General features: G+C 31.4%; 1 long non-coding RNA gene and 9 pseudogenes across 1 annotated transcript in view; 1 reads left to right on the top strand and 9 right to left on the bottom strand.

Annotated features, from left to right (window-relative positions):
- Nucleotides 1–25,335: 25,335 nt before the first annotated feature.
- On the bottom strand, nt 25,336–25,989 carry LOC131803222 (cytochrome c oxidase subunit 2-like; annotated as a pseudogene).
- Nucleotides 25,990–26,013: 24 nt separating this feature from the next.
- LOC131803221 (cytochrome c oxidase subunit 1-like) lies at nt 26,014–27,309 on the bottom strand (annotated as a pseudogene).
- Nucleotides 27,310–27,840: 531 nt separating this feature from the next.
- LOC131803240 (NADH-ubiquinone oxidoreductase chain 2-like) lies at nt 27,841–29,204 on the bottom strand (annotated as a pseudogene).
- A 239-nt stretch (nt 29,205–29,443) lies between these two features.
- LOC131803220 (cytochrome c oxidase subunit 2-like) lies at nt 29,444–30,112 on the bottom strand (annotated as a pseudogene).
- A 36-nt stretch (nt 30,113–30,148) lies between these two features.
- LOC131803219 (cytochrome c oxidase subunit 1-like) lies at nt 30,149–31,932 on the bottom strand (annotated as a pseudogene).
- A 16-nt stretch (nt 31,933–31,948) lies between these two features.
- Nucleotides 31,949–37,325, bottom strand: LOC131803239 (NADH-ubiquinone oxidoreductase chain 2-like; annotated as a pseudogene).
- Nucleotides 37,326–38,971: 1,646 nt separating this feature from the next.
- Nucleotides 38,972–40,213, bottom strand: LOC131803255 (cytochrome b-like; annotated as a pseudogene).
- On the bottom strand, nt 39,797–41,495 carry LOC131803238 (NADH-ubiquinone oxidoreductase chain 6-like; annotated as a pseudogene).
- Nucleotides 41,496–42,630: 1,135 nt separating this feature from the next.
- Nucleotides 42,631–43,489, top strand: LOC131803237 (NADH-ubiquinone oxidoreductase chain 5-like; annotated as a pseudogene).
- A 28,208-nt stretch (nt 43,490–71,697) lies between these two features.
- The window catches only part of LOC131803261 (uncharacterized), a 1,488-nt gene continuing 1,096 nt past the window's right edge, over nt 71,698–72,089 (bottom strand). The window contains exon 4 of the long non-coding RNA XR_009342507.1: nt 71,698–72,089. This exon is cut by the window's right edge and continues 168 nt beyond it. This is a non-coding gene — a long non-coding RNA (uncharacterized LOC131803261).

Raw genomic sequence — 72,089 nt, 5'->3', positions numbered from 1 at the left:
AGTGCTATTTAGAAAAGTATCAAATTGTATGAATATTTACTATATATTCTGGATTGTTGTTCGCTACTCACTTCAACAAACTTCATGATAGCTGGTATAATATATACTTATATACATAGTATTTTTTGGCTTCGATAAGATTTAGTGGTAGTGCAATTTTTTTTTCTTGAAAAATCACTAAATTTTGAAATTTCACACAAGGAGTCCCTTGTGAGTACTTTACCCACTGAAAGAATTGTCTGTATAGGTCCACGATATCGTATATCTCCCATATAACAGTACCCCCCGATAATCGGTATTTTGATGATTTTAGCCACATTTTTCAACGGAATTGTCTACACAAGGAGTTCTTTGTGGTTACTTTACCTCCAGACATAGATTTGACTAAAAAGTCCACAATATCGCATATCCCAAGGTATTTTAAAGATTTTAAAAGAATTTTTAATGGATTTTATTTTTTTTGAAAATTTTCTAATTTGTTCCTAATGGTGGAGGGCATTTAAAGTGCGGCCCGGCCGAACTTACTGTTTTTTTTACTTGTTTGTACCCTTCACCATACATAGTATGGAGGGTATATTAAGTTCATCATTCCGTTTGTAACTCATCGAAATAATAAATTTAGACCCAACAAAGTATATATTTTCTTGATTAGCGTAAAATTTAACCCTGTTCGTCGGTCTGTCCTTCCGTTGGTGTAATCATGCTACAGTCAAAACAAGTACAGTCAAAAACAAGTAAGTAATGATATGAAGCTAAAATGTTGCACAGATTTGTCTTTTGCTGCAGGCAGGTCAAGTTCGAAGATGGCCTATATCGGTTAACGATATAACGGTAGCCACAGTTTTCAATGGAATTTTCTGAAAATCCTCACACGGAAGAGTACTTCATTCCTAGAAGTTAATTGTCTGTAAAGGTCTACGATATCGTATAGCCCCCATAAACCAGCACCCCCCGATATTCGGTATTTTGATAAAATTAGTTTTGCAGGGCAACGCCTTCGTATAGCCCCTATATAATGGTTTTCATTTGAGCGGTATTTTCTGACGGAATTTTTTGTGCTAGCTGAGCACAATTCAGCACAACTTGCAGATTTCAAAAATTCCACATATTACAAAAGTTATTCATTTTTTTTAATTTTAGCGAGTAACGAGTAAAGGTGGAAATTCGTTATGTATGGACGAAAAATTGTGCTAAGTGAGCACAACTCAGCACAATTTACCGCATCAATTTACCGCAGCAATTTTTCGTTATATATGTATTTTCTCCAATTTTAACTAGTAACGAGTGGAAATACAAATTTTCAATGTATGGACGAAAAATTGTGCTAAGTGAGCACAACTTAGCACAATTTACCGCATCTCGATATTTGACAAAAATTACAGCAATTTTTCGTTATATATGTATTTTTTCCAATTTTAACTAGTAACGAGTAGAAATACAAATTTTCAATGTATGGACGAAAAATTGTGCTAGGTTAGCACAAATCAGCACAACTTTTAGTTTTTCGATATCTTGTTTCTAAATATGCGATTTTGATTTTTACGATTTTAACGAGTAACGGGTAGAGATACAAATTTCCAATGTATGGACGAAAAATTGTGCTAGGTGAGCACAATTCAGCACAACTTGCAGATTTCAAAAATTCCACATATTACAAAAGTTATTCTTTTTTTTTTATTTTTAGCGAGTAAAGAGTAAAGGTGGAAATTCGTTATGTATGGACGAACAATTGTGCTAAGTGAGCACAATTCAGCACAATTTACCGCATCTCGATATTTGAATTTTTAAAATGTGCTAGGTTAGCACAAATCAGCACAACTTTTAGTTTTTCGATATCTTGTTTCTAAATATGCGATTTTAGAGATACAAATTTCCAATGTATGGACGAAAAATTGTGCTAATTGAGCACAACTTAGCACAATTTACCGCATCTCGATATTTGACAAAAATTACAGCAATTTTTCGTTATATATGTATTTTTCCCAATTTTAACTAGTAACGAGTAGAAATATGAGAAGAATGTTCTTTGTTCGGTAGTGTTATTGATTTTACAACACTTCCCGTTGCGTCTATAATAAGAGTTTCATAAAATTTAGAGAATAAAACCATTTGTTCTCTCGACCAATAAAAAACTGTAAATGGATCCAGTCCTATGTTGTGTATTTTTCCAGAATTCTCCATAGTATATTTTAAGTTGTACACTCCCTCTATAGCGCTTGTTCCAGAAATTTTAAATAGTCTATCTGAAGCTTCTCTTTTAGCTTTTCCCAATATATAGTTTTTAAGAAGATTTGGCGGGCTGTTATCGCCTATTGTTTGAATAAGGCGATGCGCTTCATTTCGCCGATATTGAGAAGGCAACAAATTTTTATCTAGCAAATTATTACCAATAGCTTTTCGCAAGGTACCTTTTTTCAAATGCCTTACATCGCAATCAAAATCGGAAATGATACATTCCATTTTAAATGGTTCGTTGTCTAAAGGTTCCGTAAAAATTTTACCCTCAAACCTTAATGGACACTCTGAACATTGACCATTTACTGTTACAAAAACACCGGATGAAGACACTTGCGAACTTTTAAAATTTAACGCGCACGGCATTTTTGTATAGTTATGAATTTCTTCATAAAGTACGTGGGTCCACGAATTACTTTTCAAAGATCTAATGACGCGAGAACCGGTTCGGAAATTATGTGCTTTGATTTCTGGTTTCATACTTGGCCAAATTTCTGTAAGATCTATTGTAAATCTGAAACAATTATTGGATGTGGAATCAAGAGAGGTATTTGTCGGGAACGATGAGTTGCTAGGAATCTCTATATTAAAAAAGTCCAATAATTCTGAATAAACATTGTATCGGTTCAATTTAAGTATAGTATATATATATTTAGGTTCCAATTTATTGTCACAGTCTAGAGAATCACTTATATTATTATACATAACTGAAGATGGAGGCAAAACACTACCATCTTCACTAATAATATTTTTAAATATATTTAAATTTATTCAAATTATTAATTTTTTGCTTCATTTTGTTTTGGGATTTCTTCGATAGCTTGCCACTTCCACCAACATCACTGCCAGAATTTTTTACTGGAAAATGAAAACCACTTGTACTAACACCATCAAGAGATATATCACAATTATCTAGTTCTTGCAAAAACATGTTTATATATATTAAAATCACAGACACGATTTTTTTTAAAAAGAGAGATTTTTTACGGAAACAATTTTATTGAGTATATTAATATATTTTCACAACGATATTTTTCGAGCACTTATTTTGTATATCACACGAACTATGTTGATGTTAAATATGCAAATACTCTCACTATGAAGTCAAAAACCGTAATGCCTATAAGAAATAGGTACAAGAAATGTAGACTCTCCAACCCATTTGCAAGATTTTTCAACAGGTAGATCAATTCCACAATATATGAATGAATGTAACCTTTCGCATAACAAATGTATGTATTTCCCATTAAAGTACCTACTATCGTGATTACAATTTTCGATACCTTATAGGAAGGATTATACAAGTTTTATGTGTAAGGTCACATTCATTCATATATTGTAGAATTGATCTACCTGTATAAAAATCTTGCAAATGTCCAAAAACACGTGCAAGACATAAAAACTATTATTGCTGATTTTTCCTCAAACATGAAAAATTGACCAATCGGAATATATTTATGATTGATCAGGTAAATTACATTGATCAAAATTTACGACCTTTGCCATTCACATTCCTCTGAATTTTCAAGAGCAATGAACTAAGAAGCGTTTAAGTCACAACACCAACCTTTTGTCTTCTGTACCTGTAACAATCGAGATGCAATTTGCAAACAGCAAAGTCATATTTGAATGTTATTATATGACTTTACCGGAGGGTATATTAAGTTCATCATTCCGTTTGTAACTCATCGAAATAAAAATTGCAGACCCAACAAAGTATATTTATTCCAGAGATGGGCATAATGCACTGTATTTTTAGTGCACTAATAATTTCACTATCACTGTTCGTTTAGTGGCAGTGCAATTTTTTATTCCACTACCACTAACCCTTTAAAATTAAATTGCACTAATACGAACCATTTAGTGATATTTAAAAAAAATTGCACTACCACTAAATTTTAGTGGTGGTGAAATTTCAATAGCACTACCACTAAATTTAGTGGTATTTAAAACAATTGCACTAAATTAGTGCTATTTAGAAAAGTATCAAATTGTATGAATATTTACTATATATTCTGGATTGTTGTTCGCTACTCACTTCAACAAACTTCATGATAGCTGGTATAATACTTATATACATAGTATTTTTTGGCTTCGATAAGATTTAGTGGTAGTGCAATTTTTTTCTTGAAAAATCACTAAATTTTGAAATTTCACACAAGGAGTCCCTTGTGAGTACTTTACCCACTGAAAGAATTGTCTATATAGGTCCACGATATCGTATATCTCCCATATAACAGTACCCCCCGATAATCGGTATTTTGATGGTTTTAGCCACATTTTTCAACGGAATTGTCTACACAAGGAGTTCTTTGTGGTTACTTTACCTCCAGACATAGATTTGACTAAAAGTCCACAATATCGCATATCCCACATATATTTTCATGATTTTAGCCATAGCCGATATTCGGAATTTTATTGATTTAGCCACATTTTTCAATGAAATTATCTGAAAATCCACACAAGAAGTTCCTTGTAAGTATTTTATCCCTTAAAATACAATAATCATATAGTTCCACGATATCGTATAGCCCCATATAACGGTAGTCCCCGATATTCGGTATTTTGATGATTTAAGCCACATTTTTCAACGGAATTGTTGGAATTTTACATAAGGAGTTCTTTGTGAGTACTTTACCCCCAGATATAGATTTGTCTATATAGGTCCACAATATCACATATCCCCCATATATGGGCACCTTCCGATATAAGGTATTTTAAAGATTTTAAAAGAATTTTTAACGGATTTTATTTTTTTTTTTGAAAATTTTCTAATTTGTTCCTAATGGTGGAGGGCATTCAAAGTGCGGCCCGGCCGAACTTACTGCTTTTTTACTTGTTTGTACCCTTCACCATACATAGTATGGAGGGTATATTAAGTTCATCATTCCGTTTGTAACTCATCGAAATAATAAATTTAGACCCAACAATGTATATATTTTCTTGATTAGCGTAAAATTTAACCCTGTTCGTCGGTCTGTCCTTCCGTTGGTGTAATCATGCTACAGTCAAAACAAGTACAGTCAAAAACAAGTAAGTAATGATATGAAGCTAAAATGTTGCACAGATTTGTCTTTTGCTGTAGGCAGGTCAAGTTCGAACATGGCCTATATCGGTTAACGATATAACGGTAGCCACAGTTTTCAATGGAATTTTCTGAAAATCCTCACACGGAAGAGTACTTCATTCCTAGAAGTTAATTGTCTGTAAAGGTCTACGATATCGTATAGCCCCCATAAACCAGCACCCCCCGATATTCGGTATTTTGATAAAATTAGTTTTGCAGGGCAACGCCTTCGTATAGCCCCTACATAATGGTTTTCATTTGAGCGGTATTTTCTGACGGAATTTTTTTGTGCTAGCTGAGCACAATTCAGCACAACTTGCAGATTTCAAAAATTCTACATATTACAAAAGTTATTCATTTTTTAATTTTTAGCGAGTAAAGAGTAAAGGTGGAAATTCGTTATGTATGGACGAAAAATTGTGCTAAGTGAGCACAACTCAGCACAATTTACCGCATCTCGATATTTGAATTTTTTGCAAAAATTACAGCAATTCTTCGTTATATATATATTTTTTTTTTCCAATTTTAACTAGTAACGAGTGGAAATACAAATTTTCAATGTATGGACGAAAAATTGTGCTAGGTTAGCACAAATCAGCACAACTTTTAGTTTTTCGATATCTTGTTTCTAAATATGTGATTTGGATTTTTACGATTTTAACGAGTAACGAGTAGAGATACAAATTTCCAATGTATGGACGAAAAATTGTGCTAGGTGAGCACAATTCAGCACAACTTGCAGATTTCAAAAATTCCACATATTACAAAAGTTATTCATTTTTTTTATTTTTAGCGAGTAAAGAGTAAAGGTGGAAATTCGTTATGTATGGACGAACAATTGTGCTAAGTGAGCACAACTCAGCACAATTTACCGCATCTCGATATTTGAATTTTTACAAAAATTACAGCAATTTTTCGTTATATATGTATTTTTTCCAATTTTAACTAGTAACGAGTGGAAATACAAATTTTCAATGTATGGACGAAAAATTGTGCTAGGTTAGCACAAATCAGCACAACTTTTAGTTTTTCGATATCTTGTTTCTAAATATGCGATTTTGATTTTTACGATTTTAACGAGTAACGAGTAGAGATACAAATTTCCAATGTATGGACGAAAAATTGTGCTAGGTGAGCACAATTCAGCACAAATTGCAGATTTCAAAAATTCCACATATTACAAAAGTTATTCATTTTTTTAATTTTTAGCGAGTAACCAGTAAAGGTGGAAATTCGTTATGCATGGACGAAAAATTGTGCTAAGTGAGCACAACTCAGCACAATTTACCGCATCTCGATATTTGAATTTTTACAAAAATTACAGCAATTTTTCGTTATATATGTATTTTTTCCAATTTTAACTAGTAACGAGTGGAAATACAAATTTTCAATGTATGGACGAAAAATTGTGCTGGGTTAGCACAAATCAGCACAACTTTTAGTTTTTCGATATCTTGTTTCTAAATATGCGATTTTAATTTTTACGATTTTAATGAGTAGAGATACAAATTTCCAATGTATGGACGAACAATTGTGCTAATTGAGCACAATTCAGCACAATTTACCGCATCTCGATATTTGAATTTTTAAAATGTGCTAGGTTAGCACAAATCAGCACAACTTTTAGTTTTTCGATATCTTGTTTCTAAATATCGGAAATGATACATTCCATTTTAAATGGTTCGTTGTCTAAAGGTTCCGTAAAAATTTTACCCTCAAACCTTAATGGACACTCTGAACATTGACCATTTACTGTTACAAAAATACCGGATGAAGACACTTGCGAACTTTTAAAATTTAACGCGCACGGCATTTTAGTATAGTTATGAATTTCTTCATAAAGTACGTGGGTCCACGAATTACTTTTCAAAGATCTAATGACGCGAGAACCGGTTCGGAAATTATGTGCTTTGATTTCTGGTTTCATACTTGGCCAAATTTCTGTAAGATCTATTGTAAATCTGAAACAATTATTGGATGTGGAATCAAGAGAGGTATTTGTCGGGAACGATGAGTTGCTAGGAATCTCTATATTAAGAAAGTCCAATAATTCTGAATAAACATTGTATCGGTTCAATTTAAGTATAGTATATATATATTTAGGTTCCAATTTATTGTCACAGTCTAGAGAATCACTTATATTATTATACATAACTGAAGATGGAGGCAAAACACTACCATCTTCACTAATAATATTTTTAAATATATTTAAATTTATTCAAATTATTAATTTTTTGCTTCATTTTGTTTTGGGATTTCTTCGATAGCTTGCCACTTCCACCAACATCACTGCCAGAATTTTTTACTGGAAAATGAAAACCACTTGTACTAACACCATCAAGAGATATATCACAATTATTTAGTTCTTGCAAAAACATGTTTATATATATTAAAATCACAGACACGATTTTTTTTAAAAAGAGAGATTTTTTGCGGAAACAATTTTATTGAGTATATTAATATATTTTCACAACGATATTTTTCGAGCACTTATTTTGTATATCACACGAACTATGTTGATGTTAAATATGCAAATACTCTCACTATGAAGTCAAAAACCGTAATGCCTATAAGAAATAGGTTACAAGAAATGTAGACTCTCCAACCCATTTGCAAGATTTTTCAACAGGTAGATCAATTCCACAATATATGAATGAATGTAACCTTTCGCATAACAAATGTATGTATTTCCCATTAAAGTACCTACTATCGTGATTACAATTTTCGATACCTTATATGAAGGATTATACAAGTTTTATGTGTAAGGTCACATTCATTCATATGTTGTAGAATTGATCTACCTGTATAAAAATCTTGTAAATGTCCAAAAACACGTGCAAGACATAAAAACTTTATTGCTGATTTTTCCTCAAACATGAAAAATTGACCAATCGGAATATATTTATGATTGATCAGGTATATTACATTGATCAAAATTTACGACCTTTGCCATTCACATTCCTCTGAATTTTCAAGAGCAATGAACTCAGAAGCGTTTAGGTCACAACACCAACCTTTTGTCTTCTGTACCTGTAACAATCGAGATGCAATTTGCAAACAGCAAAGTCATATTTGAATGTTATTATATGACTTTACCGGAGGGTATATTAAGTTCATCATTCCGTTTGTAACTCATCGAAATAAAAATTGCAGACCCAACAAAGTATATTTATTCCAGAGATGGGCATAATGCACTGTATTTTTAGTGCACTAATAATTTCACTATCACTGTTCGTTTAGTGGCAGTGCAATTTTTTATTCCACTACCACTAACCCTTTAAAATTAAATTGCACTAATACGAACCATTTAGTGATATTTAAAAAAAATTGCACTACCACTAAATTTTAGTGGTGGTGAAATTTCAATAGCACTACCACTAAATTTAGTGGTATTTAAAACAATTGCACTAAATTAGTGCTATTTAGAAAAGTATCAAATTGTATGAATATTTACTATATATTCTGGATTGTTGTTCGCTACTCACTTCAACAAACTTCATGATAGCTGGTATAATACTTATATACATAGTATTTTTTGGCTTCGATAAGATTTAGTGGTAGTGCAATTTTTTTTCTTGAAAAATCACTAAATTTTGAAATTTCACACAAGGAGTCCCTTGTGAGTACTTTACCCACTGAAAGAATTGTCTTTATAGGTCCACGATATCGTATATCTCCCATATAACAGTACCCCCCGATAATCGGTATTTTGATGATTTTAGCCACATTTTTCAACGGAATTGTCTACACAAGGAGTTCTTTGTGGTTACTTTACCTCCAGACATAGATTTGACTAAAAAGTCCACAATATCGCATATCCCACATATATTTTCATGATTTTAGCCATAGCCGATATTCGGAATTTTATTGATTTAGCCACATTTTTCAATGAAATTATCTGAAAATCCACACAAGAAGTTCCTTGTAAGTATTTTATCCCTTAAAATACAATAATCATATAGTTCCACGATATCGTATAGCCCCATATAACGGTAGTCCCCGATATTCGGTATTTTGATGATTTAAGCCACATTTTTCAACGGAATTGTTGGAATTTTACATAAGGAGTTCTTTGTGAGTACTTTACCCCCAGATATAGATTTGTCTATATAGGTCCACAATATCACATATCCCCCATATATGGGCACCTTCCGATATATTTTTTATATTTTTTTTGAAAATTTTCTAATTTGTTCCTAATGGTGGAGGGCATTTAAAGTGCGGCCCGGCCGAACTTACTGCTTTTTTACTTGTTTGTACCCTTCACCATACATAGTATGGAGGGTATATTAAGTTCATCATTCCGTTTGTAACTCATCGAAATAATAAATTTAGACCCAACAAAGTATATATTTTCTTGATTAGCGTAAAATTTAACCCTGTTCGTCGGTCTGTCCTTCCGTTGGTGTAATCATGCTACAGTCAAAACAAGTACAGTCAAAAACAAGTAAGTAATGATATGAAGCTAAAATGTTGCACAGATTTGTCTTTTGCTGCAGGCAGGTCAAGTTCGAATATGGCCTATATCGGTTAACGATATAACGGTAGCCACAGTTTTCAATGGAATTTTCTGAAAATCCTCACACGGAAGAGTACTTCATTCCTAGAAGTTAATTATCTGTAAAGGTCTACGATATCGTATAGCCCCCATAAACCAGCACCCCCCGATATTCGGTATTTTGATAAAATTAGTTTTGCAGGGCAACGCCTTCGTATAGCCCCTACATAATGGTTTTCATTTGAGCGGTATTTTCTGACGGAATTTTTTGTGCTAGCTGAGCACAATTCAGCACAACTTGCAGATTTCAAAAATTCTACATATTACAAAAGTTATTCATTTTTTAATTTTTAGCGAGTAAAGAGTAAAGGTGGAAATTCGTTATGTATGGACGAAAAATTGTGCTAAGTGAGCACAACTCAGCACAATTTACCGCATCTCGATATTTGAATTTCTTGCAAAAATTACAGCAATTCTTCGTTATATATATATATATATATATATTTTTTTTTTCCAATTTTAACTAGTAACGAGTGGAAATACAAATTTTCAATGTATGGACGAAAAATTGTGCTAGGTTAGCACAAATCAGCACATCTTTTAGTTTTTCGATATCTTGTTTCTAAATATGTGATTTGGATTTTTACGATTTTAACGAGTAACGAGTAGAGATACAAATTTCCAATGTATGGACGAAAAATTGTGCTAGGTGAGCACAATTCAGCACAAATTGCAGATTTCAAAAATTCCACATATTACAAAAGTTATTCATTTTTTTTTATTTTTAGCGAGTAAAGGTGGAAATTCGTTATGTATGGACGAAAAATTGTGCTAAGTGAGCACAACTCAGCACAATTTACCGCATCTCGATATTTGAATTTTTACAAAAATTACAGCAATTTTTCGTTATATATGTATTTTTTCCAATTTTAACTAGTAACGAGTGGAAATACAAATTTTCAATGTATGGACGAAAAATTGTGCTAGGTTAGCACAAATCAGCACAACTTTTAGTTTTTCGATATCTTGTTTCTAAATATGCGATTTTGATTTTTACGATTTTAACGAGTAACGAGTAGAGATACAAATTTCCAATGTATGGACGAAAAATTGTGCTAGGTGAGCACAATTCAGCACAAATTGCAGATTTCAAAAATTCCACATATTACAAAAGTTATTCATTTTTTTAATTTTTAGCGAGTAACCAGTAAAGGTGGAAATTCGTTATGCATGGACGAAAATTTGTGCTAAGTGAGCACAACTCAGCACAATTTACCGCATCTCGATATTTGAATTTTTACAAAAATTACAGCAATTTTTCGTTATATATGTATTTTTTCAAATTTTAACTAGTAACGAGTGGAAATACAAATTTTCAATGTATGGACGAAAAATTGTGCTAGGTTGGCACAAATCAGCACAACTTTTAGTTTTTCGATATCTTGTTTCTAAACATGCGATTTTGATTTTTACGATTTTAACGAGTAACGAGTAGAGATACAAGATTCCAATGTATGGACGAAAAATTGTGCTAAGTGAGCACAACTCAGCACAATTTACCGCATCTCGATATTTGAATTTTACAAAAATTACAGCAATTTTTCGTTTTATATGTATTTTTTCCAATTTTAACTAGTAACGAGTGGAAATACAAATTTTCAATGTATGGACGAAAAATTGTGCTGGGTTAGCACAAATCAGCACAACTTTTAGTTTTTCGATATCTTGTTTCTAACTATGCGATTTTAATTTTTACGATTTTAACGAGTAGAGATACAAATTTCCAATGTATGGACGAACAATTGTGCTAATTGAGCACAATTCAGCACAATTTACCGCATCTCGATATTTGAATTTTTAAAATGTGCTAGGTTAGCACAAATCAGCACAACTTTTAGTTTTTCGATATCTTGTTTCTAAATATGCGATTTTAGAGATACAAATTTCCAATGTATGGACGAAAAATTGTGCTAATTGAGCACAACTCAGCACAATTTACCGCATCTCGATATTTGACAAAAATTACAGCAATTTTTCGTTATATATGTATTTTTCCCAATTTTAACTAGTAACGAGTAGAAATATGAGAAGAATGTTCTTTGTTCGGTAGTGTTATTGATTTTACTACACTTCCCGTTGCGTCTATAATAAGAGTTTCATAAAATTTAGAGAATAAAATCATTTGTTCTCTCGACCAATAAAAAACTGTAAATGGATTCAGTCCTATGTTGTGTATTTTTCCAGAATACTCTATAGTATATTTTAAGTAGTACACTCCCTCTATAGCGCTTGTTCCAGAAATTTTAAATAGTCTATCTGAAGCTTCTCTTTTAGCTTTTCCCAATATATAGTTTTTAAAAAGATTTAGCAAATTATTACCAATAGCTTTTCGCAAGGTACCGCGAAGGGACCTTTTTTTAAATGCCTTACATCGCAATCAAAATTGGAAATGATACATTCCATTTTAAATGGTTCGTTGTCTAAAGGTTCCGTAAAAATTTTACCCTCAAACCTTAATGGACACTCTGAACATTGACCATTTACTGTTACAAAAACACCGGATGAAGACACTTGCGAACTTCTAAAATTTAACGCGCACGGCATTTTAGTATAGTTATGAATTTCTTCATAAAGTACGTGGGTCCACGAATTACTTTTCAAAGATCTAATGACGCGAGAACCGGTTCGGAAATTATGTGCTTTGATTTCTGGTTTCATACTTGGCCAAATTTCTGTAAGATCTATTGTAAATCTGAAACAATTATTGGATGTGGAATCAAGAGAGGTATTTGTCGGGAACGATGAGTTGCTAGGAATCTCTATATTAAAAAAGTCCAATAATTCTGAATAAACATTGTATCGGTTCAATTTAAGTATAGTATATATATATATTTAGGTTCCAATTTATTGTCACAGTCTAGAGAATCACTTATATTTTTATACATAACTGAAGATGGAGGCAAAACACTACCATCTTCACTAATAATATTTTTAAATTGAGGTTCACGAAGTACTTTATTCAAATTATTAATTTTTTGCTTCATTTCTTCGATAGCTTGCCACTTCCACCAACATCACTGCCAGAATTTTTACTGGAAAATGAAAACCACTTGTACTAACACCATCAAGTGATATATCACAATTATTTAGTTCTTGCAAAAACATGTTTATATATATTAAAATCACAGACACGATTTTTTTTAAAAAGAGAGATTTTTACGGAAACAATTTTATTGAGTATATTAATATATTTTCACAACGATATTTTTCGAGCACTTATTTTGTATATCACACGAACTATGTTGATGTTAAATATGCAAATACTTTCACTATGAAGTCAAAAACCGTAATGCCTATAAGAAATAGGTTACAAGAAATGTAGACTCTCCAACCCATTTGCAAGATTTTTCAACAGGTAGATCAATTCCACAATATATGAATGAATGTAACCTTTCGCATAACAAATGTATGTATTTCCCATTAAAGTACCTACTATCGTGATTACAATTTTCGATACCTTATAGGAAGGATTATACAAGTTTTATGTGTAAGGTCACATTCATTCATATGTTGTAGAATTGATCTACCTGTATAAAAATCTTGCAAATGTCCAAAAACACGTGCAAGACATAAAAACTTTTATTGCTGATTTTTCCTCAAACATGAAAAATTGACCAATCGGAATATATTTATGATTGATCAGGTAAATTACATTGATCAAAATTTACGACCTTTGCCATTCACATTCCTCTGAATTTTCAAGAGCAATGAACTCAGAAGCGTTTAAGTCACAACACCAACCTTTTGTCTTCTGTACCTGTAACAATCGAGATGCAATTTGCAAACAGTAAGGTCATATTTGAATGTTATTATATGACTTTACCGGAAACACAAATGCATATTTTAAAAATTCCACATATTACAAAAGATATACTTTTTATACCTTCCACCATGCATGGTATGGAGGGTATATTAAGTTCATCATTCCGTTTGTAACTCATCGAAATAAAATTGCAGACCCAACAAAGTATATTTATTCCAGAGATGGGCATAATGCACTGTATTTTTAGTGCACTAATAATTTCACTATCACTGTTCGTTTAGTGGCAGTGCAATTTTTTATTCCACTACCACTAACCCTTTAAAATTAAATTGCACTAATACGAACCATTTAGTGATATTTAAAAAAAATTGCACTACCACTAAATTTTAGTGGTGGTGAAATTTCAATAGCACTACCACTAAATTTAGTGGTATTTAAAACAATTGCACTAAATTAGTGCTATTTAGAAAAGTATCAAATTGTATGAATATTTACTATATATTCTGGATTGTTGTTCGCTACTCACTTCAACAAACTTCATGATAGCTGGTATAATACTTATATACATAGTATTTTTTGGCTTCGATAAGATTTAGTGGTAGTGCAATTTTTTTTCTTGAAAAATCACTAAATTTTGAAATTTCACACAAGGAGTCCCTTGTGAGTACTTTACCCACTGAAAGAATTGTCTATATAGGTCCACGATATCGTATATCTCCCATATAACAGTACCCCCCGATAATCGGTATTTTGATGATTTTAGCCACATTTTTCAACGGAATTGTCTACACAAGGAGTTCTTTGTGGTTACTTTACCTCCAGACATAGATTTGACTAAAAAGTCCACAATATCGCATATCCCACATATATTTTCATGATTTTAGCCATAGCCGATATTCGGAATTTTATTGATTTAGCCACATTTTTCAATGAAATTATCTGAAAATCCACACAAGAAGTTCCTTGTAAGTATTTTATCCCTTAAAATACAATAATCATATAGTTCCACGATATCGTATAGCCCCATATAACGGTAGTCCCCGATATTCGGTATTTTGATGATTTAAGCCACATTTTTCAACGGAATTGTTGGAATTTTACATAAGGAGTTCTTTGTGAGTACTTTACCCCCAGATATAGATTTGTCTATATAGGTCCACAATATCACATATCCCCCATATATGGGCACCTTCCGATATATTTTTTATATTTTTTTTGAAAATTTTCTAATTTGTTCCTAATGGTGGAGGGCATTTAAAGTGCGGCCCGGCCGAACTTACTGCTTTTTTACTTGTTTGTACCCTTCACCATACATAGTATGGAGGGTATATTAAGTTCATCATTCCGTTTGTAACTCATCGAAATAATAAATTTAGACCCAACAAAGTATATATTTTCTTGATTAGCGTAAAATTTAACCCTGTTCGTCGGTCTGTCCTTCCGTTGGTGTAATCATGCTACAGTCAAAACAAGTACAGTCAAAAACAAGTAAGTAATGATATGAAGCTAAAATGTTGCACAGATTTGTCTTTTGCTGCAGGCAGGTCAAGTTCGAATATGGCCTATATCGGTTAACGATATAACGGTAGCCACAGTTTTCAATGGAATTTTCTGAAAATCCTCACACGGAAGAGTACTTCATTCCTAGAAGTTAATTATCTGTAAAGGTCTACGATATCGTATAGCCCCCATAAACCAGCACCCCCCGATATTCGGTATTTTGATAAAATTAGTTTTGCAGGGCAACGCCTTCGTATAGCCCCTACATAATGGTTTTCATTTGAGCGGTATTTTCTGACGGAATTTTTTGTGCTAGCTGAGCACAATTCAGCACAACTTGCAGATTTCAAAAATTCTACATATTACAAAAGTTATTCATTTTTTAATTTTTAGCGAGTAAAGAGTAAAGGTGGAAATTCGTTATGTATGGACGAAAAATTGTGCTAAGTGAGCACAACTCAGCACAATTTACCGCATCTCGATATTTGAATTTTTTGCAAAAATTACAGCAATTCTTCGTTATATATATATATATATATATATATATATATATATATATATATTTTTTTTTTCCAATTTTAACTAGTAACGAGCGGAAATACAAATTTTCAATGTATGGACGAAAAATTGTGCTAGGTTAGCACAAATCAGCACAACTTTTAGTTTTTCGATATCTTGTTTCTAAATATGTGATTGGATTTTTACGATTTTAACGAGTAACGAGTAGAGATACAAATTTCCAATGTATGGACGAAAAATTGTGCTAGGTGAGCACAATTCAGCACAAATTGCAGATTTCAAAAATTCCACATATTACAAAAGTTATTCATTTTTTTTATTTTTAGCGAGTAAAGGTGGAAATTCGTTATGTATGGACGAAAAATTGTGCTAAGTGAGCACAACTCAGCACAATTTACCGCATCTCGATATTTGAATTTTTACAAAAATTACAGCAATTTTTCGTTATATATGTATTTTTTCCAATTTTAACTAGTAACGAGTGGAAATACAAATTTTCAATGTATGGACGAAAAATTGTGCTAGGTTAGCACAAATCAGCACAACTTTTAGTTTTTCGATATCTTGTTTCTAAATATGCGATTTTGATTTTTACGATTTTAACGAGTAACGATTAGAGATACAAATTTCCAATGTATGGACGAAAAATTGTGCTAGGTGAGCACAATTCAGCACAAATTGCAGATTTCAAAAATTCCACATATTACAAAAGTTATTCATTTTTTTAATTTTTAGCGAGTAGCCAGTAAAGGTGGAAATTCGTTATGCATGGACGAAAATTTGTGCTAAGTGAGCACAACTCAGCACAATTTACCGCATCTCGATATTTGAATTTTTACAAAAATTACAGCAATTTTTCGTTATATATGTATTTTTTCAAATTTTAACTAGTAACGAGTGGAAATACAAATTTTCAATGTATGGACGAAAAATTGTGCTAGGTTGGCACAAATCAGCACAACTTTTAGTTTTTCGATATCTTGTTTCTAAACATGCGATTTTGATTTTTACGATTTTAAGGAGTAACGAGTAGAGATACAAGATTCCAATGTATGGACGAAAAATTGTGATAAGTGAGCACAACTCAGCACAATTTACCGCATCTCGATATTTGAATTTTACAAAAATTACAGCAATTTTTCGTTTTATACGTATTTTTTCCAATTTTAACTAGTAACGAGTGGAAATACAAATTTTCAATGTATGGACGAAAAATTGTGCTGGGTTAGCACAAATCAGCACAACTTTTAGTTTTTCGATATCTTGTTTCTAACTATGCGATTTTAATTTTTACGATTTTAACGAGTAGAGATACAAATTTCCAATGTATGGACGAACAATTGTGCTAATTGAGCACAATTCAGCACAATTTACCGCATCTCGATATTTGAATTTTTAAAATGTGCTAGGTTAGCACAAATCAGCACAACTTTTAGTTTTTCGATATCTTGTTTCTAAATATGCGATTTTAGAGATACAAATTTCCAATGTATGGACGAAAAATTGTGCTAATTGAGCACAACTCAGCACAATTTACCGCATCTCGATATTTGACAAAAATTACAGCAATTTTTCGTTATATATGTATTTTTCCCAATTTTAACTAGTAACGAGTAGAAATATGAGAAGAATGTTCTTTGTTCGGTAGTGTTATTGATTTTACTACACTTCCCGTTGCGTCTATAATAAGAGTTTCATAAAATTTAGAGAATAAAATCATTTGTTCTCTCGACCAATAAAAAACTGTAAATGGATTCAGTCCTATGTTGTGTATTTTTCCAGAATACTCTATAGTATATTTTAAGTAGTACACTCCCTCTATAGCGCTTGTTCCAGAAATTTTAAATAGTCTATCTGAAGCTTCTCTTTTAGCTTTTCCCAATATATAGTTTTTAAAAAGATTTAGCAAATTATTACCAATAGCTTTTCGCAAGGTACCGCGAAGGGACCTTTTTTAAATGCCTTACATCGCAATCAAAATTGGAAATGATACATTCCATTTTAAATGGTTCGTTGTCTAAAGGTTCCGTAAAATTTTACCCTCAAACCTTAATGGACACTCTGAACATTGACCATTTACTGTTACAAAAACACCGGATGAAGACACTTGCGAACTTTTAAAATTTAACGCGCACGGCATTTTAGTATAGTTATGAATTTCTTCATAAAGTACGTGGGTCCACGAATTACTTTTCAAAGATCTAATGACGCGAGAACCGGTTCGGAAATTATGTGCTTTGATTTCTGGTTTCATACTTGGCCAAATTTCTGTAAGATCTATTGTAAATCTGAAACAATTATTGGATGTGGAATCAAGAGAGGTATTTGTCGGGAACGATGAGTTGCTAGGAATCTCTATATTAAAAAAGTCCAATAATTCTGAATAAACATTGTATCGGTTCAATTTAAGTATAGTATATATATATATTTAGGTTCCAATTTATTGTCACAGTCTAGAGAATCACTTATATTTTATACATAACTGAAGATGGAGGCAAAACACTACCATCTTCACTAATAATATTTTTAAATTGAGGTTCACGAAGTACTTTATTCAAATTATTAATTTTTTGCTTCATTTCTTCGATAGCTTGCCACTTCCACCAACATCACTGCCAGAATTTTTTACTGGAAAATGAAAACCACTTGTACTAACACCATCAAGTGATATATCACAATTATTTAGTTCTTGCAAAAACATGTTTATATATATTAAAATCACAGACACGATTTTTTTAAAAAGAGAGATTTTTACGGAAACAATTTTATTGAGTATATTAATATATTTTCACAACGATATTTTTCGAGCACTTATTTTGTATATCACACGAACTATGTTGATGTTAAATATGCAAATACTTTCACTATGAAGTCAAAAACCGTAATGCCTATAAGAAATAGGTTACAAGAAATGTAGACTCTCCAACCCATTTGCAAGATTTTTCAACAGGTAGATCAATTCCACAATATATGAATGAATGTAACCTTTCGCATAACAAATGTATGTATTTCCCATTAAAGTACCTACTATCCTGATTACAATTTTCGATACCTTATAGGAAGGATTATACAAGTTTTATGTGTAAGGTCACATTCATTCATATGTTGTAGAATTGATCTACCTGTATAAAAATCTTGCAAATGTCCAAAAACACGTGCAAGACATAAAAACTTTTATTGCTGATTTTTCCTCAAACATGAAAAATTGACCAATCGGAATATATTTATGATTGATCAGGTAAATTACATTGATCAAAATTTACGACCTTTGCCATTCACATTCCTCTGAATTTTCAAGAGCAATGAACTCAGAAGCGTTTAGGTCACAACACCAACCTTTTGTCTTCTGTACCTGTAACAATCGAGATGCAATTTGCAAACAGTAAGGTCATATTTGAATGTTATTATATGACTTTACCGGAAACACAAATGCATATTTTAAAAATTCCACATATTACAAAAGATATACTTTTTATACCTTCCACCATGCATGGTATGGAGGGTATATTAAGTTCATCATTCCGTTTGTAACTCATCGAAATAAAAATTGCAGACCCAACAAAGTATATTTATTCCAGAGATGGGCATAATGCACTGTATTTTTAGTGCACTAATAATTTCACTATCACTGTTCGTTTAGTGGCAGTGCAATTTTTTATTCCACTACCACTAACCCTTTAAAATTAAATTGCACTAATACGAACCATTTAGTGATATTTAAAAAAAATTGCACTACCACTAAATTTTAGTGGTAGTGAAATTTCAATAGCACTACCACTAAATTTAGTGGTATTTAAAACAATTGCACTAAATTAGTGCTATTTAGAAAAGTATCAAATTGTATGAATATTTACTATATATTCTGGATTGTTGTTCGCTACTCACTTCAACAAACTTCATGATAGCTGGTATAATACTTATATACATAGTATTTTTTGGCTTCGATAAGATTTAGTGGTAGTGCAATTTTTTTCTTGAAAAATCACTAAATTTTGAAATTTCACACAAGGAGTCCCTTGTGAGTACTTTACCCACTGAAAGAATTGTCTATATAGGTCCAAGATATCGTATATCTCCCATATAACAGTACCCCCCGATAATCGGTATTTTGATGGTTTTAGCCACATTTTTCAACGGAATTGTCTACACAAGGAGTTCTTTGTGGTTACTTTACCTCCAGACATAAATTTGACTAAAAAGTCCACAATATCGCATATCCCACATATATTTTCATGATTTTAGCCATAGCCGATATTCGGAATTTTATTGATTTAGCCACATTTTTCAATGAAATTATCTGAAAATCCACACAAGAAGTTCCTTGTAAGTATTTTATCCCTTAAAATACAATAATCATATAGTTCCACGATATCGTATAGCCCCATATAACGGTAGTCCCCGATATTCGGTATTTTGATGATTTAAGCCACATTTTTCAACGGAATTGTTGGAATTTTACATAAGGAGTTCTTTGTGAGTACTTTACCCCCAGATATAGATTTGTCTATATAGGTCCACAATATCACATATCCCCCATATATGGGCACCTTCCGATATATTTTTTATATTTTTTTTGAAAATTTTCTAATTTGTTCCTAATGGTGGAGGGCATTTAAAGTGCGGCCCGGCCGAACTTACTGCTTTTTTACTTGTTTGTACCCTTCACCATACATAGTATGGAGGGTATATTAAGTTCATCATTCCGTTTGTAACTCATCGAAATAATAAATTTAGACCCAACAAAGTATATATTTTCTTGATTAGCGTAAAATTTAACCCTGTTCGTCGGTCTGTCCTTCCGTTGGTGTAATCATGCTACAGTCAAAACAAGTACAGTCAAAAACAAGTAAGTAATGATATGAAGCTAAAATGTTGCACAGATTTGTCTTTTGCTGCAGGCAGGTCAAGTTCGAATATGGCCTATATCGGTTAACGATATAACGGTAGCCACAGTTTTCAATGGAATTTTCTGAAAATCCTCACACGGAAGAGTACTTCATTCCTAGAAGTTAATTATCTGTAAAGGTCTACGATATCGTATAGCCCCCATAAACCAGCACCCCCCGATATTCGGTATTTTGATAAAATTAGTTTTGCAGGGCAACGCCTTCGTATAGCCCCTACATAATGGTTTTCATTTGAGCGGTATTTTCTGACGGAATTTTTTGTGCTAGCTGAGCACAATTCAGCACAACTTGCAGATTTCAAAAATTCTACATATTACAAAAGTTATTCATTTTTTAATTTTTAGCGAGTAAAGAGTAAAGGTGGAAATTCGTTATGTATGGACGAAAAATTGTGCTAAGTGAGCACAACTCAGCACAATTTACCGCATCTCGATATTTGAATTTTTTGCAAAAATTACAGCAATATATATATATATATATATATATATATATATATATATATATATATATATATATATATATATATATATATATATATATATATATATATATATATATATATATATATATATATATATATATATATATATATTTTTTTTTTTTTTTTTCCAATTTTAACTAGTAACGAGTGGAAATACAAATACAAATGTATGGACGAAAAATTGTGCTAGGTTAGCACAAATCAGCACAACTTTTAGTTTTTCGATATCTTGTTTCTAAATATGTGATTTGGATTTTTACGATTTTAACGAGTAACGAGTAGAGATACAAATTTCCAATGTATGGACGAAAAATTGTGCTAGGTGAGCACAATTCAGCACAACTTGCAGATTTCAAAAATTCCATATATTACAAAAGTTATTCATTTTTTTAATTTTTAGCGAGTAACGAGTAAAGGTGGAAATTCGTTATGTATGGACGAAAAATTGTGCTAAGTGAGCAAAACTCAGCACAATTTACCGCATCTCGATGTTTGAATTTTTACAAAAATTACAGCAATTTTTCGTTATATATGTATTTTTTCCAATTTTAAGTAGTAACGAGTGGAAATACAAATTTTCAATGTATGGACGAAAAATTGTGCTAGGTTAGCACAAATCAGCAGAACTTTTAGTTTTTCGATATCTTGTTTCTAAATATGCGATTTTGATTTTTACGATTTTAACGAGTAACGAGTAGAGATACAAATTTCCAATGTATGGACGAAAAATTGTGCTAGGTGAGCACAATTCAGCACAACTTGCAGATTTCAAAAATTCCACATATTACAAAAGTTATTTTTTTAATTTTTAGCGAGTAACGAGTGAAGGTGGAAATTCGTTATGTATGGACGAAAAATTGTGCTAAGTGAGCAAAACTCAGCAAAATTTACCGCATCTCGATATTTGAATTTTTACAAAAATTACAGCAATTTTTCGTTATATATGTATTTTTTATACCCTCCACCATACTATGGAGGGTATATTAACTTTGTCATTCCGTTTGTAACTCCTCGAAATACTCATGTCAGACCCAACAAAGTATATATATTCTTGATCAGCGTAAAATTCTAAGTCGATTTAGCGATGTCCGTCTGTCTGTCTGTCTGTCCGTCTGTCTGTCTGTCTGTCAGTCCGTCTGTCTGTCTGTTGTAATCACGCTATCTTTCGAATAAATTGAGATAGATGGCTAAAATTTTGCACACATGTTTATTTTTCCAGTAGGCAGGTTAAGTTCGTAAATGGGCCATGTAGGTCCACGTTTTCATATAGCTCCCATATAACGGTACCTCCGGATTTTCGGTATTTTGATGATTTTAGCGACGTTATTCACCGGAATTGATTCAAATTTGGTATTTTAAGTTCCAAATGGATACTACACCCTAAGATAGAAAATTATCTGTGCAAGTCTATGTCTTCGTATAGCCCCCATATAACGGTACCTCCCGATATTCGGTATTTTGATGATTTTAGCGACATTATTCACGGGAATTGTTTCAAATCTGGTATTTGAAGTTCCAAATGGATACTACACCCTAAGACAGAAAATTGTCTTTGCAGGTCCACGTCTTCGTATAGCCCCAATATAACGGTACCTCCCTATATTCGGTATTTTGATGATTTTAGCGACGTTATTCACCGGAATTGTTTCAAATTTGGTATTTGAAGTTCCAAATGGATACTACACCCTAAGATAGAAAATTGTCTGTGCAAGTCTATGTCTTCGTATAGCCCCCATATAACGGTACCTCCCGATATTCGGTATTTCGATGATTTTAGCGACATTATTCACGGGAATTGTTTCAAATCTGGTATTTGAAGTTCCAAATGGATACTACACCCTAAGACAGAAAATTGTCTTTGCAGGTCCACGTCCTCGTATAGCCCCAATATAACAGTACCTCCCTATATTCGGTATTTTGATGATTTTAGCGACATTATTCACTGGAATTGTTTCAAATTTGGTATTTTAAGTTCCATATGGATTCTACACCCTAAGACTGAAAATTGTCTGTGCAGGTCCACGTCTTCGTATTGCCCCCATATAACGGCACCTCGCTATGTTCGGTATTTTGATGATTTTAGCGACATTATTAACCGGAATTGTTTAAAATTTGATATTTGAAGTTCGTTATGGGAACTACAGTCTGTGACAGAAAATTGTCGGTGCGGGTCCAGTTTCGAATTTGAATATGGTAATGGCTTATGACAAACAATGCATATGTATGTCCACGTCGTATAGACCCCAACATAACGGCTATATTCGGTATTTTTAAAATTTTAACAGAATTTTTTAAGGATTTTATTTTTTGAAAATTTCCAAATTCGTTGTAAATGGTGGAGGGTATTAAAAGTTCGGCCCGGCCGAACTTACTGCTTTTTAACTTGTTCCAATTTTAAGTAGTAACGAGTGGAAACACAAATTTTCAATGTATGGACGAAAAATTGTGCTAGGTTAGCACAAATCAGCAGAACTTTTAGTTTTTCGATATCTTGTTTCTAAATATGCGATTTTGATTTTTACGATTTTAACGAGTAACGAGTAGAGTTACAAATTTCCAATGTATGGACGAAAAATTGTGTTAGGTGAGCACAATTCAGCACAACTTGCAGATTTCAAAAATTCCACATATTACAAAAGTTATTCATTTTTTTTAATTTTTAGCGAGTAACGAGTAAAGGTGGAAATTCGTTATGCATGGACGAAAATTTGTGCTAAGTGAGCACAACTCAGCACAATTTACCGCATCTCGATATTTGAATTTTTACAAAAATTACAGCAATTTTTCGTTATATATGTATTTTTTCCAATCTTAACTAGTAACGAGTGGAAATACAAATTTTCAATGTATGGACGAAAAATTGTGCTAGGTTGGCACAAATCAGCACAACTTTTAGTTTTTAAAAATTACAGCAATTTTTCTGAAAAATACTGGTTTTTCGAAATTGCCATATCTTGAAAACGGTTGAAAATATTGAGAAAAAATAAACGGCACAAGTTAGCACAAATCAAGCGCGACCCAGCACAACTTTTATTTTTTCGAAATTCGAAAATTGCAATTCTAACATACTTTCGAAATTATCGTTTTTTTCGAAATTGGTAAGAGATATCGAAAAAATTTTAACGGCACAAATGGGCACAAACCGAGTACGACTCAGCACAACTTTAATTTTTTCGAAATTCGAAAATTGCAATTCTCTCAGATTTTTTCGAAAAAAAATCTTTTTTCGAATATCTCAGAATTTTTTTCGAATTTCAAAAAAAAATTTTCGGCACAATTGAGCACAAACCTAGCACAATTCAGCACAACTTTCCTTTTTTCGAAATTCGAAAATTGCAATTCCAACGGACACCACATAATGAATTGGGTGATTTGAATGTGTTGGCATTAATTAACTTCTCTAGAATATAATGTTCTTAGAACAGCAAATACATATGATTGAATTATTGCAACTGCTGATTCTAAAACTAATAATGCAATTTGTGTAATAATTAAAAAACTAATTAATACTATAGATAAAGAAGGTCCTGTATTTCCTAAAAGAGCAAGAAGTAGATGTCCAGCAATTATATTAGCTGTTAATCGAACAGCTAAAGTTCCTGGTCGAATTACATTACTAATAGTTTCAATGCATACTATAAATGGTATTAAAATAGCTGGAGTTCCTTGATGAACTAAATGAGCAAATATATGTTGAGTATTGTTAATTCATCCATATAATATAAAACATAATCATAAAGGAAGAGCTAGAGATAGAGTTAAAGTTAAATGACTTGTACTTGTAAAAATATATGGAAACAATCCTATAAAATTATTAAATAAAATTATAGAAAATAATGAAACGAAAATAAATGTAGAACCGTTTGCTCCTATAGGACCAAGTAAAGTCTTAAATTCCTTATGAAGAGTTAATAAAATATTATTTAAAAAAATGTGATATCGAGATGGTATATAGTCAGTATATTGAAGGAATTATTAAAATTACTAAAAAAGTTCTTAATCAATTTAATGAAAGATTAAAAATACTTGATGAAGGGTCAAAAACAGAGAATAAATTTGTTATCATTTTCAATTTAATGACTTTGTTGAATGAGTTTTATTACTTAAATTTGATTTAGGTATTGAAGGAATATATAAATAGTAATTTATTACATTAAAAATTACAAATGTAATTGAAAAAATAATAAATAAGCTTAATCAACCAATTGGTGCTATTTGAAGGGGTTAAAAAATATTAATAAATTAATAATTTTAGTTTGACAAACTAATGTTATATTTTTAACTAATTTTTTCATTAGAAGTAAGTGCTAATTTACTATAAAATGGTTTAAGAGACCAGTACTTGCTTTCAGTCATCTAATGAAGAATTATTTTTAGAAATTCACTTAATAAAATAATTTACAGGAATACTTTCAATTACAATTGGTATAAAACTATTAGTTTGATTTAGACGACCAGGAGTACCATCAACCTTTACACCTAAAGCAGGAACAGTTCATGAATGAATTATATCAGCAGCAGTTACTAAAATTCGAATTTGAGAATTTATTGGTAAAACTACTCGATTATCTACATCTAATAAACGAAATCCGTCTACTGGTAATTCATTTGTAGGAATTATATAAGAATCAAATTCAACATTATTAAAATCTGAATATTCATAACTTCAGTATCATTGATGACCAATAGCCTTTAAAGTTACTGATGGTTCATTAATTTCATCTAATAAGTATAATAATCGTAAAGAAGGGAAAGCAATGAATAATAAAATAATTGCAGGTAAAATAGTTCAAATAATTTCAATTGTTTGTCCATGTAATAAATAACGATTAACATATTTGTTAAAAAATAATGTATTTGTATTACTAAAATTATTAATGCATGATCATGAAAAAAAATTAATTGTTCTATTAATGGAGAAGAACTATCTTGCAAACCTAAATTTGCTCATGTTGACATTAGTTTCTAATAAAAGTAAAATACTTTATATATGGAGCTTAAATCCATTGCACTAATCTGCCATATTAGAAATTAGTTAGTAAAGGCAATTCATTATATCTGTGTTCAGCAGGTGGAGTATTTTGTAATCATTCAATTGATGAATTTAATTGAATTGGGAAAATTACTTGTCGTTGAGATACTAAACTTTCTCAGAAAATATAGAATAAATATAAAATTCCTAATAATGAAATTGTTGAACCGATTGTTGCAGAATATCGTCGAGGCATTCCAGCTAATCCTTAGAAATGTTGAGGGAAGAATGTTAAATTTACTCCAATAAATATAATAACAAATTGACTTTTTAAAAGCTTATTATTTAGAGTTAATCCAGTAAATAGAGGATATCAATGTACAAATCCTGCTATAATAGCAAATACAGCTCCTATAGAAAGTACATAATGGAAATGAGCAACTACATAATATGTATCATGTAAGATAATATCAACAGATGAGTTAGCTAATACTACTCCTGTTAAACCTCCTACAGTAAATAAGAATACGAATCCTAAAGCTCATAAAATAGCTGGAGAATAAGTTAATTGGGTTCCGTATAATGTAGCTAATCAACTAAAAATCTTAATTCCAGTAGGTACAGCAATAATTATTGTAGCTGAAGTAAAGTAAGCTCGAGTATCAACGTCTATTCCAACTGTAAATATATGATGAGCTCATACAATAAATCCTAAAAGTCCAATTGCTAATATAGCATAAATTATTCCTAAAGAACCAAATGTTTCCTTCTTTCCTGATTCTTGACTAATAATATGAGAAAGTATTCCAAATCCAGGTAAAATTAAAATATAAACTTCTGGATGCCCAAAGAATCAGAATAAGTGTTGATAAGGAATTGGATAACCTCCTCCAGCTGGATCAAAGAATGAAGTATTTAAATTTCGATCAGTTAATAGTATAGTAATAGCTCCAGCAAGAACAGGAAGAGATAATAATAATAATAATAATGCAGTAATTACAACTGATCATACAAATAAAGGTATTCGATCAAATGTAATTCCTGTTGATCATATGTTAATTACAGTTGTAATAAAATTTACTGCTCCTAAAATTGAAGAAATTCCTGCTAAGTGAAGAGAGAAAATAGCTAAATCAACTGAAGCTCCACCATGAGCAATAATTTATGATAAAGGTGGATAAACAGTTCAACCTGTTCCAGCTCCCTTTTCTACTATACTTCTTACTAATAATAGAGTTAATGCAGGAGGTAATAATCAAAAACTTATATTATTCATTCGAGGGAATATCTGGAGCTCCTAATATTAAAGGAACTAATCAATTTCCAAACCCTCCAATTATAATAGGTATTACTATAAAGAAAATTATAATAAAAGCATGAGCTGTTACAATAACATTATAAATTTGATCATCTCCAATTAGAGCATCAGGGTGTCCTAATTCAGCTCGAATCAAAATTCTTAATGATGTTCCTACTATACCAGATCATGCTCCAAAGATAAAATATAAAGTACCAATATCTTTATGATTAGTAGAAAATAACCATTGTTGCGATTAAATGGCTGAAGTTTAGGCAATAGATTGTAAATTTATTTATGAGAATTTTTCTCTTTAATCAATTAGCTTTATAGTCAATAATGACATTAGACTGCAATTCTAAAGGAGTAATAAATTTACTAAGGCTTAAAAGATTATTCTTATATTGATAGCTTTGAAGGCTATTAGTTTATTTAACTTAAAGCCTTAAAAAAAGAAATATAAGGAAGAAGTTAAAAATAACCCAAAAGTTGAAATATAAGAAAAAGTTAATAAAAGCTTTATATTTGAAGATAATGTTATTCAACTATTTTCATAATAGTTTAATATAAAAGCACTATAACATAATGGGATATAAAAATATAAAGTAATTAATGTTATTATTACTATAAAAGTTAATAAAAATAATTGATTATTTATAGTTAAAGATTGAATTACAAATATTTTTGGTAAGAATCCTAAAAATGGGGGTAATCCTCCTAATGAAAGAAGATTAAAAAATAAGAAAAATTTAATTCTTTTTTCATGAAAAAATAAAGAAAATAATTGATTAATATAAGAAATTTTAAACATATTAAATATTAACACTATTGAAAATGTTAAAAATGTATAAAATAAAAAATATACTAATCAAATATTTCTATTATATATTGCAGCTAGTATTCATCCTAAATGATTAATTGAAGAATAAGCTATTAATTTACGTAAAGAAGTTTGATTTAAACCTCCTAATGCACCAATTAAACTTGATAAAATAATTATGATAATATTTAATGGCTTAAAAATTACATAAGAAATTAATATTAACGGAGCAATTTTTTGTCAAGTTATTAAAATTAATGCATTAATTCATGACAATCCTTCTATTACATTAGGAAATTAAAAATGGAAAGGAGCAGAACCTCTCTTTAATAATAAAGAAGAAAGAATAATTATTTCTATTAAATTTGCATTATTTTTACCAGTATTAAGTAAAAATAAAATTACTGCAAATAAAAATACAGAAGAAGCTAGTGCTTGAGTTAAAAAGTACTTTAAAGATGCTTCTGTAGGTATTAATTTATTGTCTCTTATTAGGGGGATAAAAACTAACAAATTAATTTCTAAACCTATTCAGGCTCCTATTCAAGAGTTTGCTGAAATTGCAATTAAAGATCCTATTATTAAAATAGTTAAGAATATAATTTTTGATGAATTATTAGCTTAATTAGCTTATCTTTTTAATAACCCTTATATATATATATATATATATATATATATATATATATATATATATATATATATATATATATATATATATATATATATATATATATATATATATATGCATAAATTAATTATCTAAATTAATTTTTTACATATTTTTAAAAAAAATAAAAATTATTATTTATTTATTTTATAAATATATTTCTCTATATAAAATTACATATTAATACAAATCTTATATCATAATAATAGGGAAGTATAATTATATAGGACCAAGTAAAGTCTTAAATTCCTTATGAAGAGTTAATAAAATATTATTTAAAAAAATGTGATATCGAGATGGTATATAGTCAGTATATTGAAGGAATTATTAAAATTACTAAAAAAGTTCTTAATCAATTTAATGAAAGATTAAAAATACTTGATGAAGGGTCAAAAACAGAGAATAAATTTGTTATCATTTTCAATTTAATGACTTTGTTGAATGAGTTTTATTACTTAAATTTGATTTAGGTATTGAAGGAATATATAAATAGTAATTTATTACATTAAAAATTACAAATGTAATTGAAAAAATAATAAATAAGCTTAATCAACCAATTGGTGCTATTTGAAGGGGTTAAAAAATATTAATAAATTAATAATTTTAGTTTGACAAACTAATGTTATATTTTTAACTAATTTTTTCATTAGAAGTAAGTGCTAATTTACTATAAAATGGTTTAAGAGACCAGTACTTGCTTTCAGTCATCTAATGAAGAATTATTTTTAGAAATTCACTTAATAAAATAATTTACAGGAATACTTTCAATTACAATTGGTATAAAACTATTAGTTTGATTTAGACGACCAGGAGTACCATCAACCTTTACACCTAAAGCAGGAACAGTTCATGAATGAATTATATCAGCAGCAGTTACTAAAATTCGAATTTGAGAATTTATTGGTAAAACTACTCGATTATCTACATCTAATAAACGAAATCCGTCTACTGGTAATTCATTTGTAGGAATTATATAAGAATCAAATTCAACATTATTAAAATCTGAATATTCATAACTTCAGTATCATTGATGACCAATAGCCTTTAAAGTTACTGATGGTTCATTAATTTCATCTAATAAGTATAATAATCGTAAAGAAGGGAAAGCAATGAATAATAAAATAATTGCAGGTAAAATAGTTCAAATAATTTCAATTGTTTGTCCATGTAATAAATAACGATTAACATATTTGTTAAAAAATAATGTATTTGTATTACTAAAATTATTAATGCATGATCATGAAAAAAAATTAATTGTTCTATTAATGGAGAAGAACTATCTTGCAAACCTAAATTTGCTCATGTTGACATTAGTTTCTAATAAAAGTAAAATACTTTATATATGGAGCTTAAATCCATTGCACTAATCTGCCATATTAGAAATTAGTTAGTAAAGGCAATTCATTATATCTGTGTTCAGCAGGTGGAGTATTTTGTAATCATTCAATTGATGAATTTAATTGAATTGGGAAAATTACTTGTCGTTGAGATACTAAACTTTCTCAGAAAATATAGAATAAATATAAAATTCCTAATAATGAAATTGTTGAACCGATTGTTGCAGAATATCGTCGAGGCATTCCAGCTAATCCTTAGAAATGTTGAGGGAAGAATGTTAAATTTACTCCAATAAATATAATAACAAATTGACTTTTTAAAAGCTTATTATTTAGAGTTAATCCAGTAAATAGAGGATATCAATGTACAAATCCTGCTATAATAGCAAATACAGCTCCTATAGAAAGTACATAATGGAAATGAGCAACTACATAATATGTATCATGTAAGATAATATCAACAGATGAGTTAGCTAATACTACTCCTGTTAAACCTCCTACAGTAAATAAGAATACGAATCCTAAAGCTCATAAAATAGCTGGAGAATAAGTTAATTGGGTTCCGTATAATGTAGCTAATCAACTAAAAATCTTAATTCCAGTAGGTACAGCAATAATTATTGTAGCTGAAGTAAAGTAAGCTCGAGTATCAACGTCTATTCCAACTGTAAATATATGATGAGCTCATACAATAAATCCTAAAAGTCCAATTGCTAATATAGCATAAATTATTCCTAAAGAACCAAATGTTTCCTTCTTTCCTGATTCTTGACTAATAATATGAGAAAGTATTCCAAATCCAGGTAAAATTAAAATATAAACTTCTGGATGCCCAAAGAATCAGAATAAGTGTTGATAAGGAATTGGATAACCTCCTCCAGCTGGATCAAAGAATGAAGTATTTAAATTTCGATCAGTTAATAGTATAGTAATAGCTCCAGCAAGAACAGGAAGAGATAATAATAATAATAATAATGCAGTAATTACAACTGATCATACAAATAAAGGTATTCGATCAAATGTAATTCCTGTTGATCATATGTTAATTACAGTTGTAATAAAATTTACTGCTCCTAAAATTGAAGAAATTCCTGCTAAGTGAAGAGAGAAAATAGCTAAATCAACTGAAGCTCCACCATGAGCAATAATTGATGATAAAGGTGGATAAACAGTTCAACCTGTTCCAGCTCCCTTTTCTACTATACTTCTTACTAATAATAGAGTTAATGCAGGAGGTAATAATCAAAAACTTATATTATTCATTCGAGGGAATATCTGGAGCTCCTAATATTAAAGGAACTAATCAATTTCCAAACCCTCCAATTATAATAGGTATTACTATAAAGAAAATTATAATAAAAGCATGAGCTGTTACAATAACATTATAAATTTGATCATCTCCAATTAGAGCATCAGGGTGTCCTAATTCAGCTCGAATCAAAATTCTTAATGATGTTCCTACTATACCAGATCATGCTCCAAAGATAAAATATAAAGTACCAATATCTTTATGATTAGTAGAAAATAACCATTGTTGCGATTAAATGGCTGAAGTTTAGGCAATAGATTGTAAATTTATTTATGAGAATTTTTCTCTTTAATCAATTAGCTTTATAGTCAATAATGACATTAGACTGCAATTCTAAAGGAGTAATAAATTTACTAAGGCTTAAAAGATTATTCTTATATTGATAGCTTTGAAGGCTATTAGTTTATTTAACTTAAAGCCTTAAAAAAAGAAATATAAGGAAGAAGTTAAAAATAACCCAAAAGTTGAAATATAAGAAAAAGTTAATAAAAGCTTTATATTTGAAGATAATGTTATTCAACTATTTTCATAATAGTTTAATATAAAAGCACTATAACATAATCGGATATAAAAATATAAAGTAATTAATGTTATTATTACTATAAAAGTTAATAAAAATAATTGATTATTTATAGTTAAAGATTGAATTACAAATATTTTTGGTAAGAATCCTAAAAATGGGGGTAATCCTCCTAATGAAAGAAGATTAAAAAATAAGAAAAATTTAATTCTTTTTTCATGAAAAAATAAAGAAAATAATTGATTAATATAAGAAATTTTAAACATATTAAATATTAACACTATTGAAAATGTTAAAAATGTATAAAATAAAAAATATACTAATCAAATATTTCTATTATATATTGCAGCTAGTATTCATCCTAAATGATTAATTGAAGAATAAGCTATTAATTTACGTAAAGAAGTTTGATTTAAACCTCCTAATGCACCAATTAAACTTGATAAAATAATTCTGATAATATTTAATGGCTTAAAAATTACATAAGAAATTAATATTAACGGAGCAATTTTTTGTCAAGTTATTAAAATTAATGCATTAATTCATGATAATCCTTCTATTACATTAGGAAATTAAAAATGGAAAGGAGCAGAACCTCTCTTTAATAATAAAGAAGAAAGAATAATTATTTCTATTAAATTTGCATTATTTTTACCAGTATTAAGTAAAAATAAAATTACTGCAAATAAAAATACAGAAGAAGCTAGTGCTTGAGTTAAAAAGTACTTTAAAGATGCTTCTGTAGGTATTAATTTATTGTCTCTTATTAGGGGGATAAAAACTAACAAATTAATTTCTAAACCTATTCAGGCTCCTATTCAAGAGTTTGCTGAAATTGCAATTAAAGATCCTATTATTAAAATAGTTAAGAATATAATTTTTGATGAATTATTAGCTTAATTAGCTTATCTTTTTAATAACCCTTATATATATATATATATATATATATATATATATATATATATATATATATATATGCATAAATTAATTATCTAAATTAATTTTTTACATATTTTAAAAAAAAAATAAAAATTATTATTTATTTATTTTATAAATATATTTCTCTATATAAAATTACATATTAATACAAATCTTATATCATAATAATAGGGAAGTATAATTATATAAATTATATAATAATATATATTTTGTTTATGTAATTACTTATTAATATATAAATTATTTATATAATGTATACTATATATTAGACATTAGATAACCATTAATAGATAAATATCTGAATAATCTAGATTAATCGTACTATTATGCTTAATTGAATGGTTGTGAAATTTTTTTTTTGATTTGGATTAATATTCATCTATTAATTAATTATATATTTATTAATATATATATAGATACCTAGATTAATATCTATCTATTAATCAATTAAATATTTATATATATATAGATGTATAACGAATATAGTATATAGACTAAATTTCAGATTTTGTAATGGTCAATATAAAAATAGAGACCTATTATTGTACAAATGATATATTATTAACATATAATAAATCAATTATAAAAAATAATTACATTAAAAAATATTTATAACTTTAAAAAAATTAAAAAAAAAAAAAAATTCGAGATTTTTTTAAAAAAAAAATTTAAAAATCTAAAAATTTAATTTTGATTTATTTTTATAAAAAAATTTTTTTTAAAATCTAAAAATTTAATTTTTTATTTTTATAAAATATAATTAAATTTATATTTATAAATTATTTGTTTACTATATTTAATTATTTATTAAACTATTATATTTAAATTTTTTTTTATTTTTTTTATAAAAAATTATTAAAATATAATTATATTAATGGATATAATTGTTTTTTTTTATGTTAAAAATAACATTTATTTTATATTATTAATATTTTATAAAATTATATAGGGGTATATTATGTAAAATATTAATGATAAATAAATTTATTAAGATTTATTATTTAATAAAATTATAAATATGATAATAAAATTATAAATATGATTAATTAATTGAGTCAAAATTTGCGTGAGTAATTACCAATTTTATATTATTTAATAATATTTATTATTAATAATTCTAATTTTTATGTTTTAATTTAAATTTTTAAATTTTAAATAATTTTAAAAATTTTTATAAATTAAGTTTAAAGTTTTATTTTAGCTTAAAAATTTATTATTAGTTTAATTTATATGTAAATTTTTGTATTTATTTTTATTTATTTTAATAATAAATAAAATAATTTATATTCGCAGTAATTAGTATTATTAATTAGAGAAATCTAGAAATAGTAATATTAAAGAGTATTGGCTAAATTTGTGCCAGCAGCCGCGGTTATACGAATAATGCAAATAAATTTTTTCAGTAAAAATTAAATTGTTTAATTAAAAATAAAATATAATTTATTAGGTGAAATTTTTAAATTATAAATTGTTTTTTAAATAATTAATTGAAGCTTAAAAATTTTAATAATAAACTAGGATTAGATACCCTATTATTTAAAATGTAAAAGGAATTACTTAGGTAGTAGTAGTTATGTTCTTGAAACTTAAAAAATTTGGCGGTATTTTAGTCTATTCAGAGGAACCTGTTCTGTAATCTATAATCCACGATGGACTTTACTTAAATTTGTTTAGTTTATATACCGTCGTTATTAGAATATTTTATAAGAATTTTAATTTTCAAAATTTTTTTAAAGAAAATATATCAGATCAAGGTGTAGCTTATATTTAAGTAGAAATGGGTTACAATAAATTTATTTAAACGAATATAAATTTGAAATGTTTATTAAAGGTGGATTTGATAGTAAAATTATAAAGATTAATAATTTGATTTTAGCTCTAAAATATGTACACATCGCCCGTCACTCTTATTACTACGATAAGATAAGTCGTAACATAGTAGATATACTGGAAAGTGTATCTAGAATGCAATTTAAAGCTTATTCAGTAAAGCATTTCATTTACATTGAAAAGACTTTTGTGCAAATCAATATAAATTGATTAAATTTTATTTATTAATTTTTATTGTTTTTCATCTATTTTATTAAAAATAATTATAAAGTGATTATGTTTTAGTATTTTATAAAGAAAAATAAATTTAATTATAGTGAATTAGTATTGTGAAAGAAAATTGAAATAATTTGAAAAATTATTATTTTAAAAGAAAATTTAATTTGTGTATTTTATTTTGTGTATCAGGGTTTATAAAATAAAAATTAAATATTTAATTTTCTCGATTTTAAAAGAGTTAATATAATATGAAAGTTAATGTCGCAAAATTATTTTTAATAATATATTAGAAATGAAATGTTATTCGTTTTTAAAGGTGTCTAGTTCCTTAAGAAATAAATTTAATTTAGAAATTTTATATTATTTAGTTAGTTAAATTAATTAAATAATTATTTAATTTTAATATTTTATGGGATAAGCTGTAAAATAAATTATTAAAAATATTTAAATAATATAATAAATATAGATTTAGAAATAGTTATTATTAGCAAAAGTGTTATAATTTATTTTATAAATGTTAATTATTTATTTAAATTTTAATTTTTTATTAAAGTATTCATTTTAATTTTAAACAAGTAAAAAAGCAGTAAGTTCGACCGGGCCGAACTTGGAATACCCTCCACCATTTGGATCGAATTAGAAAATTTTCAAAAAATAAAATCCAATAAAAATTCTTTTAAAATCTTTAAAATATCTAATATAGGAAGGTGCCGATATATGGGGGGATATACGATATTGTGGACCTTTAAAGACAAATCTATGTCTGCGTGTAAAGTACTCACAAGGAACTCCGTGTGTGGATTTTCAGACAATACGATTGGAAAATGTGGCTAAAATCATCAAAATACCGAATATCGCGGGGTACCGTTATATGGGAGCTATACGTTATCGTTAACCTATATAGAGAATTCTCTGTCGGTGGGTAAAGTGCTCACAAAGAACCCCTTGTGACCATTCCGTTGAAAAATATGGCTAAAACATCAAAATACCGAATATCGGGGGTACCGTTATATGAGGGCTATACAATATCGTGGATCTATATAGACAATTCTCTGCCGAGGTATAAAGTACCCACAACGAACTCCTTGTGTGGATTTTCAGACAATTCCGTTGATAAATGTGGGTAAAATCATCAAAATACCAAATATCGGGGGTACCGTTATATGGGGGCTATACGATATTGTGGATCTATATAGATAATACTCTTCTGAGGCATAAAGTACCCGCAAGGAACTCCTTGTGTGGATTTTCAGACAATTCCGTTGAAAAATGTGGGTAAAATCATCAAAATACCGAATATCGGGGGGTACCGTTATATGGGGGCTATACGATATTGTGGACCTATATAGATAATTCTCTGCCGAGGTATAAATTACCCACAAGGAACTCCTTGTGTGGATTTTCAGACAATTCCGTTGAAAAATGTGGGTAAAATCATCAAAATACCGAATATCGGGGGGTACCGTTATATGGGGGCTATACGATATTGTGGACCTATATAGATAATTCTCTGCGGAGTTATAAAGTGCCCACAATTAACTGTTTGTGTGGATTTTCAGACAATTCCGTTGAAAAATGTGGGTAAAATCATCAAAATCCCAACTATCGGGGGTATTGTTATATGGGGGCTATACGATATTGTGGACCTATACAGATAATTCTCTGCCGAGGTATAAAGTACCCACAAGGAACTCCTTGTGTGGATTTTCAGACAATTCCGTTCAAAAATGTGGGTAAAATCTTCCAAATACCGAATATCGGGGGGTACCGTTATATGGGGGCTATACGAGGTATAAAGTACCTACAAGGAACTCCTTGTGTGGATTTTCAGACAATTCCGTTGAAAAATGTGGGTAAAATCATTAAAATACCGAATATCGGGGGGTACCGTTACATGTGGGCTACACGATATCGTGGACCGATATAGCCCATCTTCGAACTTGACCTGCCTGCAGACAAAAGAGAGATCTGTGCAAAATTTTAGCTTCCTATCTTAATTCGTTTAGACTGTAGCGTCATTACAGCAGACGGACAGACGGACGGACAGGGCTAAATCGTCTTAGAATTTTACGCTGGTCAAGAATATATATACTTTGTTGGGTCTAAAATGATTATTTCGATGAGTTACAAACGGAATGACGAACTTAATATACCCTCCATACCTTTTTTGGTGGATGGTATAAAAAGAAGTAATAATGATAAAATTAGTATATATTTATGTATAAATAAGTTTATATGAAAAGTTTTTATAAAGAACTCGACAAAATTAATGTTCGCCTGTTTAACAAAAACATGTCTTTTTGAATTATTTGAAAAGTCTAACCTGCCCACTGAATTATTTTAAATGGCCGCAGTATCCTAACTGTGCAAAGGTAGCATAATCATTAGTCTTTTAATTGAAGGCTGGTATGAATGTTTGGACGAGATATTAACTGTTTCATAAAAATTTATAATAGAATTTTATTTTTTAGTCAAAAAGCTAAAATAAATTTAAAAGACGAGAAGACCCTATAAATCTTAATATTTAGATAATTACAATTTTGTGGATTTTTTTTTGTTGTGATTGTTGATAATATTTTATTGGGGTGATATTAAAATTTAAAAAACTTTTAATTAATTAAATCATTAATTTATGAATAATTGATCGGTTATTAACGATTAAAAATTTAAGTTACTTTAGGGATAACAGCGTAATTTTTTTGGAGAGTTCATATCGATAAAAAAGATTGCGACCTCGATGTTGGATTAAGAGATATATTTTGGTGTAGCTGCTAAAATGTTAAGTCTGTTCGACTTTTAAATTCTTACATGATCTGAGTTCAAACCGGTGTAAGCCAGGTTGGTTTCTATCTTTAAAAAATTAATATATTTCAGTACGAAAGGACCTAATATTTGATAAATTATTATTTTTATAATTGAATATAATTAATTTACTATTTTGGCAGATTAGTGCAATAAATTTAGAATTTATATATGTAATTTATATTACAAATAGTACATGTTTTATTTAGAAAATTTATTATTTATTATTGGTAGTTTATCATTAGTAATTTGTGTTTTAGTAAGAGTTGCATTTTTGACACTTTTAGAACGAAAGGTATTAGGTTATATTCAAATTCGTAAGGGACCTAATAAGGTAGGAATTATAGGAATTCCTCAACCTTTTTGTGATGCAATTAAATTATTTACTAAGGAACAAACTTATCCTTTATTATCAAATTACATTTCTTATTATTTTTCTCCTATTTTTTCATTATTTTCATCTCTATTGGTATGAATATGTATACCTTTATTTATTAAATTATTTTCTTTTAATTTAGGTTTATTATTTTTTTATGTTGTACAAGTTTAGGAGTATATACTGTAATAATTGCTGGTTGATCTTCAAATTCTAATTATGCTTTATAAGGAGGTTTGCGAGCTGTTGCTCAAACTATTTCTTATGAAGTAAGATTAGCTTTAGTATTATTAAGTTTTATTTTTTTAATTGGGGGTTATAATATATTAATATTTTATAAGTATCAATTATTTATTTGATTTTTATTTTTAATGCTTCCAATAGCATTAGTTTGACTTAGAATTTTATTAGCTGAAACAAATCGTACACCTTTTGATTTTGCTGAAGGTGAGTCGGAATTAGTTTCTGGATTTAATATTGAATATAGAAGAGGAGGATTTGCATTAATTTTTTTAGCTGAATATGCAAGTATTTTATTTATAATATATTATTTTTTTGTGTAATATTTTTAGGATGTGATGTGTTTTCTTTTTCATTTTATTTAAAGTTAACATTTGTTTCTTTTATATTTATTTGAGTTCGTGGAACTTTACCTCGATTCCGTTATGATAAATTAACATATTTAGCTTGAAAAAGATTTTTACCTTTTTCGTTAAATTTTTTATTATTTTTTGTAGGATTTAAGATTTTCTTATTATATTTATTATAGTGAATTTTATTTAGTAAAAGTTAATAGAAAATTAAATTTCTATCTTATGTTTTCAAAACATATACTTATTTCAAGCTCATTAACTAATTTAGTAAATTATCTCATCACTTTGTTACTAAAGGATTAAATAAGAAATAAGAGAAATAAACTACTGTTAAAATTTGACCAACTAAAACATAAGGAGCTTCAACTGGTCGAGCACCAATGCATGTTAATAAAATAACTGTAACTACTCTTGTTCAGAATATAATTTTATTAATTGGATAAAATTGGATTCCTCGGAACTTTCTTAAGTGATAGAAAGGTAGAATTCCTAAAATTGCAATTGATAGAACTAATGCAATTACTCCACCTAACTTATTTGGAATAGATCGAAGAATAGCATAAGCAAATAAAAAGTATCATTCAGGTTGAATATGAACAGGTGTAACTAAAGGATTAGCAGGGATAAAATTATCTGGGTCTCCTAATAAGTATGGGTTAATTAATACTAATAAAATTAAAATTATTGTTATAATAATAAATCCAACGATATCATTATAAGTAAAATAAGGATGGAAAGGAATTTTATCAATATTAGAATTTAAACCAATAGGATTATTTGAACCTGTTTCATGTAAAAATAATAAATGAATTATTGTTATTGCTAATACAATAAAAGGTAAAATAAAGTGGAAAGTGAAAAATCGAGTTAAAGTTGCATTGTCTACAGCAAATCCTCCTCAAACTCATTGTACTAAATCAATTCCTATATAAGGAATAGCTGATAATAAATTAGTAATAACTGTTGCCCCTCAGAAAGATATTTGTCCTCAAGGAAGAACATATCCTATAAAAGCTGTTCCTATAACTAGGAATGAAATAATTACTCCTACTAGTCAAGTTGGTGTATATAAATATGATCCGTAATATATTCCTCGTCCTACATGTAGATAAATGCAAATAAAGAAAAATGATGCACCATTAGCATGTAAAGTTCGTAATAATCAACCATAATTAACGTCTCGACAAATATGATTTACTCTATTAAATGCTAAATTAATATCTGCTGTATAATGTATAGCAAGAAATAATCCAGTTAAAATTTGAATAATTAAGCATAAACTTAATAATGATCCGAAATTTCATCATGATGAAATATTACTTGGAGCAGGTAGGTCTACTAGTGCATTATTTGCAATACTTAAAATTGGATGTTTAAGTCGTAAAGGTTTGTTCATTAGTTAATTAAATATGGGTCGTAAAGGTCCCTTAAATAAATTAGTAATTTTTACTACTGCAATTAATGTAATTAATAAATAATTTATTAATAGAATTGTTAATAAATTAGTTGGATAATTATATAATTTGTTTAAAGAAAGAGAATTTTCTGTTATGTATGAATTTAAATTAGAAATTGATTGAATTTCTATATTAGAATAATTTAATAGAATTCTTTTGTCAATAAAATATAATGAAATAATTATAATAAAAAAAATAGAAACTGATGAAATTAAAATTTTTGAAGAAAATGTAAATATTTCATTTGAAGCTAAAGAAGTTACATAAATGAATAGAACTAGTATTCCTCCTAAAAATACTAAAAATAAAATATAAGAAAATCAAAATGTTTTAGTTATTAATCCTGAAATTATTGAAACTAAAATAGTTTGAATAAGTAGGGTTAATCCTATAGCTAATGGATGTTTAATATTTATAATAATAAAATTAAAAATGAATAGAAGAGTTATTAAAATTCATTGTATAATATCAAGAAATAGTTTAATTAAAATATTAATTTTGGGGATTAATGATAAAGAAATTTCTTTTTTCTTGAAGTTTTAAAAGAGTAACTCTTATTTTTGGTTTACAAGACCAATGTTTTTATTAAACTATTAAAACTAATGTTAATAATTTTAAATTGATGTTTACCTAAAATTTTATTTATTATAGGAGTATTTACTTTTGTTTCTAATCGAAAGCATTTATTATCTATATTATTAAGATTAGAATATATTGTCTTAAGATTATTTCTTTTATTATTTGTATATTTAAATATATATAATTATGAAAATTTTTTTAGAATAATATTTTTAACTTTTAGAGTATATGAAGGTGCTTTAGGTCTTTCAATTTTCGTTTCAATAATTCGTACACATGGAAATGATTATTTTCAAAGATTTAATGTATTACAATGTTAAAAATTATTTTTATAGTTTTATTTTTATTTCCTTTATGTTTTATTAAAAATTCATATTGAATGGTTCAAAGTTTTTTATTTCTTTTATTTTTATTTTAATAAATATATATTCAAATTATTTTATATCAATTTCTTATATATTTGGTTCAAATATAATTTCTTATGGATTAATTTTATTAAGATTGTGAATTGTTTATTTAATATTAATAGCAAGAGAATCAGTCTTCAAATATAATAATTATGTAAATTTATTTTTATTTAATATTATTTTATTATTATTAATATTAGTATTAACTTTTAGAAGTATAAGTTTATTTATATTTTATTTATTGTTTGAAAGTAGTTTAATTCCTACTTTATTTTTAATTTTAGGTTGAGGTTATCAACCTGAACGGTTACAAGCGGGAGCATATTTATTATTTTATACATTGTTAGTTTCTTTACCAATATTAATTGGTATTTTTTATTTATATAAGGTAACAAATACTATAAATTTTTATTTATTAAATAATTATATATTTAATTATGAAATTTTATATTTTTCTTTAGTTATAGCATTTTCAGTAAAAATACCAATATTTTTAGTTCATTTGTGATTACCAAAGGCTCATGTTGAAGCTCCAGTTTCTGGTTCAATAATTTTAGCCGGAATTATATTACAGTTAGGGGGTTATGGTTTATTACGAGTATTTCCTTTTTTACAGTTATTAGGGCTTAAATTTAATTTTATTTGAATTAGAATTAGATTAGTTGGAGGAGTATTAGTAAGTTTAACATGTTTATGTCAAACTGATTTAAAGGTTTTAATTGCTTATTCTTCAGTTGCTCATATAGGAATTGTTTTAGCTGGGTTAATAACTATAACATATATAGGAATATGTGGTTCTTATACTTTAATAATTGCTCATGGATTGTGTTCTTCTGGATTATTTTGTTTAGCAAATATTTCTTATGAACGATTAGGAAGACGAAGTTTATTAATTAATAAGGGTTTATTAAATTTTATACCTTCAAATGCTTTATGATGATTTTTATTATGTTCTGCCAATATAGCAGCTCCTCCTACTTTAAATTTATTAGGAGAAATTTCATTAATTAAAAGAATTGTTAGTTGATCTTGATTAACAATATGAATGTTATCTTTATTGTCTTTTTTTAGAGCTGCTTATACATTATATTTACATGCTTATAGACAACATGGAAAGTTATTTTCTGGAGTTTATTCTTTTAGAGGAGGAAAGATTCGAGAATATTTATTATTATTTTTACATTGATTTCCTTTAAATTTATTAATTTTAAAGGGGGATATATGTATGTTATGATTATAATTATTTAAATAGTTTAATAAAAATATTGATAAGATAAAAATCTTTTTAAATCGTGAAATATTTATCAATTTGTTCAATTAGATTCATTAGTTTCTTTTTTTAGACATTTGTCATTTACTATAGGATTAATTTTTATTATAAATGATTTTACAATTTTTATTGAATGAGAAGTTGTTTCTATAAATTCTTTAATAATTGTAATAACAATTTTATTAGATTGAAAAAGATTAATTTTTATGTCTTTTGTATTAATAATTTCTTCTTTAGTTATTTATTATAGAAAGGAATATATAGAAAGAGATTATAAGATTAATCGATTCATTATATTAGTATTAATATTTGTAACTTCAATACTATTATTAATTATTAGTCCAAATTTAATTAGAATTTTATTGGGTTGAGATGGATTAGGATTAGTTTCTTATTGTTTAGTAATTTATTTTCAAAATATTAAGTCATATAATGCTGGTATATTAACTGCTTTATCAAATCGAATTGGAGATGTAGCTTTATTATTAGCAATTGCTTGAATATGCAATCTGATAGAGAAATGTTAATTGTTGGAATATTAGTAATATTAGCTGCAATAACAAAAAGTGCACAGATTCCATTTTCTTCTTGGTTACCAGCTGCAATAGCAGCTCCTACCCCAGTGTCTGCTTTAGTTCATTCTTCAACTTTAGTAACAGCTGGAGTTTATGTATTAATTCGATTTAATATTGTATTAAGAACAAGTTGAATGGGTAATTTAATTTAATTATCAGGTTTAACAATATTTATAGCTCGATTAGGTGCTAATTATTAAAGAAGATTATTGCTTTATCTACTTTAAGACAATTAGGTTTAATAATAAGAATTTTATCTATAGGTTATTATAAATTATATGTGCAGGAGCAATTATTCATAATATAAATAATAATCAAGATATTCGTTTAATGGGAAGTTTAAGATTAATAATACCATTAACTTCTTCTTGTTTTAATGTTGCAAATTTAGCATTGTGGTATACCATTTTTAGCAGGATTTTATTCAAAGGATTTAATTTTGGAAATAGTATCATTTTCTTATATTAATTTATTTTCTTTTTTTCTATATTTTTTTCAACAGGTTTAACAGTATGTTATTCATTTCGATTTGAATTTTTACAAAAATTACAGCAATTTTTCGTTATATATATATATATATTTTTTTTCAATTTTAACTAGTAACGAGTGGAAATACAAATTTTTAATGTATGGACGAAAAATTGTGCTAGGTTAGCACAAATCAGCACAACTTTTAGTTTTTCGATATCTTGTTTCTAAATATGCGATTTGGATTTCTACGATTTTAACGAGTAACGAGTAGAGATACAAATTTCCAATGTATGGACGAAAAATTGTGCTAAGTGAGCACAACTCAGCACAATTTACCGCATCTCGATATTTGAATTTTTACAAAAATTACAGCAATTTTTCTTTATATATGTATTTTTTCCAATTTTAACTAGTAACGAGTAGAAATACAAATTTTCAATGTATGGACGAAAAATTGTGCTAGGTTAGCACAACTTTTAGTTTTTCGATATCTTGTTTCTAAATATGCGATTTTGATTTTTACGATTTTAACGAGTAACGAGTAGAGATACAAATTTCCAATGTATGGACGAAAAATTGTGCTAGGTCAGCACAACTTAGCACAATTTACCGCATCTCGATATTTGACAAAAATTACAGCAATTTTTCGTTATATATGTATTTTTTCCAATTTTAACTAGTAACGAGTAGAAAAACAAATTTTCAATGTATGGACGAAAAATTGTGCTAGGTTAGCACAAATCAGCACAACTTTTAGTTTTTCGATATCTTGTTTCTAAATATGCGATTTAAATTTTTACCATTTTAACGAGTAACGAGTAGAGATACAAATTTCCAATGTATGGAGGAAAAATTGTGCTCGGTGAGCACAATTCAGCACAACTTACAGATTTCAAAAATTGCACATATTAAAAAAGTTATTCATTTTTTTAATTTTTAGTGAGTAACCAGTAAAGGTGGAAATTCGTTATGTATAGACGAAAAATTGTGCTAAGTGGGCACAACCTAGCACAATTCACCGCATCTCGATATTTCAATTTTTACAAAAATTACAGCAATTTTTCGTTTTATATGCATTTTTTCCAATTTTAACTAGTAACGAGTGGAAATACAAATTTTAATGTATGGACGAAAAATTGTGCTAGGTTAGCACAAATCAGCACAACTTTTAGTTTTTCGATATCTTGTTTCTAAATATGCGATTTTGACTTTTACGATTTTAACGAGTAACGAGTAGAGATACAAATTTCCAATGTATGGACGAAAAATTGTGCTAGGTGAGCACAATTCAGCACAACTTGCAGATTTCAAAAATTCCACATATTTTTTACAAAAAATTACAGCAATTTTTCTTTATATATGTATTTTTTCCAATTTTAACTAGTAACGAGTAGAAATACAAATTTTCAATGTATGGACGAAAAATTGTGCTAGGTTAGCACAACTTTTAGTTTTTCGATATCTTGTTGCTAAATATGCGATTTTGATTTTTACGATTTTAACGAGTAACGAGTAGAGATACAAATTTCCAATGTATGGACGAAAAATTGTGCTAAGTCAGCACAACTTAGCACAATTTACCGCATCTCGATATTTGACAAAAATTACAGCAATTTTTCGTTATATATGTATTTTTTCCAATTTTAACTAGTAACGAGTAGAAAAACAAATTTTCAATGTATGGACGAAAAATTGTGCTAGGTTAGCATAAATCAGCACAGCTTTTAGTTTTTCGATATCTTGTTTCTAAATATGCGATTTAAATTTTTACCATTTTAACGAGTAACGAGTAGAGATACAAATTTCCAATGTATGGACGAAAAATTGTGCTAGGTGAGCACAATTCAGCACAACTTACAGATTTCAAAAATTGCACATATTAAAAAAGTTATTCATTTTTTTAATTTTTAGCGAGTAACCAGTAAAGGTGGAAATTCGTTATGTATAGACGAAAAATTGTGCTAAGTGGGCACAACCTAGCACAATTCTCCGCATCTCGATATTTCAATTTTTACAAAAATTACAGCAATTTTTCGTTTTATATGCATTTTTTCAATTTTAACTAGTAAAGAGTGGAAACAAAATTTTCTGTATGGACGAAAAATTGTCCTAGGTTAGCACAAATCAGCACAACTTTTAGTTTTTCGATATCTTGTTTCTAAATATGCGACTTTGATTTTTACGATTTTAATGAGTAACGAGTAGAGATACAAGTTTCCAATGTATGGACGAAAAATTGTGCTAGGTGAGCACAATTCAGCACAACTTGCAGATTTCAAAAATTCCACATATTACAAAAGTTATTCATTTTTCTTAATTTTTAGCGAGTAACGAGTAAAGGTGGAAATTCGTTATGTATGGACGAAAAATTGTGCTAAGTGAGCACAACTCAGCACAATTTACCGCATCTCGATATTTGAATTTTTACAAAAATTACAGCAATTTTTCGTTATATATGTATTTTTTCCAATTTTAACTAGTAACGAGTGGAAATACAAATTTTCAATGTATGGACGAAAAATTGTGCTAGGTTAGCACAAATCAGCACAACTTTTAGTTTTTCGATATCTTGTTTCTAAATATGCGATTTGGATTTTTACGATTTTAACGAGTAACGAGTAGAGATACAAATTTCCAATGTATGGACGAAAAATTGTGCTAAGTGAGCACAACTCAGCACAATTTACCGCATCTCGATATTTGAATTTTTACAAAAATTACAGCAATTTTTCGTTATATATGTATTTTTTCAAATTTTAACTAGTAACGAGTAGAAATACAAATTTTCAATGTATGGACGAAAAATTGTGCTAGGTTAGCACAACTTTTAGTTTTTCGATATCTTGTTTCTAAATATGCGATTTTGATTTTTACGATTTTAACGAGTAACGAGTAGAGATACAAATTTCCAATGTATGGACGAAAAATTGTGCTAGGTCAGCACAACTTAGCACAATTTACCGCATCTCGATATTTGACAAAAATTACAGCAATTTTTCGTTATGTATGTATTTTTTCCAATTTTAACTGGTAACGAGTAGAAATACAAATTTTCAATGTATGGACGAAAAATTGTGCTAGGTTACCACAAATCAGCACAACTTTTAGTTTTTCGATATCTTGTTTCTAAATATGCGATTTTGGCTTTTACGATTTTAACGAGTAACGAGTAGAGATACAAATTTCCAATGTATGGACGAAAAATTGTGCTAGGTGAGCACAATTCAGCACAACTTACAGATTTCAAAAATTGCACATATTAAAAAAGTTATTCATTTTTTTAATTTTTAGCGAGTAACCAGTATAGGTGGAAATTCGTTATGTATAGACGAAAAATTGTGCTAAGTGAGCACAACCTAGCACAATTCTCCGCATCTCGATATTTCAATTTTTACAAAAATTACAGCAACATTTCGTTTTATATGTATTTTTTCCAATTTTAACTAGTAACGAGTGGAAATACAAATTTTAATGTATGGACGAAAAATTGTGCTAGGTTAGCACAAATCAGCACAACTTTTAGTTTTTCGATATCTTGTTTCTAAATATGCGATTTTGACTTTTACGATTTTAACGATGTATGGACGAAAAATTGTGCTAGGTGAGCACAATTCAGCACAACTTGCAGGTTTCAAAAATTCCACATATTACAAGAGTTATTAATTTTTTTAATTTTTAGCGAGTAAAGAGTAAAGGTGGAAATTCGTTATGTATGAACGAAAATTTGTGCTAAGTAAGCACAACTCAGCAAACTTTACCGCATCTCGATATTTGAATTTTTACAAAAATTACAGCAATTTTTCGTTATATATGTATTTTTTCCAATTTTAACTAGTAACGAGTGGAAATACAAATTTTCAATGTATGGACGAAAAATTGTGCTAGGTTAGCACAAATCAGCACAACTTTTAGTTTTTCGATATCTTGTTTCTAAATATGCGATTTTGATTTTTACGATTTTAACGAGTAACCAGTAGAGATACAAATTTCCAATGTATGGACGAAAAATTGTGCTAAGTGAGCACAACTCAGCAAAATTTACCGCATCTCGATACTTGACAAAAATTACAGCAATTTTTCGTTATATATGTATTTTTTCCAATTTTAACTAGTAGCGAGTAGAAATACAAATTTTCAATGTATGGACGAAAAATTGTGCTAGGTTAACACAAATCAAATTTTTCTTTATATATATATATACTTTTAGTTTTTCAATATCTTGTTTCTAAATATGCGATTTTGATTGTTACGACTTTAACGAGTAACGAGTAGAGATGTATGTACGAAAAATTGTGGTAAATGAGCACAACTCAGCACAATTTACCGCATCTCGATATACAAATTTCCAATGTATGGACGACAAATTGTGTTAGGTGAGCACAATTCAGCACAACTTGCAGATTTCAAAAATTCCATATATTACAAAAGTTATTCATTTTTTTTAATTTTTAGCGAGTAACGAGTAAAGGTGGAAATTCGTTATGTATGGACGAAAAATTGTGCTAAGTGAGCACAATTCAGCACAACTTGCAGATTTCAAAAATTCCACATATTACAAATATTATTCATTTTTTAAGTTTTAGCGAGTAACGAGTAAAGGTGGAAATTCGTTATGTATGGACGAAAAATTATGCTAAGTAAGCACAACTCAGCACAATTTACCGCATCTCAATATTTTAATTTTTACAGGAATTACAACAATTTTTTGTTATATATGTATTTTTTCCAATTTTAACTAGTAACGAGTGGAAATACAAATTTTCAATGTATGGACGAAAAATTGTGCTAGGTTAGCACAAATCTGCACAACTTTTAGTTTTTCGATATCTTGTTTCTAAATATGCGATTTTGATTTTTACGATTTTAACGAGTAACGAGTAGAGATACAAATTTCCAATCTATAGACGAAAAATTGTGCTAGGTTAGCACAATTCAGCACAACTTGCAAATTTCAAAAATTCCACATACTACAAAAGTTATTAATTTTTTTAATTTTTGGCGAGTAACCAGTAAAGGTGGAAATTCGTTATGTATGGACGAAAAATTGTGCTAAGTGAGCACAACTCAGCACTCTCGATATTTGAATTTTTACAAAAATTACAACAATTTTTCCTTATATATGTATTTTTTCCAATTTTAATTAGTAAAACAATTGTTTTATTTTATAAAACTGAATCTAATAGTATTACTACTATAGGATTGAACTATTTGTTAAAATGGAAAAAATTATCTACACTTTTAATTATAGACCATATGATTGGAAGTCCAATATACTTTTTAAACTACCTATATAGGTAATAAATTATCCTCCTCATCAGTAAATAGACACATAAAGGAATAATCAAACAATAAAGTCCAAAGTGGTGATTCTTGGAAAAGTGATTATTTAAATGTCGACCAAAACAAACAATTAATAATATTGTTCCAATTAACACATCAAGACAAAGAAATCCTGTTGCTATAAAGAAAATAGAACCGTAAGCTGAATCTGCAATTGTGAATGGAGCTTAAATGTATTCATAAGCTTGAAGAATTGTGAAATAAATTCCTAATAATACTGTAAATACAGGCTGTGGAGCTTTGGCAATATCAAAATCGTTACAGTAATAGTTTTACTGCTGAAACGATTGGCTTACTTCGCCTAGAGGTAGCAAATATAGACTGCTTTGCTTATTTTTCCAGTTTTAGTTTCGGATTGCTATTATATTAGTTATGCCAAGTAGATTGTCCTTTAACAATTTGTTTATCTGAGATTATAATGGACGATAACCAGTATGACATTGGATTCACTCTTTTCCAACTTTACCACCAAGTTCCACAGTCTCTATCCTGTGTCAGCGAGCCGAATATATATTTTTTTAAATAATTTTTTATGATCCTTGTGGCAAGAAAAACAATAAGTTCTTTTCTTTTTGTGACAAATTAATTAATACAAAGAAATTTAAAAAATAGACACTTGCTACTTAAGGCTTCCTAAAAATTAAAACAGTAAATGCTGGTTCGAGTTTTGCATTTCTCATTGCACATATTCCTTTATACTCGACGCTTGAATATGCCAATGTTAAAATATGTGTTAAGTCTACATCTCTCAATACTAGATCAAGGCGATCATTTATCTCTCTATCTTTTTTCTCACCTGTCCTAGGTCATCAGCTATGAGGTTGGGAATATTTACCTAAATTAAGTAATATAAAAATGCAATCACTGCCATATTTCCGATACTGTTAAATATTTTCTATTGTGATTCTAATTTTATTGTGATAACCCCTCAGCAGATTGAACATTAAGTGTCTTTTTTACCGGAACACACCATTCAACTATCAAACTCATTGAACTAAGTCAATTCCTAAATATGAAATAGCTGATAATAAATTAGTAATAACTGTTGCTCCCCAAATAGACATTTTTTCTCAAGAAAAAAATATCCCATCTATGTTGTCTCTATAACTAGGAATAAAATTATTACTCCTACTAGTCAAGTTGGTGCAGTTCGGGCGGGCCGAACTCTTAATACCCTCCACCTTTGGGTAATGGAAACATTAGAACCAATTATGACCCACAAATACCATTTTTTAGACATATTCATGGGAAAATGTGGCAAAAGTCATCAAAATACTAAGTATCGGGAACTACCGCTATATAGGGCTATACAAAAACGTGGACCTGTACATACAATGTTTCGCCAACGGAGCTAGACCCTATTATGACCAACTAATTAAAATTTTTAGACAAATCCTTGAACAAATGTGACAAAAACCATCAAAATACCGCACATCGGGAGATACCGTTATATGGGGGCTATGCCAAAGCGTAGACCTATACATACAATATTTTGCCACACGAACTAGGACCTAATATGAATTATAAATACCAATTCTCAGACAAAATGTGACAAAAACGATCAAAATAGCGAATATCGGGAGGTACCGTTACATGGGGGCTATACCAAAACGTGGACCTATACATGCAAGCGGTAATATGTTTTTTTCATTCTCATTTAAATTGAAAGCTAAATTCATCTTAATATTTCTTTCTAATAGAGCTAGCACCATATACATATATACCTACATTACATCAAACCTGCAAAAAAAAAGCAATTGCAATGTTCTTGCTAGGTTGGTTGCTGGTTTTTTCACCATCAAGCTGAGGTACGCACATGGAGATCAGCAAGAATAGCAATCATTTGACGACAATGTCTTTAGACCGGGTGCAAAATATGTGTGCGGACGTCTAATTGTTAATTAAGTTGTGTAACGAATCACAAAAGTGCCAGACCAAATTCATTACTATCAGGGAAAAGGAACATCATGTCCTTTTAGAAAAAATCCGCTGATTTAAAGGATTTAAGGAATTTTTTTAGAGATTCGTGGCCTTTCCATACAATATTCAAATAAAAAACGTGGAAAACAGCAGCAGCGAAAGCAACAGCCAAACTAAGATTTTGCCTAACCCCACTATTGTGTTTTTATTTATTTTATTGTGTATTGGTTTGCTTTGCAATTTCCCCCTTTCCCCGCATTGGCGCAAACATTGGTCACTTCGTACCGGATTACAAGCCCTTGGTAAAAAGAAGTTAATTGTTTCTTCTTTTTATACCCTCCACCAAAAAGGGTATGGAGGGTATATTAAGTTCGTCATTCCGTTTGTAACTCATCGAAATAATCATTTTAGACCCAACAAAGTATATATATTCTTGATCAGCGTAAAATTCTAAGACGATTTAGCCCTGTCCGTCCGTCTGTCCGTCTGTTGTAATCACGCTACAGTCTAAACGAATTAAGATAGGAAGCTAAAATTTTGCACAGATCTCTCTTTTATCTGCAGGCAGGTCAAGTTCGAAGATGGGCTATATCGGTCCACGATATCGTGTAGCCCCCATGTAACGGTACCCCCCGATATTCGGTATTTAAATGATTTTACCCACATTTTTCAACGGAATTGTCTGAAAATCCACACAAGGAGTTCCTTGTGGGTACTTTATACCTCGGCAGAGAATTATTTATATAGGTCCACAATATCGTATAGCCCCCATATAACGGTACCCCCCGATATTCGGTATTTTGAAGATTTTACCCACATTTTTGAACGGAATTGTCTGAAAATCCACACAAGGAGTTCCTTGTGGGTACTTTATACCTCGGCAGAGAATTATCTATATATAGGTCCACAATATCGTATAGCCCCCATATAACGGTACCCCCCGATAGTCGGGATTTTGATGATTTTACCCACATTTTTCAACGGAATTGTCTGAAAATCCACACAAAGAGTTCCTTGTGGGCACTTTATACCTCCGCAGAGAATTATCTATATAGGTCCACAATATCGTATAGCCCCCATATAACGGTACCCCCCGATATTCGGTATTTTGATGATTTTAGCCACATTTTTCAACGGAATTGTCTGAAAATCTACACAAGGAGTTCCTTGTGGGTAATTTATACCTCGGCAGAGAATTATCTATATAGGTCCACGATATCGTATAGCCCCCATATAACGGAACCTCCCGATATTCGGTATTTTGATGATTTTACCCACATTTTTCAACGGAATTGTCTGAAAATCCACAAAAGGAGTCCCTTGTGGGCATTTTACCTCCTCAAAATGAAGTGTCTATATAGGTCCACGATATCGTATATCCCCCATATAACTGTAACCCCCGATATTCGGTATATTGATGATGTTAGCCACGCTTTTCAATGGAATTGTCTTAAAATCAACACAAGTAGTTCCTTGTGAGTACTTCACCCCCTGAGAGAGAATTGTCCATACAGGTCCATGATATCGTATATCCCCCATATAACGATATTCGGTAATTTATGATTTGACCCACATTTTTCACAGGATTTGTCTGAAAATCCACACAAGGAGTTCGTTGTGGGTACATTATACCTCGGCAGAGAATTATCTATATAGATCCACGATATTGTATAGCCCTCATATAACGGTACCCCCGATATTCGGTATTTTGATGTTTTTAGCCATATTTTTCAACGGAATGGTCACAAGGGGTTCTTTGTGAGCACTTTACCCACCGACAGAGAATTCTCTATATAGGTTAACGATAACGTATAGCTCCCATATAACGGTACCCCGCAATATTCGGTATTTTGATGATTTTAGCCACATTTTCCAATCGTATTGTCTGAAAATCCACACACGGAGCTCCTTGTGAGTACTTTACACGCAGACATAGATTTGTCTTTAACGGTCCACAATATCGTATATCCCCCCATATATCGGCACCTTCCTATATTAGATATTTTAAAGATTTTAAAAGAATTTTTATTGGATTTTATTTTTTTGAAAATTTTCTAATTCGTTCCAAATGGTGGAGGGTATTCAAAGTTCGGCCCGGCCGAACTTACTGCTTTTTTATACCCTCCACCAAAAAAGGTATGGAGGGTATATTAAGTTCGTCATTCCGTTTGTAACTCATCGAAATAATCATTTTAGAGCCAACAAAGTATATATATTCTTGATCACTGTAAAATTCTAAGACGATTTAGCCCAGTCAGTCCGTCTGTCCGTCTGTTGTAATCACGCTACAGTCTAAACGAATAAAGATAGGAAGCTAAAATTTTGCACAGATCTCTCTTTTGTCTGCAGGCATGTCAAGTTCGAAGATGGGCTATATCGGTCCACGATATCGTGTAGCCCCCATGTAACGGTACCCCCCGATATTCGGTATTTAAATGATTTTACCCACATTTTTCAACGGAATTGTCTGAAAATCCACACAAGGAGTTCCTTGTTGGTACTTTATACCTCGGCAGAGAATTATTTATATAGGTCCACAATATCGTATAGCCCCCATATAACGGTACCCCCCGATATTCGGTATTTTGAAGATTTTACCCACATTTTTGAACGGAATTGTCTGAAAATCCACACAAGGAGTTCCTTGTGGGCACTTTATACCTCCGCAGAGAATTATCTATATAGGTCCACAATATCGTATAGCCCCCATATAACGGTACCCCCCGATATTCGGTATTTTGATGGTTTTACCCACATTTTTCAACGGAATTGTCTGAAAATCCACACAAAGAGTTGCTTGTGGGCACTTTATACCTCCGCAGAGAATTATCTATATAGGTCCACAATATCGTATAGCCCCCATATAACGGTACCCCCCGATATTCTGTATTTTGATGATTTTACCCACATTTTTCAACGGAATTGTCTGAAAATCCACACAAGGAGTTCCTTGTGGGTACTTTATACCTCGGCAGAGTATTATCTATATAGATCCACAATTTCGTATAGCTCCCATATAACGGTACCCCCGATATTTGGTATTTTGATGATTTTACCCACATTTTTCAACGGAATTGTCTGAAAATCCACAAAAGGAGTCCCTTGTGGGCATTTTACCTCCTCAAAATGAAGTGTCTATATAGGTCCACGATATCGTATATCCCCCATATAACTGTAACCTCCGATATTCGGTATTTTGATGATGTTAACCACGCTTTTCAATGGAATTGTCTTAAAATCAACACAAGTAGTTCCTTGTGAGTACTTCACCCCCTGAGAGAGAATTGTCTATACAGGTCCACGATATCGTATATCCCCCATATAACGATATTCGGTATTTTATGATTTGACCCACATTTTTCATCGGAATTGTCTGAAAACCCACACAAGGAGTTCGTTGTGGGTACATTATACCTCGGCAGAGAATTATCTATATAGATCCACGATATTGTATAGCCCTCATATAACGGTACCCCCGATATTCGGTATTTTGATGATTTTAGCCACATTTTCCAAACGTATTGTCTGAAAATCCACACACGGAGTTCCTTGTGAGTACTTTACACGCAGACATAGATTTGTCTTTAAAGGTTCACAATATCGTATATCAACTCATATATCGGCACCTTCCTATATTAGATATTTTAAAGATTTTGAAAGAATTTTTATTGGATTTTATTTTTTGAAAATTTTCTAATTCGTTCCAAATGGTGGAGGGTATTCAAAGTTCGGCCCGGCCGAACTTACTGCTTTTTTATACCCTCCACCAAAAAAGGTATGGAGGGTATATTAAGTTCGTCATTCCGTTTGTAACTCATCGAAATAATCATTTTAGACCCAACAAAGTATATATATTCTTGATCAGCGTAAAATTCTAAGACGATTTAGCCCTGTCCGTCCGTCTGTCCGTCTGTTGTAATCACGCTACAGTCTAAACGAATTAAGATAGGAAGCTAAAATTTTGCACAGATCTATCTTTTGTCTGCAGGCAGGTCAAGTTCGAAGATGGGCTTTATCGGTCCACGATATCGTGTAGCCCCCATGTAACGGTACCCCCCGATATTCGGTATTTTAATGATTTTACCCACATTTTTCAACGGAATTGTCTGAAAATCCACACAAGGAGTTCCTTGTGGGTACTTTATACCTCTGCAGAGAATTATTTATATTGATCCACAATATCGTATAGCCCCCATATAACGGTACCCCCCGATAGTCGGGATTTTGATGATTTTACCCACATTTTTCAACGGAATTGTCTGAAAATCCACACAAAGAGTTCCTTGTGGGCACTTTATACCTCCGCAGATAATTATCTATATAGGTCCACAATATCGTATAGCCCCCATATAACGGTACCCCCCGATATTCGGTATTTTGATGATTTTAGCCACATTTTTCAACGGAATTGTCTGAAAATCTACACAAGGAGTTCCTTGTGGGTAATTTATACCTCGGCAGAGAATTATCTATATAGGTCCACAATATCGTATAGCCCCCATATAACGGAACCTCCCGATATTCGGTATTTTGATGATTTTACCCACATTTTTCAACGGAATTGTCTGAAAATCCACACAAGGAGTTCCTTGTGGGTACCTTACACCTCGGCAGAGTATTATCTACATAGATCCACAATATCGTATAGCCCCCATTTAACGGTACCCCCGATATTTGGTATTTTGATGATTTTACCCACATTTTTCAACGGAATTGTCTGAAAATCCACAAAAGGAGTCCCTTGTGGGCATTTTACCTCCTCAAAATGAAGTGTCTATATAGGTCCACGATATCGTATATCCCCCATATAACTGTAACCCCCGATATTCGGTATTTTGATGATGTTAGCCACGCTTTTCAATGGAATTGTCTTAAAATCAACACAAGTAGTTCCTTGTGAGTACTTCACCCCCTGAGAGAGAATTGTCTATACAGGTCCACGATATCGTATATCCCCCATATAACGATATTCGGTAATTTATGATTTGACCCACATTTTTCACCGGATTTGTCTGAAAATCCACACAAGGAGTTCGTTGTGGGTACATTATACCTCGGCAGAGAATTATCTATATAGATCCACGATATTGTATAGCCCTCATATAACGGTACCCCCGATATTCGGTATTTTGATGTTTTTAGCCATATTTTTCAACGGAATGGTCACAAGGGGTTTTTTGTGAGCACTTTACCCACCGACAGAGAATTCTCTATATAGGTTAACGATAACGTATAGCTCCCATATAACGGTACCCCGCAATATTCGGTATTTTGATGATTTTAGCCACATTTTCCAATCGTATTGTCTGAAAATCCACACACGGAGCTCCTTGTGAGTACTTTACACGCAGACATAGATTTGTCTTTAACGGTCCACAATATCGTATATCCCCTCATATATCGGCACCTTCCTATATTAGATATTTTAAAGATTTTAAAAGAATTTTTATTGGATTTTATTTTTTTGAAAATTTTCTAATTCGTTCCAAATGGTGGAGGGTATTCAAAGTTCGGCCCGGCCGAACTTACTGCTTTTTTATACCCTCCACCAAAAAAGGTATGGAGGGTATATTAAGTTCGTCATTCCGTTTGTAACTCATCGAAATAATCATTTTAGACCCAACAAAGTATATATATTCTTGATCAGCGTAAAATTCTAAGACGATTTAGCCCTGTCCGTCCGTCTATCCGTCTGTTGTAATCACGCTACAGTCTAAACGAATAAAGATAGGAAGCTAAAATTTTGCACAGATCTCTCTTTTATCTGCAGGCATGTCAAGTTCGAAGATGGGCTATATCGGTCCACGATATCGTGTAGCCCCCATGTAACGGTACCCCCCGATATTCGGTATTTAAATGATTTTCCCACATTTTTCAACGGAATTGTCTGAAAATCCACACAAGGAGTTCCTTGTTGGTACTTTATACCTCGGCAGAGAATTATTTATATTGATCCACAATATCGTATAGCCCCCATATAACGGTACCCCCCGATATTCGGTATTTTGAAGATTTTACCCACATTTTTGAACGGAATTGTCTGAAAATCCACACAAGGAGTTCCTTTCCTCGGCAGAGAATTATCTATATATAGGTCCACAATGTCGTATAGCCCCCATATAACGGTACCCCCCAATAGTCGGGATTTTGATGATTTTACCCACATTTTTCAACGGAATTGTCTGAAAATCCACACAAAGAGTTCCTTGTGGGCACTTTATACCTCCGCAGAGAATTATCTATATAGGTCCACAATATCGTATAGCCCCCATATATCGGTACCCCCCAATAGTCGGGATTTTGATGATTTTACCCACATTTTTCAACGGAATTGTCTGAAAATCCACACAAAGAGTTCCTTGTGGGCACTTTATACCTCCGCAGAGAATTATCTATATAGGTCTACAATATCGTATAGCCCCCATATAACGGTACCCCCCGATATTCTGTATTTTGATGATTTTACCCACATTTTTCAACGGAATTGTCTGAAAATCCACACAAGGAGTTCCTTGTGGGTACTTTATACCTCGGCAGAGTATTATCTATATAGGTCCACAATATCGTATAGCCCCCATATAACGGTACCCCCCGATATTCTGTATTTTGATGATTTTACCCACATTTTTCAACGGAATTGTCTGAAAATCCACACAAGGAGTTCCTTGTGGGTACCTTATACCTCGGCAGAGTATTATCTACATAGATCCACAATATCGTATAGCCCCCATATAACGGTACCCCCGATATTTGGTATTTTGATGATTTTACCCACATTTTTCAACGGAATTGTCTGAAAATCCACAAAAGGAGTCCCTTGTGGGCATTTTACCTCCTCAAAATGAAGTGTCTATATAGGTCCACGATATCGTATATCCCCCATATAACTGTAACCCCCGATATTCGGTATTTTGATGATGTTAGCCACGCTTTTCAATGGAATTGTCTTAAAATCAACACAAGTAGTTCCTTGTGAGTACCTTACACCTCGGCAGAGTATTATCTATATAGATCCACGATATTGTATAGCCCTCATATAACGGTACCTCCCGATATTGAGAGTATTGTCTATACAGGTCCACGATATCATGTATCCCCCATATAACGGTACCTCCCGGTATTCGATATTTTATGATTTGCCCCACATTTTTCATCGGAATTGTCTGAAAATCCACACAAGGAGTTCGTTGTGGGTACATTATACCTCGGCAGAGAATTATCTATATAGATCCACGATATTGTATAGCCCTCATATAACGGTACCCCCGATATTCGGTATTTTGATGATTTTAGCCACATTTTCCAAACGTATTGTCTGAAAATCCACACACGGAGTTCCTTGTGAGTACTTTACACGCAGACATAGATTTGTCTTTAAAGGCCCACAATATCGTATATCCCCTCATATATCGGCACCTTCCTATATTAGATATTTTAAAGATTTTGAAAGAATTTTTATTGGATTTTGTTTTTTGAAAATTTTCTAATTCGTTCCAAATGGTGGAGGGTATTAAAAGTTCGGCCCGGCCGAACTTACTGCTTTTTTATACCCTCCACCAAAAAAGGTATGGAGGGTATATTAAGTTCGTCATTCCGTTTGTAACTCATCGAAATAATCATTTTAGACCCAACAAAGTATATATATTCTTGATCAGCGTAAAATTCTAAGACGATTTAGCCCTGTCCGTCCGTCTGTCCGTCTGTTGTAATCACGCTACAGTCTAAACGAATTAAGATAGGAAGCTAAAATTTAGCACAGATCTCTCTTTTGTCTGCAGGCAGGTCAAGTTCGAAGATGGGCTATATCGGTCCACGATATCGTGTAGCCCCCATGTAACGGTACTCCCCGATATTCGGTATTTTAATGATTTTACCCACATTTTTCAACGGAATTGTCTGAAAATCCACACAAGGAGTTCCTTGTGGGTACTTTATACCTCTGCAGAGAATTATTTATATTGATCCACAATATCGTATAGCCCCCATATAACGGTACCCCCCGATTTTCGGTATTTTGAAGATTTTACCCACATTTTTCAACGGAATTGTCTGAAAATCCACACAAGGAGTTCCTTGTGGGTACTTTATACCTCGGCAGAGAATTATCTATATAGTTCCACAATATCGTATAGCCCCCATATAACGGTACCCCCCGATAGTCGGGATTTTGATGATTTTACCCACATTTTTCAACGGAATTGTCTGAAAATCCACACAAAGAGTTCCTTGTGGGCACTTTATACCTCCGCACAGAATTATCTATATAGAACCACAATATCGTATAGCCCCCATATAACGGTACCCCCCGATATTCGGTATTTTGATGATTTTACCCACATTTTTCAACGGAATTGTCTGAAAATCCACACAAGGAGTTCCTTGTGGGTACTTTATACCTCGGCAGAGTATTATCTATATAGATACACAATATCGTATAGCCCCCATATAACGGTACCCCCGATATTTGGTATTTTGATGATTTTACCCACATTTTTCAACGGAATTGTCTGAAAATCCACAAAAGGAGTCCCTTGTGGGCATTTTACCTCCTCAAAATGAAGTGTCTATATAGGTCCACGATATCGTATATCCCCCATATAACTGTAACCTCCGATATTCGGTATTTTGATTATGTTAGCCACGCTTTTCAATGGAATTGTCTTAAAATCAACACAAGTAGTTCCTTGTGAGTACTTCACCCCCCTGAGAGAGAATTGTCTATACAGGTCCACGATATCGTATATCCCCCATATAACGGTACCTTCATCGGAATTCTCTGAAAATCCACACAAGGAGTTCGTTGTGGGTACTTTATACCTCGGCAGAGAATTATCTATATAGATCCACGATATTGTATAGCCCTCATAAAACGGTACCCCCGATATTCGGTATTTTGATGTTTTTAGCCATATTTTTCAACGGAATGGTCACAAGGGGTTCTTTGTGAGCACTTTACCCACCCGGCCCGGCCGAACTTACTGCTTTTTTACTTGTTTTATTTACAAAGCAAACTTCATCATCGCTATCAGCAAAAATACAGTCCACACATTCATCGTCATCATCATTATCCTCATCATAATCGTGTTTCCATTAAAAACAACCAGGTACGTACAGTGAAAAAGTGCCTTGTGTAAAAATACTATTCTTTAAGAAAGAATTTTCGAACCCCGTTCCCCCGCCGTCTAGTTTTGCAAATATTGTTTTGCCGTCGGCATTCGACAAAAAATCATAGAAAACAAATAAACCAAAATAATTGTGAAAACAGTGTATTTTTTGGCTTTTCTAGTGAAAATAAAATATTGTTGTCGGGTGTCATTTTAATGTACTAACGTATTTCCTTTCCATCGGTATAGTTGAAATTAAAAAATTGTTAAATGTTTTGCAAATTTGCATTTTTGCTAATTAAAATATTCATTAAAAATCACCCCCAAAAAATACACGCAGCAATTACATTGGTTTGTTTGGTTGTTCGCTAACGATCGATATACAAACATACAAACGCAGTGATAGGCACACGGCTGATGATCACTGCTTGGTCGGTCAGCCACACATAAGCGTATACATATATACGTTTGGTGCAGACGTTTGATATTTTTCTATCGTTTGTTGCATTACAGGTGAACCGTGATAAAACAACCTGTAATATAATATATGATTTTTTTTTTTTTGTTTGATTTTTGTTTGGAATAATTATTAATGGTAATTGGGTGTAATAAAACAACGTTTTTGGAAAAATTAAATAACGCGTGCACCCTAAGATCGGTCAATACGACGTTTTGAGTAAAAAGTGTTAAAATTGATATTTTTCGTTCGCAATTTAAATTGTTTGATTAATATTGGAGATTTTATTCGAAAATTTTATATTTGGCCAATTTTTTTTGGAAAATTACGCTACATTCGGTAGTTTAGTTGCCTAAATTGTAGGTAACTTTTGATATAAAATTGAAATAATCTCTATATTTTCGTTAGAAAATAGCAAAAATTAAAATATTTTGAATTTTTGTGCGCGAAAATACGTTTTTTTGGAAAATTACCGGTAAAATATACAATTTTTAGAAAATTTGATAAGTTGTATACATATATATTTATCGATAAATTTTTTGAATATTTTATATTCACTTATTGATTTTCACACTTTTTTCGTGGTACCTTATTATCGGTTGCTAAATATCTCATTGGAGATTATAATTTGGAAATTTATAGTTCAAATTTAATTTTTCACTATAGAGTGAGAGGTTCAAGGCAATTATTTCGCGAAAGTTTTCAAGTTTTTGGCCCTATAGTGCGGTTTTAGTAAATTCGTGGAATCTTTTCGGCACGTTCCTTGAGCATTTAACAAATTTGGACGATTTTTTGATTTTTTGACGAATTTTTGAGTTTGTTGATAATTTTGCGTTGTTACTCCTTCGTATATTGTGCGAAGTCGAATTTGGTTTTTGGTTAATTTTTTATAGCAAATCGTGCTTTAGTTGTTTTTCCCTTACTTATTGTAGTAGAGACTTGGTAAAAAACTTTCAAAATTCCTTTGACCCCAATTGATATGTTTATTAGAGCTTCGGATGCTCTCGTAAAGTTTAACGCTAGTTTTGAATCTATGCGTGATGAGGAATTAGACTTCCAGACTTTAAAATCCCAAATTAATGGATTAGAAAACTTGTGGGAAAGAGTGCAGCAAAAGTTTGAAAAAGGCTGTGATTTCATGATGATGTCGGTAGAGACATCTAAAGAAGAAATAGATGCGGTCGATCAGAAGTATAATGCATCTTTTCAACTCTATCTGGGATGCCAGGCTGCAATTAATAGGAAGTTATATCAGTTTAAAAGTACCCGTTCTTCTTCTATTAATTCAAGCGTTAGAGGTTCTGTAGCGTCGTTGTTAGAAACCCCGAGTGAAACCCCAGAAAATCACTGAATCCAATTATGCCGAAAACGTCGGTTGAAACGCGAAACCAATTGAAAATTTCGAAGCAGGCTTCGCTCGAAAATCCTTCCCAAGTTCAGACTCCACTTACCTCTATTGTGGGGAATAGTTGTGCGAGTTTTCCAACTTTAGATTTTGTTTCAAATTCAGATGTTGTACATAATCTAGATCTGCCGCCTTGTGACACAGATGTTTTTGAAGGCGATTTCCACTCATGGCCAACCTTTAGGGATTTGTTTACCGCTGTGTACATTAATAATGCTCGTCTAAGTGACATTGAAAGGCTTTGTCATTTGGTCCGGAAGACGACAGGGGAAGCTCGCGAGATAGTGTCAAAGTTTCCACTAACTAATTGTAGTTTCGCGCCGGCTTGGAAGGCTTTGATCGAAATTTATGACAATCCTCGACTTCTTGTTCATAACCAGTTGAAGGTTTTATTCGATATTCCTGTTCTCTATAGTGAGACTAGTTAAGGATTAAAGACGATCCAACGCGGTATAAATGGTTGTTTAACTTCGATGGCAATTTATGATGTTAAAACTGAAAATTGGGATCCGATTCTTGTGTTTTTGTGTCTCCAACGACTGCCAAAACTTACTCACACCCTTTGGGAGCAAAGTGTAAAGGATAAATCATCTCTTTCGTCTTGGAAAGACTTGGATGCTTTTCTCATTGAGAGAATTCGTACGTTATGTGTCTTCATGACATGCGTGGCACCGATCAGTCTAAACGGTTTTATAATAGACAAGTTCAAGCGCATCATTCGCATATTAATGTTTTAGGATCGCCTTCTTCTCCCCGCGCTTCGAAAAATTATAATTGCGTCATTTGTCGAAATCAACGTCATAAATTGTATGACTGTCCCCGTTTTAAGAGCTTAAAATCCGCTGATAGGTATAAAGTTATGAAACGACATCACCTTTGTATAAATCGTCTTCGTTATGGTCACGAAGTGAAGAATTGTGATAGTAAACGTCGGTGTTCGAAGTGCAATAAGGCACATCATACACTGTTACATCGGGAAGATATCACATTGGGTAATTCGTCTCAAACTTCTACTGGGACTTCTAACGTATCCCCAAATTCGAGCTCTAGGCAATCCAATTCGGGAAACTGTGTAGCATCCACATCAGCTGGATGTGTACCCCGTCAAGTGTTTCACGCCGCACAAAACAAATCTGTACTTCTAGGTACGGCGGTGGTGAATATCGTTCACCAAGGTGTTTTGTATCCTGCTAGGGCGCTGATAGATCCTACGTCAGAGTCCTCTTTTATTTCAGAGCGACTCCAAAATCGATTGAAGCTTCCCGCATCCCCTGCTAATGCTGTTGTATCAGGAGTTAGTGGTTCGCTTTCGGCTACTGCTAATAAAAGTTGTCGTATACAAATTAGCAGTCCACTCGATAATTCTCTAACATTAGAAACAAGTGTGTTAGTGTTGCCTACTATTTCAGAAAACCTTCCGTCATTTGTGGCCAATTCAGACTTGAGAACCCAAATCCCCGACATTCGCTTGGCAGATGTCAATTTTTTTGAGCATCGTCCTGTAGATCTGTTGTTAGGAGCCGATCTTTACCCCAATATTGTTTTAGATGGTTGTCGTTCGATTTTGTCTGGAGCTTTACTGGCTCAAAACTCAGTGTTCGGCTGGCTTGTCACGGGTCCTATACCAGCAGCACAGGACCGCCAATAATAGATCATTTGTGGATCGATCCCCCCTGAGCTTTTGGTTGACGCTCAATTATTACCGTATGTTGGAGCCAGTAGTCACAAACTTGTGGACGTTGGGTGATATTTACGGATCGATTTTTTTGTTTACTATGCATTTAACTCTACAGTTAATAACCCCAGTTAAACTAAGAGGGAAGTTCTTTCGACCTTTGTGAAGTTGTTTGAATCCCCAATGATTGTTACAGCGAAGATGATTAACTTTGAACAGCTACTGAGGCTGATTGGAAAAGTTTTTGTCCAATGTCGGACAGTTCTGACGAAATAGTCACGTCGACCCCAAGACCTTTCCTTATTTGGACCCCCTGTGCTAGCACCGCCTGAACATCTTATCACAGAGCAACCATTAAGCTTTGTTAATCGGTGTAGGAAAGTTCAGGCCCTCGCCCACCCGTTTAGTTTCAGGTGGAAGGAGGAATATTTGAAACATTTCCACATGAGGTATAAATGGAAATTTCCAGAGCGCGAGATAGCCATAGACGATCTAGTTGTTGTTCGTCATGACCAGCTTCCGCCAACGTCGTGGAAATTAGGCCGTGTCGTAAATGTTCATCCGGGAACTGACGGTCACGTTCGAGTCGCGGACGTCCGAACCGAGAACGGCGTTGTTAGACGGCCCATCGCCAAGTTGGTCGTTCTGGCCGACGACCCTTCGATAAGTAATTAAAATGGTTCTCTTCTCGTTGAGACGAACTCTTGAATGTTGATGACGTCAACGTATTGTCCCCCAACTGATACTACTTTGTCCTCTGCTGCTGTAGAAACAGCCCTGGTGGAGCCAATTGCTGCTGTGACAATATCTGAGCCTGGGTCCGAATCCAAACGGGATTCATCTGCGGCCCTCGCATCTGATATACCGATGCAAACCGAGTCCGAGTCCATCTGCGGCTCCGGTCCCTGCTAACCCCAGAATTGAAAATTCGCGAACCGAGTCCGTATCTTTGGGACCATCTGCGACTCCGGTTGCCACTCCTCATTCGTTAGAGGAGTCGGCCAAATTTAATAGGTTCGAATCCCCTCGGGATTCATCTGCGGCCTCCCATAAATGTCGCCTTTGTGACCGCATGCACCCTTTGGATAGATGTAGCGACTTCCGCGTCATGAATGTTGACATGCGTCGTAGAGTTGTTGTTAAACTTAAAGATTGCATACGGTGTTTAGCGAAATCCCACCAAGCCAGGGACTGTCAAAGTAAAAGAAAGTATGCCGTATGCAACGAAGATCACCACACTCTTCTTCACGTTGATTCGAAGACCGTGGTTTAACCAAGTAATAGTCGGCGTCGTCTGCATACGGATTATAGGTACCGTTCGCGTCATAGTCCTTACTATCGTCCGACTGAAAATGCTTCCCCCTCGCAGGTAGGACTGGCCGGCTTGTTGTCCCTCCAGTTTGGTATCTGCATTTCCCCGACTTTGTTATTCAAAGTTGATGCTTTTGGCCGTCCCTCTATCGTGAGGGCGGTATTGGACCAATGTAGTAGGCAGAGTCAGATATGCTCCTCTCTGGTGCATAGTCTTCGTATCCCTACTTCTAAAATCGATCTTAGACAAATATGTAGGCTTAATCTCACCTCGATATACGACCGAAGCCAGTCCTTGTCAATTGTGTCAGTGGTGACCCATTTGGACCATGCGCGTACGTCTATAGCGGCAATCCCAGAGCGCATAAAAGACTCCTTTCTTGGTCTTCCTTTGGCAGATACTGATTTTAATAGGCCTGGTCGGGTGGCCCTGGTACTCGGGCCGGAAGTCTATGCCAGGGTCGTAACACATCGGGTGCATGCGACGCCAGGGTGGGTATTGTCGGGCATATGTAACATATAGTGTTACACAATGTTTTTGGAAGAAAATGATGAACTGAAAAATAAAGAAACAAAGAATTGAATTGGAAAAAAAGAAAAAAAAAAAAAAAGAAATGGAATTATGTATTGTATTTTAGTTACAACATCCCAATATGTTGCAAGGTGGGCGGCATGTTTAATTTAGATTGAAAATTATTGTTTTGCAACGTTAACAATGGGTTAACATCTAATTATTTGTAAACGATTAACATTGACAGATTTCAACGAGCGGCGAATGGCGCCAACGCCGACTTACTTCATGTTGGGATCGTTGTTTGGTTGAAACACTCTCTCTTCTTCTATCGCCCGATACTAACGAAGGCTTTCCTCCGCTATCTTGCAAATTAAGGTAATATTGTTTACCAAAATCATTCTTATTTATTATTAATAAAGCCTCGCTTTTGCATTTATTTTATACTTAAACTAACCCCACTATTGTGTTTTTATTTATTTTATTTTGTATTGGTTTGCTTTGCAATTCCCCCCTTTTCCCCGCATTGGCGCAAACACCAAGATATGCGGTATATATTGTTTATTGAATTTTTCTTAATAGTTTATAGTTCAAGTGCCAGTATTTAGTTGCACTGTGTAAATGTTTAAAATATTTCTTATACTACATCTCTTTTCTTTAATAAAAACATAAATTTTTAATAAAACATTTTACTCAAAGGATTTAATTTTAGAAATAGTATCGTTTTCTTATATTAATTTGTTTTCATTTGTTCACATATTTTTTCAACTGGTTTAACACCATGTTATTCTTTTGAATTAGTTAATTATTCAATAATCCGAGATTCAAATTTTTCTTCTTGAAATACACTTAATGATGAAGATTGAGTTATATTAAAACGTATAATAGGTTTATTAATTTTAAGAATTGTAGGAGTTGATTAATTTTTTCTACTCCGGATGAAAAGGCTTTAAAAAATTATAGTTTCTCTTATTTTTAGGATCAATATGTTTTATGCATAATATTTCTACTTATAGACTTATAAATTTTCTTTAATTTTAGGAATGTTAAGAATTAAGTCTTTTCATCAATATTGATATGAATATTTTATAATAAATAGGTAATATTTTATGCGAAAACTACCTTTTAATTATTTCTAAAGCTTGGCTTTTGCTTAATGTATATGTATATCAACGCCCTGAAACTAGATTCTTGAAATGTGGTCAATGTTATTGTGCAGGGGTGATATAAGACTGGGTTTTTGGAAATTCAGATAGAAGTGTACTAAATGTACTGATCCGCACTTGTGGGTATTTGTGAACGGATACAGCTTAATCCCCATATAACGGTACCCCCGATATTCGGTATTTGGATGATTTTAGCGACATTATTTACCGGAATTATTTCAAATTTGGTATTTGAAGTTCGTAATGGATACTACAGTGTAGGATAGAAAATCGGTCACGTAGGTCCACCCCATATAACGGTACCCTCCGATATTCGCTATTTGAATGACTTTAGCGACTTTATTATATTACGTTTACATTTGGTAACAATTTGGTAACAATCCAAATGGATATCCAGTGACGATATGTTGATCGATTAAATACCCTTACGCCATCTATACGCATAGTTTCTGCTGTTATATCGGGCTATTTATCAGCCAGTTGGTAGCTACAACATATTTATTGGTTATTGCTTTTAGTAAAATCATTTGACCGCTTGGTGGACGCAAAAGTTTTATTTCTCGGTCATTTTGCCGTCGTAACGTTGTACAGTCTAGTTCGGAGTGTCTTGAAAAGTTTTATAACAATTATTTTTTATCAGAACTTTGTATAAAGTGATTATTTATTTCTTCGTGTCCATAGTCGGGAATTGGTAAGTTTATTACCGTAAACATACACCATAAAAGCTTTTCTTCCTACTTTGCATCTCAATTTTTTGTCGAGTGTCATATACCTTTTTTCCAGTGAACAACAATTATTTATGAGTTTGCGTTGAATTGATCGCCTTAAATCCTCCACCATTTGGAGCGAATTAGAAAATTTTCAAAAAAAAATAAAATCCAATAAAAATTCTTTTAAAATCTTTAAAATATCTAATATAGGAAGGTGCCGATATATGAGGGGATATACGATATTGTGGACCTTTAAAGACAAATCTATGTCTGCGTGTAAAGTACTCACAAGGAACTCCGTGTGTTGATTTCAAATCATAAAATACCGAATATCGGGAGGTAACGTTATATGGGGGATATACGATATCGTGGACCTGTATAGACAATTCTCTCTCAGGGGGTGAAGTACTCACAAGGAACTACTTCTGTTGATTTTAAGACAATTCCATTGAAAAGCGTGGCTAACATCATCAAAATACCGAATATCGGAGGTTACAGTTATATGGGGGATATACGATATCGTGGACCTATATAGACACTTCATTTTGAGGAGGTAAAATGCCCACAAGGGACTCCTTTTGTGGATTTTCAGACAATTCCGTTGAAAAATGTGTGTAAAATCATCAAAATACCAAATATCGGGGGTACCGTTATATGGGGGCTATACGATATTGTGGACCTATATAAATAATTCTCTGTCGAGGTATAAAGTACCCACAAGGAACTCCTTGTGTGGATTTTAAGACAATTCCGTTGAAAAATGTGGGTAAAATCATTAAAATACCGAATATCGGGGGGTACCGTTACATGGGGGCTACACGATATCGTGGACCGATATAGCCCATCTTCGAACTTGACCTGCCTGCAGACAAAAGAGAGATCTGTGCAAAATTTTAGCTTCCTATCTTAATTCGTTTAGACTGTAGCGTGATTACAACAGACGGACAGACGGACGGACAGGGCTAAATCGTCTTAGAATTTTACGCTGATCAAGAATATATATACTTTGTTGGGTCTAAAATGATTATTTCGATGAGTTACAAACGGAATGACGAACTTAATATACCCTCCATACCTTTTTTGGTGGAGGGTATAAAAATTACAAGTTAAAAAGCACTAAGTTCGGCCGGGCCGAACTTTTAATACCCTCCACCATTTGCAACGAATTTGGAAATTTTTAAAAAATAAAATACTTGAAAAATTCTGTTAAAATTTTAAAAATACCGAATATAGCCGTCATTAGCCATATTCAAATTGGAAACTTGAAATAAACGGTAAATAATGTAGCTAAAATCATCAAAATATCGTATATAAGGAGGTGCCGTCAAATTGGAGCTGTGCAAAGACCTGGACCAGCATAGACAGTTTTCTGTCACAGGCTGTAGCATCCATTACGAACTACAAATACCACATTTCAAACAATTTCGGTGGGTATTGTACCTAAAATCGTCAAAATACCGAATATGGGGAGGTACTGATATATTGGGCCTATACGAAGACCTGGACCCGCACAGACAATTTTCTGTCACAGACTGTAGTATTCATTACGAACTTCAAATACCAATTTTCAAACAATTCCGGTGAATAATGTCGCTAAAATCATCAAAATACCGAATATAGGGAGGTACCGTTATATGGGGGCTATATGAAAACGTGAACCTACATGGCCCATTTAAGAACTTAACCTGCCTACTGGAAAAATAAACATGTGTGCAAAATTTTAGCCATCTATCTCAATTCATTCGAAAGATAGCGTGATTACAACAGACAGATAGACGGACAGACAGACAAACAGACGGACATCGCTAAATCGACTTAGAATTTTACGCTGATCAAGAATATATATACTTTGTTGGGTCTGACATGAGTATTTCGAGGAGTTACAAACGGAATGACAAAGTTAATATACCCTCCATAGTTTGGTGGAGGGTATAAAAAAGAGAGAAGTCTGGATTGTGTTCCAACTTAGTTTGATTGAAACAATCTATATATTAAAGAGATAAGCAATATGAATTGTAAGCGTGTTGCCAGTGCTGAGTTGCAGACGGTTATCAACATTGTTGGGGAAAAGAACATGTGTACTTACACGTAAGTACATTTGTACGTGCTCCAGGTAATATTTCATCATGATGATATTTTGGATCATTAGGTTTTAATTATAATTACTCAAATTTTAACTGGATTAATCGAGATATTATTTATGGTTGATTATTACGAACTTTACATGCTAATGGTGCATCAGTTTTTCCCTCCATCATAGTATGGAGGGTATATTAACTTAGTCATTCCGTTTGTAACTCCTCGAAACATTCATAATAGACCCTACAAAGTATATATATTCTTTATCAGCGTAAAGTTCTATGACGATCTAGCAATGTCCGTCTGTCTGTTGTAATCACGCTATATTCCGAACGAATTGGGATAGAAGGCTAAAATTTTGTCTTCATGCTTAGTTTACCAGTAGGCCGGTTAAGTAATATAATTATTATACTTTAATATTGATTTTGTTGCTATTAGTATGAAAGAAACAATTCATAATCTTAATAAAGTTAATTCTTAAGGAATTATATCTGAGCCAAATATGTAAGAAATTGATATAAAATAATGTGAATACATATTTATTAAAAGAAAACCAGTAAAGAAAGTCTTAAAGTCGGGCGGGGCCGACTTTATGATACCCTACACCACTTTGCTAATTTAGTAGAGCTCCACATAACAAATAAAAGTTTTTATGGGAGAATTCAAACATACACGCTATGATTATAATTATAATTTAAAGTTCAAAGGACTAAATATGCCGAAGCATTTGTATCTTTTAAATTCGGAATTGTATTGCCCATTTGGTGCACAATTAATTTGAAATCGGATAAAGATATATATGGGAGCTATATGCAAATCTGAACCGATCTCGATAAAATTTGGCAAATATATTTCTGAGCTGTATTTGATATATTTCCCCGAATATCGTTGTTACGGAGTGCATACTACGGCTGTGGGTAACAAATATGACAAATCGGATGAACAATATATATGGGAGCTATAGCTATATCTGAACCGATCTTCACCAAATTTGACATACTACCTTCTAGACCCGATTCGGTCGTAAGTGCCAAATTCCATCCCATTTGGACAAATATTAGACGTCTGGTGCACAATAAAATGTAAATCGGACGAAGTTATATTTGGGAGCTATATCCAAATCTGAACCGATCCCGATAAAATTTAGCAAGTGTATTTCTGAGCTGCATTTGATATATTTCCCCAAATATTCTTGTTGCAGAGTGCATATTACGGCGGCGGTGGACAAAAATAACAAATCGGATGAACAATATATATGGGAGCTATAGCTATATCTGAACCGATTTCAACCAAATTTGGCATACATATTTTCAGACCTAATTTGGGTGTATATGCAAAATTCCATACAATTCGGGCTGATATTACACGTTTGGTGCACAATAAAAGGCAAATCGGACGAAGATATATATGGGAGCTATATCTAAATTTTGACCGATTATTTCCAATTTCAATAGGGTTCGTCCTTGGGCCAAACAAATGATCTGTGCAAAATGACATCTAGATCGGGCAATAAATGCGGCCTGTACTTTGTTTACAAAAATACATGGACAGACGGACGGACGGACGGACGAACGGACGAACGGACGGACATGCATAAATCGACTCTGAATGTGATTCTATGCAGATCATCAAAAGGAACTATGGGTCTATCTCGTTTCCTCCTGCCTGTTACAAACAAATGCACAAAGACATAATACCCTGACCACCTTGTGGTGTAGGGTATAAAAAGTTTGAACAATTCAATATGAATTTTTAATAAAACATAAATTTGTAATAAAACATTTTACTCAAAGGATTTAATTTTAGAAATAGTATCGTTTTCTTATATTAATTTGTTTTTATTGGTTCATATATTTTTTCAACTGGTTTAACACCATGTTATTCTTTTGAATTAGTTAAATATTCAATAACCCGAGATTCAAATTTTTCTTTTTGAAATACACTTAATGATGAAGATTGAGCTATATTAAAACGTATAATAGGTGTATTAATTTTAAGAATTGTAGGAGTTGATTAATTTTTTCTACTCCGGAGGAAAAGGCTTTAAAAAATTATAGTTTCTCTTATTTTTAGGATCTATATGATTTATGCATAATATTTCTACTTATGGACATATAAATTATCTTTAATTTTAGGAATGTTAAGAATTAATTAAGAATTAAGTCTTTTCATCAATATTGATATGAATATTTTATAATAAATAGGTAATTAATAAAAACAATTATTTGAGCTTGAGGTCAAACTTTTTGGTTTTTTTTTTTTAATTATTTATTTTTCTTTTTCCGATATTTCGAAGCTCTTTGAGTTTCATCTTCAGGGTGATCTACAAATTAAATAACAAAACATACAACATATTAACATTATCACAGAACAGGACATAAACATGTAAAAAAAAAACGCTTACTTGCAAATAATTAAAATAATAAACTTAAAACTAGCGTAGTGTGACTACTACCGTCAAGTGTTATTATTGCACTGATAATTATTTGCATATTGCACGATCTCTTTTTGTTAAATGCCTGTAGCAGTAAGCTGTGTTGTCCCCCGCTAGCAACATGAACTAGTTCGGCATCGGAAACCCGTCGATTCTCAGAGTTACAGTAACTAGTTCCACTTAAGACCCCTCACAGTGCAAACAACTGTAAACTTTAACATGGGGATGTCATACGAAGTAACCAATTGGCTCCCTTTGCATTACCTGTAGATGGTACTTTACTAGTTCCAGGTTTACAGTCATATACCAGTGACAAAAGACTAACCCTTACCAAGTTCCAAGTACACAGCCACAGACTAGTGTCAGCAGACTACCTTTTAACTAGTTCTATGTATACAGTTATGTACTAGTGTCATTTGACTATCCCTTATCTAGTATAAGCAGACCAATTTTAAACTGGTTTCCCATGAACTAGTTCAGTACCAATTATTGTTAGTGAAATTCTAA

The sequence above is a fragment of the Musca domestica genome, unplaced genomic scaffold (genome assembly GCF_030504385.1).
Source record: "Musca domestica strain aabys unplaced genomic scaffold, Musca_domestica.polishedcontigs.V.1.1 28, whole genome shotgun sequence".
NCBI classification, from domain to species: Eukaryota; Metazoa; Arthropoda; class Insecta; order Diptera; family Muscidae; genus Musca; species Musca domestica.
Note: the sequence above shows the minus strand (reverse complement) of the source record. Positions and strands in the feature narration are given on the sequence as shown.